General features: G+C 38.5%; 3 protein-coding genes and 1 long non-coding RNA gene across 4 annotated transcripts; 2 read left to right on the top strand and 2 right to left on the bottom strand.

Annotated features, from left to right (window-relative positions):
- The first annotated feature begins 4,917 nt into the window (after positions 1 to 4,917).
- LOC109168997 lies at positions 4,918 to 6,349 on the top strand. Its single transcript, XR_002052147.1, has 3 exons — positions 4,918 to 5,004; positions 5,115 to 5,186; positions 6,323 to 6,349. It is a non-coding gene; the product is annotated as an uncharacterized LOC109168997 (long non-coding RNA).
- Positions 6,350 to 10,135: 3,786 nt separating this feature from the next.
- Positions 10,136 to 11,079, bottom strand: LOC109168950 (auxin-binding protein ABP19a-like). The gene has a single exon (XM_019317815.1). The coding sequence runs from the start codon at positions 11,022 to 11,024 to the stop codon at positions 10,395 to 10,397; it is 630 nt and encodes a 209-aa protein (XP_019173360.1). The 5' UTR covers positions 11,025 to 11,079; the 3' UTR covers positions 10,136 to 10,394.
- A 14,380-nt stretch (positions 11,080 to 25,459) lies between these two features.
- LOC109168949 (auxin-binding protein ABP20-like) lies at positions 25,460 to 26,332 on the top strand. Its single transcript, XM_019317814.1, has one exon. The coding sequence runs from the start codon at positions 25,502 to 25,504 to the stop codon at positions 26,126 to 26,128; it is 627 nt and encodes a 208-aa protein (XP_019173359.1). The 5' UTR covers positions 25,460 to 25,501; the 3' UTR covers positions 26,129 to 26,332.
- Positions 26,333 to 28,961: 2,629 nt separating this feature from the next.
- Positions 28,962 to 30,759, bottom strand: LOC109168996 (protein LOW PSII ACCUMULATION 1, chloroplastic-like; the record flags this gene model as incomplete). The annotated part of the gene is made up of 5 exons (XM_019317874.1): positions 28,962 to 29,013; positions 29,112 to 29,194; positions 29,280 to 29,321; positions 29,450 to 29,745; positions 30,206 to 30,759. A coding segment is annotated over one exon (549 nt), but the record flags the coding sequence as incomplete, so codon positions are not given.
- Between the last annotated feature and the right edge of the window lie 34,149 nt (positions 30,760 to 64,908).

The following is a 64,908-nucleotide window of genomic DNA, read 5'->3' as shown; positions in this document are numbered from 1 at the left end:
TCACTCATTGTTGGAATGTGTTTAGACATGGTTTTGGGTTCCACGAACGAACACCGGACCAAATAATCACCCTCGTATCAGTGGGGGGGGGGTAGGGGGGGGGAACGAGCCCCCACCACCTACCCGCGGGTGGGCTGCCCAACTCCAGCGGGCAGCCGGTGGGTAGTGGACTGCCTGCCGGCTACCCGCTAGAATGTGACCGCCCCACCGGCGGGTGGCGTGGCGAGTTGTTCTCCACCGTCTGTCATTTCCCCGTGTCCTGTTGTGCCCCGTTGTACCCCGTTTGATGTTTATGAGTCTCGTATGATATTTTGAGTACCGTTCTAGGAATTCATGTGTAGCGCGTATCGTCTGTTATTAGACATTGATTGTTGTTGTTGATTATATGTTGATTGATTGATTGATGATGGGTGTTGTGATCATTGCACAATGATGGTTGAGATTGTGATTGGTGGAAATGAATTGTTGGCGGATAGCACAACGAGGGGTCGGTTATCGTGGTAAAGGCACGGACCACCCCTTAGACTTGCTGGCTAAAGGCCTGGGTCAAGGTATAAGCGCCGCGGTGCCATGTCAAAGCTATATGTGCTGACCCCTTGGTAGTGGTGCTAGATGCATAGACCATGCGAATGGCACTTCGGTGCTACCATGTTGGTGGACTTGTTGGTGGTTTCGGTATGGGGCATGTAGTTGCCCCGGAGGAATAAGGGAGGCGATATAAGGGTGGCCTGGAGGTACAGGTTGGAACTGATATAAGGATGGAGAGGAGTAAATGTTGGAACTTGGTATAAGGTTGGAAGATAGATTGTGTGCTTTGATGATTACTTGCTGATTGATTGTTATTGGATCCCATTGTTGCCTTTAATTGCTAATTATGAGCTTACTTGTCTATTATGCCTTGTCTTGTGTTCTTAGGATGCATGCTAGTCTTTATGATTGTTCTATAGTGTCAAGTCTGTTGTTGTGTCTTTAGTCCTGATCTTGGTTTAAAGCTAGAGTTGTTTAGGATTATATATGTATTCAAGTTTCAAAATAATTTTCCTATATCTACCTATATTGTACTTAACGCGTGGGAGTGGGTTACCAGCATTATTCGTTGACGGTTGTTACACCGTATGTTTTTCAGGTGATGTCTTGTAGCTTCGGAGCGTGTTAGATGGACTCGTGGATTTAGCTTAGCATTAGTTAGATGGCCTGTGAGCCTTGAATTGTATTGTGGATATTAATTATAGTTTATGCCTTGTCTAGTTAGTCTCGCCTGTGCATCTAGGTTCTCAAACCTGGATGTGGCATAACACCCCAATACTTATGTTGTTAGTTCCGCTTTGTTTGGATGGTTAATGATAGTTTTGTCTTTATTTCATAGGCTTTAAAATGTTTTAAAAATTAGGGGTGTTACGTTGGGTCTTCATACCCCGGGGGCTGGCGCATAAACACAGTTTCAGCCAGGTGTCCATTGAGAGAGGCGTTGTGGACATCTAGTTGGCGAAGAGTCCAACCTCGGGAAACTGCAAGAGAAAACAAGATGTTGACCGTAGTCGGTTTGACCACCGGACTAAAGGTCTCAAAGAAGTCTTCTCCAGCGACTTGATTGAATCCCTTGGCTACCAGCCGCGCTGTGTAGCGCTCTATTAAGCTGTCGGCTTTACGCTTAGTGCGAAAAACCCATTTGCATCCGATTATATTCATGTTCGGTGTAGGTGACACAAGCCGCCAGGTATCATTGTGCAACAAGGGATTGAATTCCTGGTCTATGGTATCACGCCATTGTGGGTGACCAACGGCTTGAGAGAAGCATGTGGGATACGCAGTATTGTTTGTCACGGTTAGGGCATGAAATTGTTCCCCAGTGCCCTGAGTCATGTGACGAAGCCTCATGACATGAGCCCGTTGTTGTGGTTCACCTCTCGGACCACGTCTCCTGGTTGCAGGAACTGGTGAGCAACATGTAGCGTAAGATGTCCGCCCCTGGTATTATGGGGCTTGAACCCTATGGTGGAATTGGTTCTGCAGTCGGTGGCATTTTTTGCAAAGAAGAAGCTATTGCAAAGGGAAAAATAGTTTCGTCAAAACGCACATGGCGACAGATATATATTTTCCCCGTGTTTAAGTTCATGCATCGATAACCTCTAAAAGACGGAGAATAGCCTAGGAACATGCACGGGGCTGAGCGATACTCCATCTTGTGCCAATTATAGGGCCGTAGATAGGGAAAACACAAACACCCAAATACGCGTAGGAATGTATATGTGGGAGTGGATTTGTATAGCCGGTTGTAACACCCCTAATTTTAAAACATTTAAAGCTTATGAAATAAAGGCGAGACTATCATTAATTATCCAAACAGAGCAGAATTAAGCATAAGAGTTGGGGTGCTAATGTGGTATGCCACATCCAAGCTTGAGAACTTAGATGCACAGGCTAACCAACTAAACAAAACATAATTCGAATTCAATATCCAAAATACAAGTCGAGGCACGCAGGCCAACTACCAAGACTACAACTATCTAAACTAAGCCATTGCATCCATCTAGCGCACTCTGAAGCTACGGATCTGTACCTGAAAAACATATGCTGTAACAACCATCAGCGAATAATGTTGAGTAACTACTCCCACCCGTTGAGTACAATAAGTATAAGTATAGAAATCATTTTGAGACTGAGGAATACATATATAGTCCTGAACAACTCTAGCTTTAAACCAAGATCAAGACTCCAGACACATTAACAGACTTTAAACCAGAAGACAACATAAAGATACTAGCATGCAACCTAATCTCGCACGATAAGATAATAACAAAGCTCAATAACAACAAACAACGGCAACAAGGAGCTCAACAACAATAAATCACAACAAGTATTCAACAGAGAGCACAACCATCACCAAACCTTATACCAAGTTCCAACCTTTACTCTTCTCTGGTCGTAACCCCCGAAACACATAGAGGTTTTGCTCATCCAACGTCATGGGGCGGCCGGCGAGTTCAAGGTCCTCCACCAGCAGCTGGGCTCGGCCGAGATACTCCAATGGTGTCATGTCTCCTTGACGTAGGGCTTAGAACTGCCCAAGCAGATTAAGACAGCGCACGCGTGTGGAAGAGCCGTGGGCAGTCTCGACGGCAAGCCAGATATGACGGGTGGTAGTCTTTCTAACAGCCAGGTACATGACCTCCTCGGACAAGGAGGAGATGAGGAGAGACATAATTGATTGGTCCTGTTGGACCCAGGCACCATACGCCGGATTGATGGAGGTAGATGCTGCTTCGTCGGAGGCGTCATCGACGGTTGCTTGAAGAACCGGCGGCAGACATGGCAAATTACCATCAACATAGCCGATTAAGCCTTGGCCATAGAGGAAGGGAATGATTTGTGTTCTCCAGAAAAGGTAGTTATGGGAGGTGAGTTTAATTGATACGAAATGGTGGGCGGCATTGAGGGAGTTTGGGGTAGCCGGTGGCGTCGGGATGGTGGTCGTCGTGAGTGTTCTCTCGGAAGCGCTAGTCGACGGGAAGTTTAGAGAGAGAGAGAGAAAAGATGAGTTTTGGCTAACTAATACCAGATGAGTGAAGGGAATTCTGTTACAATTCAATATCTCAACTTGATAGAGTTTACAAGGTATAGTAACGCTAAGTATTTCCTATACAATAGGATAAGGATGTGGTTAACTATTCTATACCACATATATTATTAACTACACTAATATAAACTCCTAAGTCTGGTATCATCAAAAATCTAGTTACAAAGTGTTCCTAACAGAATGACATATATAAATTTATGACGAAAAAAAAAATTAAAACTTAGAAGAAGTGAGTCAAAAGTAGGAAAGCCCCTCGCCCAGGCTATTAGATTTTCCTTGAAGAATAGAAGTGAGTCAGAATTAGGAAAGCCCCTCACCCGCCTCTTGCCTCTTGGTCTTGGTCTTCTTTACCTAGGGAAGCAGGTAAGCAGAATGACTATCTCTTAGTATCTTTCACTCTAACTGAAGAATACCTTTGATTTAACTACTGTCCATTTACATCTCTAGCTCGCATTATGTTGTGTTCAAATATATTTTGAACGAATAAGCTAAGTGTGTTTAATTTGTTCTTGATCACTTATGGTTTCTTTAATTTGTTGTAACTTGTAACTTCTAAATGTTCCTTAGTCCCCTTATCATGTTAACAGGATAGAGTGGATGACACAACTGAGATTATTGTTAAGAACATCACTAATATAAATTCTCATAGAGAAGCTTTCATGCTAAGTGTGTTTAATTTGTTCTTGATCACTTATGGTTTCTTTAATTTGTTGTAACTTGTAACTTCTAAATGTTCCTTGGTCCCCTTATCATGTTAACAGGATAGAGTGGATGACACAACTGAGATTATTGTTAAGAACATCACTAATATAAATTCTCATAGAGAAGCTTTCATGAATAAGCATATCTACTTTCAGCTTGATCTTGATCTTAATCTTGATCTATGTTTGTTTTAAGTTTCTATAATTGTATTGGTTCCACCTAAATCTATAGCTTATGAAAAAAAATTTGCATCTTCACATATATAGTCCTATGATGTATGATGTATATATGTATCTTTACTGATCAAATGACATAATATACACTAGGTTATCAATCCAGCTAATTCATGGTAGATTTTTTTTATTCATATATTGAATGATTTGATGACGGTTAAATATTTTCCTGTTTGTAACAGAAGGGAGTAACAGCTCGAGATCAGAGCATCTCAGAAAGCTGTAAACAAAACGGCTTCCGGAAACTGCAAAACAAAGTGCACTGTCCCGCAGCCATTTGCTCATGAAGCATCCTGATGATGAGAACTCATGTGCTGCTCTTTCTCTTATTACCTTAATTTATATGGTCATTTCTTTCTCTACTTAATTCTATTCTATTGTTTTCTTAACAATTTCAAGCACTACATCACGGGGAATTGAGAAAGCCCAGGAAAGCTATTGCATTAGCTCCAACATTTAGAATCACTGACACGAGCAGAGAGAAGAAAGGAGGTATAGTAATCTATTCAACATAGTACATACTGATCATGACAAGCAAAACATGTCTATATATCTAGTTGAGAATATAAAATTCTTAGGCTGTTAATTTTCTTGTAATTCAGTTTCACACGAGATTGGAAGAGAAACATCAAGCTTTAGAAGCTGAGAGAATTTAATGGGAAGCAAGGACAAAGGTATTTCTTTCATATCAAAGATATATGTAATCTGTTAGAGATGGGCCACACTGCACTTTTAATCCAAAATATGAAATGGTGTCATTTTTGCTTTCGTTACATCTGTAAGCATTGAAAAATTTAAATAATATTATTGGATCATGGTGGATAATTGGTTGCTAAATTAATTACTTTAATTAAGCTAATTGGATTAATATTTATTTAATCGGTTAATTAAATGGCCCATTAAATATTTAGTTGGTTTAATTACTTAATTAAATGTAATTGGATGTTGGATTGTTTGGCCCGAGATGATGAAATATTTAATCGAGTTGGACCAGGCTGCTTGGATGAATTGGGTTGCCTAATTAGCGGGCTTGACTTGGTCTTGGCCCACTAGAATTATATGTGATTATATAATTTTGAGGAATTTGAATATTTGATATTATTTGGAAATTTAATGAAATCATGAACCTGGACACAATGGTGTCCCGATACGTTCCTTAATTTAATTAAAGAAATTAAATTAAATAAGGAATTAAGAGTTGGTTGGAGATTTTCTCTCACCCTCACCACTATAAATAATGGTTTCATTTTCAAGAATTGGGAGCTCTGGAAATCTACATATTGAAGCTCTGCCGAAATCTCTCCAGGATATCGTCTGGAACACGCCCGCAGTTGCACTGCGTATACCGCGCTGAGGAACACGCCACTTGAACACCGGAAGCCCTTCTTTGAAGATCAAGCTGCATATTAGCCCTTCATTGAAGAGCAAGCTACATAACTCCGGAGGCCCTTCAGCAAAGAACTACTTCCAGTTCGGCATACTCCCGAACTCGGTATACTTCCAGTTCAGCATACTTCTGAACTCAACACACTTTCGACAAGGAATTCGGCATACTTCCAGTTCGGCCATACTCCCGAACTCGGCATACTTCAAGTTCAGCATACTCTGAACCTGGCACACTTCCAATTTGGCATATTCCAAATTTGGCATACTTCCAATAGGCATACTTGTAGTAGAGAATCAGAGGACTTCTCCTATTCAGAGATTGTACCCCTTCTTGATTGATACATACTTCCTTGTAACCGACACTTTGAATTTTGAATATATACAATTCAAGTTTTTCGCGTTTACAACATCTTTAACGTTTTAGGAAGAATGTGAAGCAGCAGTAAAGCAGGAAATCCTTTTTTTCTAGTGTAAATTTCTTCAAGTTATGGCCATACTTTGGCTTCGTTTTCTTGTAAATTTTATCTGTTGTAAAGAGCATCTATCATTCTCTACAATATAGTGTTTATAATTGATATAAACATCAACATTTGGGATTGCAAATAAAGATAATACTCCTTGGGATGAAAAGTTACCTAAAACTTACTTGTAGTTGATAGGGAAAGGTTCTGTGGTTAGTGAGTCGACCAATAGGGTGCTTTTATAATCTATATCAAGTGAGGATAGATGTGCTTTAGTGGTTCAGAAACCTTAGGTTATGTGTACAATTATGGTAAGACTCATTATGAGAAGTTTGTAAATCAAAAGAGAAAGATGTCATTAGAGCATAAAGCATGTTATGCTGAAGCGCTTGTGTACATATTCTGCAAAAAAAAATGACCTTTTGGTTAGGGACCAAATATATATATGGAGGGCAAAAATCACTAGCCGAAAAGGGTTTCTGGCTTTTAATTTGCCATAAGTCTGAAATCTTGAATTTGCAGTTTATTCTGTGTTTAATATTGCTGTTCATTCTTTGTCAGCTAATAAACTACTATTTTGTTATTAGAATATGCACTGAAAGGTACTGGGGAGTTGAAGTTAGAGAGGCCTTTTTGACCGGCAAAGGATTGACAGTTAGTAGTTTGAAAATTGATCTCTTCTTTTGATTTTTGAATTTGGTGTTTATATGTGTATATAAAAGTTAATACCATAGTGTTGGCCGGGTGTCGGCTAGGTTGACTGAGTTCAACGTTGTGACTTACCATGGAGGCCTGTGGGTGCTTTCTGCTTAGATAAGTGTTTTCTTATATATGGCTTCAATGTTATTGTGTTACCATTTAAAAGAGAATTGTAGCTATTAAGAATATTTAAATTTCTAAGGAGGAACAGGAAGATATGTGGAAAGGGAAGCGTGAGCAAGAGAAGCAGTGGGATTATATTGGTTGAATTTTACCGGAATAATTTGTTATCATGTTTAAAGCCATTTCAACAGGTTTAATTTGTTGATTTTAGACCAAAAATAGTGATGCACAATAATAGTAGAATCAATGGGGGATGTTTTGAAAAAACAATACTAAGTTCATGTTTGATAAAATAGTTAGCTTATCAGTCAATTTTTGTTTATTTAATTACTATATATTAATTGTTTGACTTTGTTAAAAAAAAACAATATAAGTATTTGGTTAATTAGCTTTTTGTAACTCCAAAATGCTAAAATTCAATGGCCCTGTTTGGTAAAAAAAATTGGCCTATAAGCCAATTTGGCTTATTTGACCACTATTAATTGTTTGATTTAGTTAAAATACCAATATAAATGTTTGTTTAATTAGCTTTTTGCAACTCCAAAAGGCTAAAATTCAAAAAGCTACTCCAAACAACTTTTTCAATTAGTTTTTTGAGAAAAGAAATTATACCAAACAACTATATCAGCTAACAGCTAATTTACAAAACACTTTTCTACAATCAGCTAATGTTATCACCTATTTATACCTTCTAATTAACACAATTAGCTAACAGCTAACAGTTATTAGCTAACAGTCATTTTACCAAACAACGCCAAAAAGCTGCTCAAAACAACTTTTTCAATTAGCTTTTGGAGAAAATTAAAGAAATTCTACTAAACAGCTATCAGCTAACAGCTAATTTTCCAAACAACTTTCTACAATCAGCTAATGTTATCGACTAATTATGACCCTGTTTGGTAAAAAATTGGCCTATAGGCCAATTTTGGCTTATTTCACCACTATTAATTGTTTGATTTAGTTAAAATATCAATACAAGTGTTTGGTTAATTAGCTTTTTGCAACTCCAAAATGCTAAAACTCAAAAAACTACTCCAAGCAACTTTTTCAATTAGTTTTTTGAGAAAAGAAATTATACCAAACAACTATCAGCTAACAGCTAATTTACCAAACACTTTTCTGCAATTAGCTAATGTTATCAACTAATTATACCTTCTAATTAACACAATCAACTAATAGCTAACAGCTATCAGCTAGCAATTATTTACCAAACAGGGTCTATACCTCCTAATTAATACAATCAGCTAATAGCTAACAGCTATCAGCTAACAACTATTTACCAAACAGGGCCTAAAAGTAGAATGTCACCTATAAATGTAGGACCAAAAATGAAATTAACTATTTAAAAAAAAAAAAAAAAAAAAAAAAAAAAAAAAAAAAAAGAGCTAAAATGTTCTTAAAAAATTGTATCAAATGATTGATAAATAAATCCTAATTAAAACTATTACTCAAGGTAAACCTCGTCTAATCTTTGATTTATAGAAACATTTGCCACCATTACATGAAGGTGCGCTTTGGTAAAGCCTACCTCGGCTGATGGTGTACATTAAATTGGGTAAACTTCCGTTCCTGTGTAATAGCTCGCAAACCACATACAAGATAAACAATATTAGGAAAATTCAAATGGGTTTAACCAAAAAAGTGTTGATAGGAATCCAAATGCTGAGTTTCATATACGAAAATTATACTCTACATACCCATTTGACCACTCTTTTTAGGCTAAGTTGCACTCGTTGAATACAAAAAGACTTGTACTTTAATAGAATATAAGTACCTGCAAATTATAAAACAATGACATGCATACTAACTTAAGGCAATACCAGACAACATTATACACTACCAAAAAGGTTTCTAATGTACCAATGCATGCTAGAGACTATCTAAAAGTTTTGTTGCAAAAGACCATTAGCGACGAAATTTTTTATGCTTTGATTAGCTAAAGCAACCTTGCTAAATTTGAACACCGACCACCTACATTGCTAATTTCCGACGAAATGCCATGCCAGATGACGAAACTGAATTTTGTCATCGTCTAATTTGCATGTACCATAGTAAATTGTATTTTTGTACTAAAACTGTTGAAAATAATATAAAGGGACGAGTTTTAAATTTTATTAAGAAAAGTATCGAGTAAAATATAATGTTATGTATATCACTGTAAAAATTATATCTGCCCTGTTGATAACTTTTGGCAGGTTTACAATCTCCTCAACTTGGGGCAACCAAACAACACCAAACTAAAGAAATATCTGAACGTTGTAGAATGGAGACAATATTATGGGCCATAGTGATTAAATATGTTTTAGAAGAAGAAAGCAAACATAGGCAAATTATTAGTGGACCCGCGTCTAAAATATACAATTTACATATTGAATGTTCACAATTTTATAAAAGATAAATTATGAACATTTAGTATGTAAATTGTAAACATTCAGTATGTAAATTATGTACTTCTGGGTCCACCTTGCAAGGTAAACCATGGTCCATGGTACAACAGATCTCTATTATTTGAATTTTTTTCTTCAAATTAAATTTAATTTTGTTAGTATCAAACGCTTACAACTACGCCAAAAATGATAACAGCCAACAAAGACGCATTTTTTTTTCTTATATTTGTGTAACAATCTGAATAAATGCAACGTTTCGATAACAAGATGCTAGATTCAACTCTCAAACATGCACCCAACAAATTTTGTGTAAATACTTCCATTGGTTATTATGTAGTGTATTCGCGGTGGAAATATTCTTTTGGCTGCTTTAATTTACATAATTACATAAGTATTATTAGTATTACATTTTCATCAATCTTGACATTACCCGTATCACAGGTAATAATTTGTGTAACACCATCTCACATAAGTTTTTACCCAGTGTAAAAGGTATGGATACTAATCTAAGATTGGAACTATTGCACTCGTCTCCCAAAAGCTTGAAAATAAGGCAATAGAACTTGGTAGAAAAGAACAAAACATCCCATTGCATATATGCCAATTCAAACAAATTGGGCTCTCAACAAAATACACAAATTAACGAAGGAAACACTACACTGCTAGAATTAGCACTGGAAAATCAATGAAAGACATAACCGTGAGCACGGCCAGAACAGAATAATTTGTTCGATCTGATTAAGAAACATAGCACTACCTAGCTAGGAACATAACATAACATATATATATATATATATATATATATATGAAATCGAGTGAGCTGAGATTAATTGGTGCCGCCGAGGACACTCTTGAGCTTCTTGATTTGAGCCTCGTCTAGGAAAGTGACGGTTTTCACGATATCTGTCGGCAAATCATTCTTAAACAACGCGAAGGTCGTGATTTGGAGGCCTGGGTTTTGGCTACTGAAGGTGACAAAAGCCGTGGCTTTGGTTTTCCCGACGTTTATTTGGAAGTGCAACAACCCTTGTGGGAAAACCATGACGTCCCCTTCCTTAAGTGTCTTGGAATAGTACACCTTATTATCGAACGAGGACACGAATCCGGCCGACAGGGTCCCTTCGGCGACGACGAGGATCTCCGAGCCGCCGGGGTGCGTGTGGAGCGGGACCACGCCGCCGACGTCGATGTCGAGCCGGGCCATGGACAGCCCGAGCCCGTTCACTCCCGGGAACTGGGCGTCGAAGGCCGGGGTCACGGCGGCCTTGATGATGTTGGTGGTGTTCCCGGCGGCCGCTAGGCCCGAATAAACGAAGTCGTTTTCGGTCACCGAGGTGGATTTCTTGCATGGGTAGCCCGCCGGCCCGGGCGGAAGGGACAGGTTGCCCACGCAGAAATCTAAGGCGTGGGAGGAGGCGGAAAGGAGGGAGAGGATGAAGAGGGTTTGGAGAAACATTATGAGTGTGATTTTTTTGCTTTCCTTAGTGTAATTTTTTATTTGGTTCAAAATGGGTTTATGGATGGCTTTATATATATAGACCGAGGAGATATTTGCATGAATGCATGCAATGCAAAGAATAGGATAGATTCTTTCTTTTGGGCCGGGCCGGGCCTAACCGGGCCAGTTGGTTCCGATTGATAGAGGTACGACAAATATGTCCATATATATGCAGTGCTTCACGTGCATGCCAGCACGGAAAAAGGGAAATTATCTTATATATGTGACCATGTGAGCAAGGAAATTATCCTATATGGGCAGTAATGCTTACCAAATGTTGATATTTTCTCCAAGGAATTTGTAAATTTTTAAAAATAAAACACAAAAACAAATCTTATTTTTAAATAATGTTTTGATACTGTGGGATAATTCCAGGCCTTGTTTGAACCTATGAAGCAACCGTGTTTCTGTTGCAAGGCAAATTAATTACTATGTGGACAATGGTCCACACGACTGTGTGGACCATGTTTCAAAATATCGTTATGAATATTATGAGTAAAAATAATGTACATTATGTATTAGAGTAATGTACATTATGTGTTAGAATAATGAACATTACGTGTTAAAATAATGTACATTATTACGTGTTACAATAATGAAACATCTAGGATAATATAATGTACATTATATTTTAAAATAATGTATATTATGATTTAGAATGATATACATTTGCAATTGGACGCGCGAAAAAATAAAATTAAATAAAATGATTTGTTTTTGAATCGTGATCCACACAGCTGTGTGGGCTACTGTCCACGCAATAACTGTTGCCGTTGCAAAGGCTGGACTTGTTTCGAGTTTATTAGCACGAACATCTGTTTAAGAGTCGCAACCCCTGTTGGGGGCATTATGAATAAGCTTTGAAGTAATGGATCGGAGAATAAATTGGCTAAACTCTATCTCTTGGTTTTAACAATATGGGAAAAAAAAATGTGAACTAGATACAATGGCGGGATAAAGTAATAAAAGTCCTAAATGTTTATCATGCAGGTGGTATCATCATATCATCTTATTCAAGAAGTCAATCACCAAGGGGCTAGTTTCTCATTACTGGTAATAAGCTTTAAAAATATCAAATCAGAATGGATATTGATCTAGTGCATTCCGAATGGAGATTGTGTATCAAATCATATAAAGTAGGAACGTATTTGAATTGATAAGAACTTTATGAACAGTATTTAGACTTACAAGGCGTTTGGTTGGAGGGATTTTAAATTCCCTTCCCACTTAATTCCCACCTAATTCCAAAGGCCATTAAATTCCGTAGTTTGGTTGGAGGGAATTGCAATTCCCCCATTTTCATGGAATTAAAATCCCATGTCCCCCATGGTATTTTTATTCCTGGGAAAAAAAGATAGTGATGAATCAAAATTACCCCTTCCTTTTTTAACCTAAAATTAATGTCTAACAACAATAATGGACATTTTTGACTTTATACTACTTATTCCCTTTCAATTCCCATGTATACAAAACATTGGAATTGAAATTCTCAGTAATTCTATTCTTGTCAACCAAACACTGGAATTTAAATTCCCATTTTATTCCCAGTAATTCAACTCCTATTGAATTACAATTCTTTTCCTACATAATTCCCCCCCTCCAACCAAACGCCCTGTTAGTGATTGTATTTTGGAGTAGATGATGAATTATTGTCTATTTTGAAATACTTTACTTATTTGTATTTTGAAGTAAATGATAATTGTATTAATGAATTGTTACTTTTTAACAACACTGGTTTCAACAACACTTGAATAGAACCAGTGTCTTTGATAGATAAAACAATGGTTAAAAACCGTTGTCTTTGAGCGTGACTTTTAACAACGCTAATTTTAACAATAGATTTTTTACCTAATAGACAATGGTTACAAATCGTTGTCTATGTGTATTTTTCGTAGAGTGATTTTTGTACTGACCTCAGTTGTTTAGTGATACAGAAATAGTGTTCTCATAATCTCATTATTGAAGTGAAAAGATATGATAGAGAGAATGCGTGCAATCACTTGTGACACGCCATCACTTAATAGCTTCATATATAAGTATATAACAAATGTAAAAAAATAAAATAAAAATACAATGATAGATAACTACAACCATGCGTCTGTGCATATATACCAACTAGACATTCAAATTACACGTCACCTTTTTTTTTTCAGTGACCAAATATGCAAATACATATTTGTATCTGATATTCAGTTAGAACCAACTTTATCTCTTATTCTCATTATAGTGTATTGTTTAAAGATATTAATTTATGTGATATTCTCAATATTTTTTCATAGGTTAATTAGGAGGTATTATTCAAAGTTGATCCGCATAACATCTTGTGGGTAAAAAGTATCTTGCACGAGGAGTTCCAGCCTATTCCAATTTCCAAACACATAAAATATACTATATCTTAAAGGCTAGGTTACGCTGGGGACGGTAATGGGAAATATATATCTTGGGGATGGTCCATGCATGAGCACATGTATACATAATATTTTCAATTTTTCATGGATTAGGAAATGTAGCATCCTAAGGTAGATTACATGCAATAATATTGTGTGGATCGTGGTTCACACAGCTGCGTAAATCACAATCCAGTTGCGTTAACCACAATCCAAAAATACATAAAGTATGTTATTTTAACTTATAAAATACATGATTCTAACTTATAAATTACGAATTCAAAAAAAAAAAAACTTATAAAATACATTATCTTAGTCCAGAAATTTCATTATTCTAACACATAAAGTACAGTATACATTATTCTAACTTATAAAATACATTATTCTAACACATAAAGTACATTATTTTAGCTAATAAATATATTTTCTTATTCAAAAATTTTATTATTCTAACACGTAAAGTACATTATTCTAACTCAAAATGTTTATTTTTCTAATACGTATGCAGAGCAAGAAATTATTTTTTTAACATTAAAACAACGTTGTTTTAGACGGGGTCCACACAATAATTTGCCGCTTGCATGGGCTGGGCAGTTGGGCACAATAAGACAATTTGGCAACCAGAAAAGGGGCACCCTGCAATTGTTTTGTTTTGACAATTAATTAAAGGGTATCTCTTCGGAAGCAAACGTATGGATCTTAGTACTTCCCTATCTTTTAGCTTCATATTAGATGATGTTTTAAGTTCGACCTTATTTCAGTTGATTATTATTATTATTATTATTATTATTATTATTATTATTATTATTATTATTATTATTATTATTTATTGTTATTGTTATTATTATTATTATTGTTATTATTGTTATTTTGTTATGAGTTATTTAATCTTATTTATCTTATTATTGTGATATTTGCTGACTAGAGTCACAATGCGCTTCAAATAGTGATTACACACAATTAATCAACCATGTGTGCACATCAACTATGTTTGCAAGAATATAATTATATCCAAAGTTTGGATAACTTTTAAAATTTTCATATCTTGATATAATTTACTTGAAAAATTATAATCAATCATGATTTTTTTTTTTTTTTTTTTTTTTTTTTGCATGGAATCAACTACAATTTACCTTATACATTCATCTCTAGGACAGGATGGATAAGAGGCCATAAAATTTGAAGTTTAAATTTATACAGTATTTTATATATTATATGCTCAGGCACTGCAAATAGTTTCATAGCTTCCGCTTCATGCCTTCTCGATCTTTTATTTATTAATTTTTTCCTATATTGATGTGAATGTGTAAATTTCATTGAGTTGTACGCATACAAGAAAAATAATATTGTCCAATAATCAGGACCGGCATTGGGCGCCTATGCTTAGAGCTCCCACCCCCATATATTTTATATAAAAGGTTACAAGAGAAAATCTCTATACCATACAATTCAATAAGTTTTAAAAAAACTCTTGTATAAATAGTGATACAAACTCACTTTCCAAACCAATGTGGGACAAAAGCTTCTTCAAAGCTTTTCCCTTCATTTTTCCAACTCAAATGGGTCTATTTTGAGAATCAATTTCTCATTCACCTATTATCCGTTTTGAGCGTACAATATAATATCAATCTCTTCATCTCGCCACGAAGAACCCGAATCTACTTTGACTCGACCCAAATCGGAAGTGGACCCCACTAATAATTATACCACAAAATAGCCACTTAAAATGTCATTTTAATGCTATTTTCCAACACTACCAAACACGCAAAATACTTTCACTAAAACCTATTACCATTACCAAGTATTTGATACATACCCATTCCGATTCTGATTCTCATGGGCGAACCAAACACACCTGATAGTGTTAATTCCCACGTAAGCGGTAAATAAAATAACACAAGACCAATTAAAGCAAGTAAATCTTTTATTGATCGGGTGAAGGACCTAAATACAATCTACACTGGCTATTCCGAAGGCCGACTGACTACGGTCGGGATGCTCTGACAATAGCCTATCGATTGTCCAAAAGTCCCCCACACTGTTGCAACTGCGGGTATATATAGCCGTTGGGCCGGAGACACAAGTCCGGCCGTTCGGCATGTCACCCACGTAGCAACCACGTGTCCTGCTCCCGGGAGCCCTGCCTGTCAGCGCGTAGTGCTGCCACGTGTCTCTTCTCGGCTCTCTCACCTAAGGGCTATCGATCGGGACTCGAGGACATCGATCGGGTGATGCCCGGTCGGCAATCGAACGGGTTCTTCTAAGAAAGTCCGACCTGTACCTGCATAAACAAGAATAAAAGACGAAGACATGTCGGTCGGGGTATTCCCTACCAACACCCTTATTAGCTTATCCTTAAATTTAGACATTATTAACATTATCAAAACTAAAACTTAAACTCTACACCAAGTTTTAGATTTTGATTGAAGTCAATAGATTATTGATTTGAATGTTTTTAGTTATGTTATATCGTAATACAAGTTTGATCCAAATATTAGATATTGAAATTTCACATATATTAGACTTCAAAATAAAAATTATATTTGTACATGTAAAATATAATTCAAATGAATGTATCTAAAAATATTTTAAATATTAATATTATTTAAACTAAATTTTATGTGAACTTAACAAGTTATTGGTTTGGATATCATATCAATTGTAAAAATCTTACATTTATTAGACTTAAAAGTAAAAAATATTATTTTTTCATTTAAACCAAACATGTCCAAAACTATTTTAAATATAAGGTCTAAATATCACGTGAAATTAAACTTGTATTAATTTTATAACGTTAGTCTAAAACATTAATTTAAAAAAATGAGTTTTAGTAAACAAGTTTTCTAAATAGAAAATGGAAAACAGAGAATAAAAATTGAAAAATTAGAAAACAGAAAATAAAAAAAAGTTTTCTAAGTAAACGAGCCCTTAGCTTTGCACCCATTTATAAGTTTTGTTTTATAAATTTTTCTTAATAATTAATTTATTATTTATTATGATAACAATGTTATTGTTTGTAAGTTTATATTATTTGATTTTAAACCATTTATTTATTTTATAAATTATAATTATTTATTTATTTATGAAGGAAGTGATGCAAATATTTATTAGTTTGCATTTAGGAAAGCACCTAAAAATATTTTTCATAATTATCATTGTGTATGTAAAATTGTAAAAAACTTATGAATTTTATTTTTAAGTTATTTCATATTAATATTGTTTAATTATGTAATTTAAATTTTATGTATAAAAATAGGCAAATTATGTTGTGCACCATGCATTGTGCACACGGATGCAAAAACAACGTCGTTTTACTTAAATTAAAAAAAATCATTTTCGATTGTCATTAGTTACGTAAACATATGTTCATAATTTTATAATTTCACATTCTGGATTTATAGTTATGAAAATTATGGATGTTTAGTTATGCAATTCTGGATTTATAGTTATGAAGTTATGGATGTGTAATTATGCATGCAATTCTAAATGTATAGTTATGAAGTTATAATTTCACATTCTGAATGTATAGTTATGAAGTTATGGATGTGTAGTTATGCAATTCTGAATGTATAGTTATGAAGTTATGGATGTGTAGTTATGCAATTATGGATTTATAGTTATGAAGTTATGGATGTGTAGTTATGCAATTCTAATTTTTTTTTTTTTTTTTAAGTCAGACGTCAAAACAACGTCATTTTTGCAACCGTGTGCACCATGCACGGTCCACACGGTTGCACAACATAACACTCCATGAAAATATATGTTAACTACAAAGGTAAGGCTTTTTTTTTTTTTTTATCATGCTCCAGACCTATAAAATTATTGGACCGAGCCTGGTAATGATGTGATACTTAACATATTTTATTGGTTAAAAAAAAAAAGTAATTTTCTGGGGGCAAGAAGAATTGAATTGGATGGAGTGGCAGATAAAATATTATCTAGAAAATATAGCAGAATATAATAGCCATTCCTGACGGAGTCTTGATCGACATGCAGTCTGCAAATTTTATCCATTATTTTGGAAATACTTGTTCAAATTTTGAACATGGAGGATTTGCCCAGTGTGATATAACAGATCAACGGTCGCTTGCAGGCTCACTTTTGTATGCATCTAATTTAATTTCTGATAAGTATATTTTCATGGGGCATCTCAAATAATGTACCTTTAATTTTTATTTTTCATTTTTCATTCCAACATATATATTTTTTTTCATATAATGTACCTTATCTAACATTCTAACTAGGGCGTTCATCCAGTTAATTTTGAATCAAATTAACCAATTTTTTAATTTGATAAAACAAATTTCTCAATTAAGATAATACCTATCATTAATTAAATTAACTGAAGCAAAATAAATAAATAAATAAAAAGATCAATTAATCAACTGATATAATTAATTGGAATTTAACTAATGAGTAATGAAATCAAATATATCATTCTAAATAATGGATGTTTGCAAAATGAAATGGACTATCTAACGAGAGGTTGAGGCATAAATATTGTTGACTAAGGATGAAAAATCAAAATACATAAAAACGTAATTAAAAAAATAAAAAAAATATATAAAATATAATTAATTAAATAAATTAGTTCAAATTAAAAACACATTATCCAATGAAAAAAAACCACAATATTACAAATAAAAAATCCAATTAAAATTAAAATTAATCTCATAAATCACAATTATAATCTCAATATTAATATTTAAAAATACCAAAAATAAAATTTTAAAAATTTATGCTCTAGGATTTCAACTCCTAACATTTAAGATGACAATCACATGTCCTACCATCTAAGTTAGCTCATATATCATCCTTTATTGAAATTTATGTATATTTAACGTTTACGTACAATGTATATACATATGAGACATATATATATATATATATATATATATATATATATATATATATATATATATATATATACACACACACACACACACACGCACGCACACGCGCGCACACACACACACGCGCGCACTCGCGCACACGCTCACGCACACACACATACGCGCGCGCACACACACACACACATATATATCTACTATCTACTATACTAATAAGAGTCCAAGAGAGCTAGGCCTATAATGGGTAGAAAAAATGGCGGTCAAATTTTTTAATCAAATGAATGGCTCAGATTGATTAGATTTTAATTTTTTCTTAGGATTTCCTAATTTATCCTTAATGAATATGATTTTCCGTTAACTTTTTCGTTAAATATTATCTTTTCCGTTAATTTCGGTTAGTTCACCGTTAACTTACTCATTGATTTTTTTTTTGAAAGTTATTGGCTCTATTACATTGTAGTATCTGTTCATATACTTACTCATTAATTTAAATAAGAAATGTCTTAAGTTCGAACCCCATCCCAATCAAAGTTGTCATAATTAGTACTCTATTTTACTCTTATTAAATTAAATAATAATTTAGTAGCAACAACAAAAAAATAATACATATGCATTTCTTTTTCTCTCAAAAGGGAGGATAAAAATAATACATATGCATTTCTTTAATTTAGAATGTGTGTCTACAATGTCTTTATTCAAAAAAAATTATTAATTATCAATAAATTAAATAAGAGAAATAATTTCATTAGTTATATTGTATTTATTTTTCTTCAATATAAAAATTCTGTACATTCAAATTCATCAATTGATTATATTCGCTACATTGTCCCTACAATGTCTTTATTAAAAAAAATTATTCATTATCAATAAATTAATTAAGAGAAATAATTTTATTAGTTATATTGTCTTTATATTTCTCCAATGTAAAAATTCTTTACATTCAAATTCATCAATTGATTATTTTCACTACATTGTCTATTATCTTTTTTGTGCACTATTTTTTAATTAAATATCAAAGTTATAATACAAAATAATGTTATATATTTATTTACCAAGTATTTTATTAATACCATGAAAAAATTTAAAAAATATAATTAATAAAGCCAATCATATTAACTACTTGGGGGATTTGTTGACAAAGAGAGTGATTCAAATCACACAACAAATTGAAGTGAGAACTACCTCGCAATGTCCTTGTTTAACAATCAACAGTTAGCGGTTATCGAATTATATTAATGAATTTGACCAGCAAATTATATCAATGGTTGGTAAAAATATATTTGAAAAAATCAACTGTTTAGATTAACATGTAAAATGATCTAAGGGTATACATAATAATAATAATAATAATAATAATAATAATAATAATAATAATAATAATAATAATAATAATAATAATAATAGTTTATATATATATATATATATATATATATATATATATATATATATATATATATATATATATATATATATATATATATATATATATATATATAAATTAAGCCAATCATATTAACTATTTGGAGGATTTATTGACAAAAAGAGTATTCAAATCACACAACAAATTGAAGTGAAAAAACTATATCGCAATATCCTTGTTTGGCAATCACCAGTTAACTCTTTAGTATTAGTATATATTTAATATGTTATGCCCTAATTTTTATTTGTTCTCCCTTATGTCCCGTATTTGGTTTCAACCATACCTATACAATTATAATTAATCTTGACTATATTATCTTGCATTTGTAAACTTAGAATTGCCTATTTAAATATGCAAATTTAACATTCAATTATCTATGAATGAACAATTCCAATATAATCTTGCCTTGATATACTTTAAAGTACTTATTTTAAAAAAAAACATTGGACATTATCTCAATCGCGCAATGCGCGTAAAAAACTAGTATATATATATACAGGGGATAGCCAAATATCTTGTGGTTGAGCGTCATAACTATATATGGTTCTCCCAAATGGGAGGGAGGTCATAGGTTTGAACCCTTGTGGGGGCGTTAATAATTCTTTGCTAACAATTATTTGCTGAAAATAAGGGACCGTTTGGTTTGGGAAATGTTAGATTCATATTTAGTTTAGGGTTATCTTATACACACACTAATATCCTTAATATATTTTAATAAATTTAAAATTTAAAATAAATAAATAAGATAACAATATCATATATAATTACATGATTTTAAAATATTAACTAAAATTTTGAACTTGAGAAACAAAATTATTTTATATGCTAACATAACGTAATAAAATATATATATATATATATATATATATATATATATATATATATATATATATATATACATATATATATATATATATATATATATATATAATTACAAAAACAATTATGTATATATATTATATAATAAGTTAATATAAAATATATATTTTTAATAATTAGAATTAAAATAGCAAAATTTATAAATATCCAATTTTATCTTACATCACCTAAGAAAGGTAAGGGAATCACATTCCTTTCAAAATTCTATGTGGATGGAAGGTTCCATTACTTGGGAATGTTATATTCCGTAAGATAATATGAACCAAACATAGGAATGTAAGATTTGAAATGTCACATTCTATTGGTTATGTTATATAACCTGAACCAAAAGCCCCCTAAAGGTCATTTTTCATGTAATCAACTATCAACTAATTTACCAAACATCTTTTTACAACTAACTAATGCTATCAGCTAGTCAAACCTGCTAACTCAATCCGCTAACAACTATTTGCCAAAAAAAAATTATACCACTAAAAGTTATTTTTCATGTAATCAAATATCAACTAACAACTAATTTACCAAACATCTTTTTACAATTAGTTAATGCTACCAGCTAGTTAAACATGCTAATCCAATCCGCTAATAGTTATTTGCCAAACACCTCCTATATATTTTGCTGAATAGCTGATAAATGAAATTTATTAAAATTTAAACTCAGTCCTTGAATCAAAACTAACCTAAGTAACTGATTAACTGAATAATTTTTTAGCTCTATTGATTAACCAAACCCAAAACCAACAAAATAAAATATAAAATCCCTACATCTAATAATTTTTAAAAAGTCAGTTTTACTGTGCGAATATGGTACAGATTTAAAGATAACATCCTATCTTTTTTTATTTTTTATTAGTAGACCAACAAATAAATTCACAAATAAGCCCTTTGCTGACCATACAATTAATCTTTTTTCCTCTAAATTTTATCTCCAACGTTTATCTCCTAACATTTGTTTAATTATAATAACTTAAATTTTGCATAATATTCATTAATTATTTATAAATTAATTGACTTTAATTATCATGATTAAAAAAAAATTATTGTGTCTTCAAAAAAAAAAAAATTTATTGTTAGAATCAAAGACATACCACTAGTTTAAAAGTTATAAATAGTAATGAAAATGTTATATATATATATATATATATATATATATATATATATATATATATATATATATTGTAATTATATAACAGTTAACATCACATTTCGATGACAAGATTTAAGTTAACACTCAACCATTCAACAAGGCACTTACAATTATGGGGCAACCGACCTCAACCAGATTGGTCGGAGAGTTTGCTTGATAACCATAAGTTTCAATGTTCAACTATCCGTGGAAGTTGTATATTGACCTTTTTCGTTTGAACGCAACTGGCCAACTATATGCAACCTAAATTTCCAACTACCATGTAGTGTGATAGCATCCCAATTACCATTCAAAATAGGTGATCATAGGTACGAACTATGATGGCTTAGATTCCTACCGACAGTGAACTTTTCTGTAAATCAAGAGTCACACTTGTGTAAGACTGTCTCACGGGTCATGCCAATATGTAAATGTAGTACTTATACAGTTATACTAGCAAATGTAACACTAATTAGGAGCTTATAAGGAAAAACGTAATACTTTAATTTTGATGACAAATGTAATACTTTTACATTTTGATTAAACATTTTACTTTTTTTCATCTAAAGTATTATATTTTCGAATTACTTATACGAGAAAATATAATACTTTTGATGAAAAAAAAAAGTAATACTTTCACATCAAAATGTAAAAGTATTACATTTTTTCATACAAGTAATAAACATGTTAATTATTCATGATTTGGTATTGCACTTGTTAGTATAAGTATTACATTTCATCTTGACATGACCCATCTATAAAGATTCGTGAGATGGTCAACACAAACTTTTACTATAAATAAACTAAGGTTCAAATTGGCCACTGATTGTAACCTGAAAATGCAATTAGGCCACTGAACGGAAAAAAAAGTGCAATTAAGCCACTGAACGAAAAAAAAAAAAAAAAAGTGCAATTAGGCCACTGAACACTCCAAAAACGTGCAATTAGGCCACTTAACTCTCCAAATGTATGCGATTTCACCGGATAGCATGTTACCATCAATTTTAGTAAGTTACCTACTTACGTGACAACTGAGTTGGCATTTTTAATAATTGTAAAATAATTTTTAATAAATATTAATAATTAATTTTAATAATAAATTTTTTAAAAAATGAATAAATAAATAAATGACGGGGTGGCGGGCCACTCCGTTTTTTTTTTTTTTTTTTTTAATTTATAATTAAAATTTATTAAAAATTATTAAAAATATCAATTTACCTGTCCCGTAAACAGGTAACCTATTAAAATTGATAGTAATCTGCTATCAAGTGAAATTGCACGTTTTTGGAGTGTTCAGTGGCCTTATTGCATTTTTTTTTTTGTTTAAGTGACCTAATTGCATTTTCATATTACGTTCAATGGCCAATTTGAATCTTATTCCATAAAAAATTCTTGCAATTATTATTAGAAACTTGCCATGTCCAAGCTGAGCCAAAACCAAAATGCCCTAAAAGATAGGGAACTATTAAGATCCACAGATTTGTTACCTTTTAGTTGTCAGAAAGTTTGCAGGCTAGGGTACGGTGCCCTTTATCTGGTTGTCAAAATGTCTTATTGTGAATTTGAAATCTACATTGCTGGATCCCCTAATCTGTATATGCATATGTTGATGGACCACTGCCAAGATATTTCTCTATTCACTTTCCCCAACGGACGAACCTTCCAAAAGTGCTGCACTTTCTTGTTTGTAATAGAGTGCAAGATATTTTCTACCCATAACAAAAAAGTGTTCTGTGGATTTATATATTATATTCATCCTTAAATCATATTCCCCACACCCTATCGAGACTATATGGCCTAATAGTACCTGAGTTGGGCTTTCATTTGAAAAGTTCTAAGTTCGAGCCTCAGTAGAGGCGTTATTAATTTTTTGTGTTTCAAAAGGTTGAGAAAATATATGAACAGATACTACATTGTAATAGAGCCAGTATCATTCAAAAAAAAAAAAAATACTCCCTACACCCTAATTAACCTATTGAAGTTGTGATTTTGATTATATTCCACAAGTTTAATAGTATTTTTATTGTTATATAGTTCGATGACGATCAGTTATTATAAGTGTATGTTCAATATTTTGTTTTTTTCACTTTCAATCCATTTATCAAATTAAAGTTTATGTACAAAAATCTCACTTTTTTACATCAACATATCACATTATCATGTGAATACATGGATGTTTTTGCATATAAGCTTTGATCCCTCGCAAGTCATGTAACAAAATTCACTTAAATTTTACTAAATTTCTCACCAAAAGTGAGAAAAACAAAAGACTGCACATATAATGGTAATTTCATAGTCATGCATTATTTGTGGTAAATTAAAAATATCAAACTCGTCTAGCACTAGGACCAAAAGTAACAATAGCGCTGATAATGCTCCCTATTATCCCTCAACTTTATTTCTTAATAATAGATATGAAGGTCGATAGTAAGACAAAAGTATGAAAATTATAATAAAATTTTAAAAAATTAGTGTACATGTTCATATCTAATATGCATATCGTCAACCGCAAGATATATGTGTATTATTGTACTTTGTATATAGCTGTATGTATGGAAAATTTTAATATTTTATGTTAGAGCTAAGATATAGTTACATTTGTGATGATATACTAAACTTATATTATCGAAAACATAATAGAATAAAGACGAAGTCGGTTATAGTATAACTTAAATTTATCAAAATTAGTTTAGTATTACTTAATTTAGTAAGGAATTGAAAACATCAGGAAGCTAACAACATATATGCTTTAATTTCCTTTTCGAAAATGCAAAAAGAAAAGTTTTGTTTTCTTTGGAGAAAATATCAACATTTCACATGCACTTATCTGTCGTCTCCATGCATGCATGTGAACGTACTGCATGTCCGTGTCTAAAACAAACATAACCCAGCCCGGCCCAAAAAGAAATGGGTCCATGATTGCCCGGCCCGAAAGAAATGTGTCCACGATTTCATGCAAATATCTCTTCTTGCTGCTAATTTTGAAATAGTATTAAAACTATTTACATATAAGATTATAGGAAATGAAACTCTAATAGGATGTTATAATAATCTAATTCCTACTAAATTTAATTGAATTACAAATTCATGGTTTGGTTAGAGGGAATTGCTATTCATCTAGCTAGGGTCCCTTCTAAGAATTGCAATTCAATAGTGAATTTTGGAGTATTATTTTACCCTTCTTATTGTTATACAAATGCATTGTAGTCTTTATTTTTTATTTTATAAGGGAATGAGATATCCACATATACAACCTATTACATCAAATGATATCATAATCGCCTCCACCAAGGCTCAAACCATCCACCTCCACATAGGAGAGCAACCGGGTACCAGTGAACCACAAGGTCCTTGGTATTGTAGTCTTTATTTACTTCTTCTCTTTTAATTCCCAATCATTTTATTACTGTCTATCAAATAATGTAATTTTAATTTTTACTTTGTTGTTTTCCAACGATATTAATTACAATTCATTTCCTCCCTATTCCCTAATTCTCTCCTCCCAATCAAACGCCCAGTATACTTTTTAAATCTATTATTATATTTCATGTGGCTACTCTCGGTGACCAACAATTTGCAAAGGTAATATCATACTTATATAAGTTCGCAATGACACTCTAAAAACTCTGTTTTAATAATTTACTCAATTAAAGCAATGATAGAAATATATAGGAAAGAAATGGGACCATGATTTCATGCAAATATCTTCTCTATATAAACCTATCCATAAACCCAATTTTGAACACAACTTCCAAAAAAAGTGACTATAATACACAATGTTTCTCCACACCCTCTTCATCCTCTCCCTCTTTTTGGGCTCCTCCCACGCCTTAGATTTCTGCGTCGCCGACCTCTCGCTGCCGCCGGGGCCGGCGGGTTACCCATGCAAGAAGTCCGCATCAGTGACCGTCAGCGACTTCGTGTTTTCGGGCCTAGCAGCGGCGGGGAACACAACAAACATCATCAAGGCCGCCGTGACCCCGGGCTTTGACGCCCAATTCCCAGGCGTGAACGGGCTCGGGCTGTCCATGGCCCGCCTCGACTTGGCGGTGGACGGCGTCATTCCGCTCCACACGCATCCCGGAGGCTCGGAGATCCTCGTCGTCACCCAAGGGACAATCTGTGCCGGATTCATATCCTCCTTCGAGAATACCGTATACTTCAAGCAACTTAACAAAGGGGACGTCATGGTTTTCCCGCAGGGCCTTCTGCACTTCCAGATAAACTCCGGCGACGGCGAAGCCACCGCTTTTGTCACCTTCAGTAGCCCGAACCCTGGGCTCCAAATCACGACCTTCGCGTTGTTTAAGAATGATTTGCCGACAGACATCGTGAATACCGTCACTTTCCTCGACGTTGCCCAAATCAAGAAGCTCAAGGGTGTCCTCGGCGGCACCAATTAGTTCCATCCCAGAATTCTAATATATCCTTAATTGTTGTATCCTTATTAGCTTGTTGTGCGTCTTTGTGTATTTTAGTTTCTTAGACTGTTGAGCCCTCAATTTGTTGGCTTTGATGGATGTTTTATTTTGTTTATTTATCCAGCTTTCAGGAATGTTCAAATGTCTGTGTATTGAAATTCTTTGTAACAATTAAAGTTGATTTTTGATGGTTTTGTTGGGACGGGATCCATTATGAACTGGGTGGGGAAGTATAAAATGGCGGTAGGAAAATAGTAGGTCCAATGTCTGAGATAGAGGCCTAAATATATAATAAATATTACAATTCAAATAGTGGACTAAAATAATAATGTTGTTGCTAGGAATGATGCATGCTCCTATAAGAAATGAGGACCACAAGCTACTAAACTCAATTGTTATACACTGGATCATTGTTCAAAAATGTTGTTGTTTTTTTTTTTTTTTTTTTTTTAAGTAAAAAGAAACGGAAATGGCGGTCATTACTAATCCCGGATCTATAATGTGCTCAGAATAAAATAAAATTACAGTGTATTTAAAATTAAACTGAATAGTATGCACAGTGGCGGAGGCATATGTAGGTATTCCATGGGGCCTTGGCCCCCCTCTCCCAATTTTTTTTTTAAATATTATATGTGTTAAATTCTAAAAAAAAAAAATATTATATAGAATTTTTAAATTTTGTTGTTCCTTCAAAATATTTGGCCCCACTCTCACTTAAATTAATCTTACATGTTAAATTATAAACTTCTGTATCTTCTCAACTTTTCCAGTTCTCTCTAATTTCAAATTATGACTTCACTATATTGTTGACTCACATTCAAATTAAACTTCATTAACCTAAACCATACATATATGCAGCATATACGGTATAACAAGATAATTTGTCATTAATAAAATCTATGCATATTTTTCAAGTTAATTTTTTTTTGGGGTTTTTGTTTTTGTTTTTGTTTTTTGTTTTTTGTTTTTTGTTTTGTTTTGTTTTTTTTTTCTAACTACTTGTTAGGTTAGTTTTTGTTTCATATTCTATTGTTTATCTTGAATAGTTATTTTGTTTGATTCTAAATAATGGACATCAAGGTGAATTTGTTTGGTTAATTATGCAGATTTGTGGTTATGTGATAAATTTTGTATTTAATTTAAAATGCATAATAATGTAACAATTGTGTAGTATATGTATTTGAGAAAACAATTTCTATTATGTTATGTTGTGAAGATGGATTTTTCAAGAAATAATCAATAGTCTTTTAAAACATGCATCTATGTTTTCATTATTTCAACCGTACAAAGCAATGTGCATTGAAAAGCATATTGCAAAATAATTTAATATAGATTCAATTCTAAATGATTTATTTTAAACTTTATTAAATTTGTAATGTAATAATTATTTTGAAATATGTTAACTGAATATCAATATATTTGATTTAGTACCTAGACCGTAGTTGGCTCCCCGCACTATTAAGTTCTGACTCTGCCCCTGAGTATGCATGTATTATATATATATATATATATATATATATATATATATATATATATATATATATATATATATATATACATATATATATATATATATATATATATATATATATATTGTCAAATGAAGCTATAGTTAAATTAAAATGATACTTTAGTTGTGCTGTAATCACTAGTACAGAAACAGTCATTCGCGTCCAAAGTAAAGCGTCATTCGCGTCCAAAGTAGCTGGGACGCAGATGGCGGGGACGCGAATTGTATATACAATTCGCGTCCAAAGCTACTTTGGACGCGAAAAATGATAAATCGCGTCCAAAGTTGAAGAACTTTGGACGCGAAAAATGATAATTCGCGTCCAAAGTTCGTGAACTTTGGACGCGTATAGTGTTTATTTATTTAAAAAAAATACTATACGCGTCCAAAGTTTCTGAACTTTGGACGCGTATAGTAAACAATTTAAAAAAAAAAAAATTATAAAACTACCAATATTTTCCTGTACATCCCAGCATAACTACCAAATAATATATTTCAACATTAATCAATTTAAGATATATACTACACACCAATTCTATCAACATTTGTTTAACCTGCAAAAATGATAGATAATACAAAGGATTTAGATATACATAATTAACTAAAGATTTCCTCATTTTTGGCTTCCATAGCCATTTACAGTGACAAACTTTTCTTATATGAAGAAGAAAACAGACCAAGAATGAATTAAGTCAGAAACAAGGCCAGAAAATTGTCATAGTGGGGTCATCCAACAACATATACTCCATCTATAAGGAATGCAAATAGCAAGAAACAATCCATCAATTATCTGACCAGGTGTTTTGGAGCATACCATGTCCAAATGGGTGAAGTGCTCAATTCGTGTGTTTGCAAACAACCTATACAACAAAAATGGTTATGGTCACTTGGCCAGTTGCAGCAAAGAAACCAAAGACAATGGATAAGGGAAACCCTTGATTTAAGGTGGGGTTTTATAAAATTTAGTCCTTACTTCTCATATGCAGTTTGGACTCTAGCATTCTGTATCTCTGTAAGTTCATTTACTCTTTCTGTTGCACAACCTTCATTTATATCCACAAACCCATGGAGAAACATGTTCCTTTCCAACATTCTTTTGACTAAAGCACAGACAACTTTTATATTGTTGGCTTTTGCATCTGCAACAAGGTTTCGCAACCTTTTCAATTCTCCTGTAAAGGAGTTAATTAGTATGCACCATCACATCAATGACCATATAACATATCAGCAACAGGAATCACTTTTAAAAGAGAAATTGATAGTTTAAAAGAGAAATTGCAACCAATGAAAGTGCCAAAACACGGACCTTGATATTAAGTTCATCTCTTTCAGCTAGCATCTGCAACAAATGCTGATTCTGCATGGATGGTAAAAGGTTAAATCAGGAAAAAATATGTTTAAGCTTAAGGCTTCACACAGTAGAAAATAAAATGAAATAGAGATGGTTGGTCTTACTTTGAGAGTACTTCCTGTGTAATGAACAACTGCAATGACCATTCAATAGAATATTCAAGTGAAATGCCATCCCATCCATCTAACTTAGATGTATCCAAGCAATATTAATTTTTAAATTTTACAAGTAATTGGTAAAATCATCAACAAAGCTTTTAGTACTGGACATACTTGGGACCTGCTGCCATTGTAGCATAGTTCCCTATTTGCTCCCTGCACAAGAAAATTTATATTATACACCCTTGAAGATAAAACTTGAGGATAATTATACATTTGAGAAAATATATACTGAAAATGTTTTCCTAATGAAGGATAGTTAAAGAGAATGAAAGAATAATTACTTGTAACATGGAGGATACTGAAAATTTATATTTTGCTCTCTCTTTTCCATCAAACTTGCCCTATGGATCCAAGCCAAGCTAAAGACACTCCCAACTCCGAGTGTGTGCTATACTTGGAGCCTATAAAGACTCCACCATTCATGGCACAAAACCCGAATGGGCCCCTAAGGCTAGAAGCTACCCCAAGAATCTCTTCTAGAGAGCTTTTTGCCCCAAGAGGCAAGACATGCACATATTAGAGCCGGGAGCTCTCTAAACTAGCTCAAGCAAATCTTCATCTTCAAGCTTCCTCCTACCTGCAAAACAAATAAATGGCTTCATCTCTACACAAGTGCAGATCCACCAAACAATATCTGCACAGTGCATTACTGCCAGTTCCCTCAACAAAGCTGTTGCCCTCAGAAGCTGCCCAGCTAGCAGCCCATCATCGGGCCAAAGGGAGCATGAATCTCAGCTAACTAGCCTCATAGACTCATACTCCCTAACATCCCATACTCGTGGAAAACTGGCCTCAGCAACATATCCTGCATCATAGGCCAGTTTCCCAGGCCAAATCACCCCTCAGGATTACCTGGCCAAGTAAATCCATCATTGGGCATGGGAGTCTCAAATGGCAAGCCTCCACCATTTTGCATAACATTTTTTCCTCCATCATAGATTTTTCAGCACTATATTAAAAATCATCACAAGCATGCTTGAAAAGGATGTTATATTACGAAAGCAGACTATCTTACTTATTTTCTAATAGTAACTTACTTGATCTAGTCAGTTACATAAACCGGAGAAAGCTGCCATAGCCTTTTTCTCCGGGCATTCTTTTCCCTCATCTCTTCATTTTCCTCAAACTCAAAACTAGGTGAATTCCCATCAGTGGCAAATGGAACAACAAGCACTCCTCTTTCTACAAGGGCATTAGTAAATGGTTCACTGAGTTTAAAACACTCAGAAATGAAAGATGAAGGACCAGCAAGAATGTCCAAACAAGCAATTCCTCTAAAATCACTAACATGAATAATTCTCTTCTCAACCACACGAAGCTTTAGATTTGAGAGGTTCTCTTCTCTTGAGAGCTTAGCTATTTGAGCATTTTTAGCTCTATTCTCCCTGTAATAAAGAAAGGAAAATATGGAGACTGCTCCAATGTCTATAGCAAGACCTTGTGCGATCTCTGGAACTTCAACAGCTCTTGATGAATTTGCCAGTGCTCCAATCAGCTGTGATGTGGCTATAAATCCCCCAAGAGAACCGCTTCCAATAAAAGCAATATAGAAGAACATACGGAGGGATTGAAAAGGAATATACACAACAAATTTTAAAATAAATAAACAACCATAACAAATAACAAAAAATAATTAAATTAATTACTATTTTTGAAAAAAAATAACAAACAAAAAAACAATTAAAAACGACGTACCTACCTGTGATGCGGTCGGCGTCCGAAGCTTGGAGACCGGAGGCGCGGTCGGCGTGCGTAGCTTGGAGCGGCAGCGGCGGCGAGCTTAGGCCGCAGCGGAGGGGAAGCGGTCTGAAGCAGCGACAGTGCGTGCGATCGGAGCTATGGACGATGAAGAAGCTTGGGCGGCAGTGTTCGGCGATGGACTGGACTGGCCGGACGACGGCAATGGACGGCGTGCGGTGGAGGATGGAGAGCTACGATCTGATCTGCTGTGGAAGGTGGTGCGTCGATCTGATCTGATGCTAGGGTTGTGGGGGATAAAATTAATAAAGCGCGTCCAAAGTTAGCCACTTTGGACTCGGTTGAGTAAAGGGATTCTATTATTCGAGTCCAAAGTGCCCAGCTTTGGACACGAATAATAGAAGGCTTTTAATATCCGCGTCCAAAGTACATAGCTTTGGACGCCAAAACTGTTTTAAAATTAAAAAAAAAAAATTTATTTATATAGTGGCATTTTAATTACAAAAATACCACCGCGTTACACTTTTGGCGTCCAAAGTTCTAATTTTGGACGCGAATTAATCAATTTTATTGATGTTTTTTGTACTAGTGAATGAAACTATAGTATATCTAAAATGAAACTAAGTAACATGTCTCTTATATGGAGTGTATCGTATATTGTCAAATGACACTGTAGTTGAATTGAAATGATACTTTAGTTGTGCTGTAATGGAACTACATTATCTTCAGTTACTCTCCAACAGCAAAGCAAGAATAAAAAACAACCAATGAGGAAAGAAATATGACTTAGTTCTTGATACGTCTTGTGCCATAACTCTGATGAGTTGATTGGCATAATTGCAGGCTCATATGCTCTCATGTAAGATTGCTTAGAATAACATCTGCGAACATATTCTTAAGGTTTTCCTCCCTTTGCTCTAACGCTGGAGATAGCATTATGGTTGCAAGTTATGCCGGTTAGATCCCATCTCCTAAAAGAGGAATCGTGCTTGCTTAAATCTACCTTGAATAATCTTCCATATATAGCAATCGTCCACCAGGTCCAGAACATAAATGAAATCATGATGTGTTGAATATTAGGATCGATACAGGTTTATAACACCAAATTACAATATCAACTTGTACTTTAAATATTGAGAATATTTCTAGTGTAAGATTTAAAATAAATTATACACAGAATAAGACAATTTGAAGAAAAATTTTCTCTATTGGCAAAATGATATTACAATAGGAATTACAAATATAATTCTCTATATCTCTAAGGATTTTTGCTATGCTAATGGGATGGATGTGATGGGATGGGATAATTTTCAATGAAGGAGAGTTGCCTATTTATAGCAAACCCAATGCCTAAGATTTGCAGAACATTTAGTGCAACATTAAATGAAATTCTTCTCCTGCAAGCAATTTACTTTACTCAAAACCTTAGCCCAAGCTTTTACCCTTACTCAAACCTTAGTCCAAGCTTTTCCCCTTACACAAACCTCTGCCCAAGCATTTCCTCTTTACTCAAACCTATGCCCAAGCAATTCCCTTGCTCAAATCTCTGCCCAAGGTAAAACCTTAGCCCAAACTTTAGCTCCTACATATGACTTTATTGTTTACAAACCTCTCACTTAAAGTCATAATGTGGATCTTCATCCTTTTTGCCAATTCCCCGCTGCTTGCATTTTTGTTAGGCCAATTGAGGATCTACACCATACAAATTTATCGTTGGTAATAGACTTTGTTAACCTATCTGCCATGTTATCTTTAGTATGGATTTTCTGTCTATCCACACTTCCCTCTTCCACCTTTTTCACGAACAAAGTGATATTGAACTCTCGTATGTGTTTCGTCTTGGAATGAAATATAATGCTGGATTCTTTGTCAAGTACAAAGCGCTCTGATTGTCACAGAATAGAGTCATTTTCTCAAACTTGTGCCCGAGCTCCTCCAATAGCATTTGCAACCATATTGCCTCTTTGCCAGCTTGAGCAGCAGCTATATATTCTGCTTCCTTCGTTGAAGTTGTCAAAACCGACTACAACTTTAAGACCCAGCTTACTGCTCCGCCAGCAAGGGTAAACACATAACTTGTGGTGGATTTACTACAATCAAGATTACCTGCATAATCTGAATCAACATAGCCTTTAATGATGAAGTCCAATCCTCCATAACACAATGCAATATCTGAGGTACCCTTGATATATCTAAGAATCCTCTTCACAGCACTTTGATGCTCTCTACCAGGATTTTCCATGCATCGACTGACCGCTCCCACTGCTTGTGCAATGTTTGGTCTACTATAGATCATAGCAAACATTAAATTGATGCATACGGTAATCGAGACGTACATTTCCATCCTCTCTGCTTCGTTGCTAGGACTCATACTTGAGGATAACTTGAAATTAATAGAAAGAGGGGTAGAAATTGGCTTACAATCTTGCATGTTGAAGCCCGCAAGATTTTCTTCAGATAATTCTACTGAGAGAGCCAAATCTTCCTATTATTTCTGTCTCGGTGGATTTGTATCCCTAGAATCTTGTTTCCTGGTCCCAAGTCCTTCATTTCAAATTCCCTAGCCAGTTGAGCATTCATCTTTATGATGCGATCATTGTTGGGGCCTACTACCAACATGTCGTCAACATATAACAGCAAAACGATAAACTGATTATCATCAAATCTCTTGCAATATGCACAAGGATATGAGTTGAATCTATTGTATCCAAGGCTCAGAATGAATGAATCAAATCTCTTATACCAACATCTCGGCGCCTGTTTGAGACCGTATAGAGATTTGTTCAACCTACAAACCAAGTTCTTTTTTCTTTCTTCTTCAAAACCTTCTGGTTGGAGCATGTAAATCTTTTCTTCAAGTTCTCTATGTAGAAATGCAGTTTTCACATCCAACTACTCAAGATACATGTCAAACACAGCACACATAGCTAAGACTGCTCAAATTGTTGTAAGTTGTACAATAGGAGAAAATATCTCATTGAAATCAACTCCTTCTTTCTGAGCAGATCCTTTCACAACTAATCGAGCATGATATCGTTCCACTTGATTATTGCTATCTTGTTTATTTCTAATAGTCTTCCTTCCTTGTGGTAACGGGACAAGTTCCTATGTTTTATTCTTATGGACAGCTTCAATTTCTTCTTGCATTGCTGTCATCCACAAAGATGCATCTGGACCTTTCATAGCCTCATGGTAAGTTAATGGTTCAGCATCTTCTGTTAGTAGATAGTATGCAACATTTCCCTCCATAGAATAATCTGAGTGCCAAGCTGGTTGTCTCCTCTCCCGAGTTGATCGTCTAACTTCCAAAGTTAAAGACTCAGCTTGATCTTGTTCATCATGCTCTATTGTTGCTTCAGATGAAACTGGAATTTCTTCTTCCTTCCTTCCCTCAACTTATACTGTAGTTGTCACTGGTTTTTCCTTCCCAATGCTTTCACTTTCTTGTACCTTGTCTTCTAAAAATACAACATCCCTACTGATGATAACCTTGTGGGCAATGGGATCCCACAATGCAAGTGATACCCCTTCACTCCATCAGCATACCCCAAAGAAAACACATTTTCTTGATTTTAGATCAAGTTTTGATGTTTCTTGAGTGTTGCTGATAAGTGTCAAAGACACACACTTTTAAGGTCCATTTAGGGTTAATTCTAAGCCAAAAAAATCCTTTGTGTATCCATTTTATGCCAATTTAGCTATGTTTTGCATTTTGTTGTAAATTAGCACCACACTTTGTGTTTTATATGTTTTTAGGTAAGTTTCGGGCTAAAATGAGGCAAAGTGGCACAACCCGGAGAAAAGCGGGATAAGAAGATGAGCCGAGACCAAGCCACGAAGGTCACAACGCGCGTTGCAGCGTGCGTTGTGGAAAGGCAGAATCAGAGCTGATTTCTAGTAAGTTCAACGCGCATCACAACGTGCGTTGTAACGCGTGTTGGACGGAATAAGTTCCCAGACAACGCACGTTGTCCGGGGCGTTGAAGGCCGCGTGGAAGAGTTGCGAAAGGGATTGAAAGCGGAGGCTATTTAAGAGGTTTAATTTAGATCAGAATTTTAGGGGGGGTGGGGGGGAGACACTAAAGATTTTTGACACTTTTTGGGAGAGAAACACTTGGTAGATTATATTACTGATATAAAACATTCTAGATTGTAGATCTATGTTTGGATTGCTTGGGAGATTCATTGAAGGAAGAGATTGACAACCTCCAATTCACGAGATCTTGTAAGACTTCTTCTTATTTTCTAATGTACTTGTTTGGTATAATTTCTACTCTTCCATTTCTATTTCTTTGATTAGATTTTGATCCATGAATGCTTTTATGTTTCTTATGGCTATTGTAGGCTAGATTAGCTAGGGTTTGAATTGTGAAAGTGTGAGATTATGATGCCAATATGACTTAGTTCTTGAATTAGGGATTGATTGATTGCTATGCTTCTATTTCTTGTTGTTAGGGATTGATTTGTATGCATCTAAGGAGCTTGATCAACTCCTAGGATTGTGTTGAGAGAATGACCTTTGCTAGGTCAATTCAAACTCCCATCCTTAACATTTCCTAGCTCAAGGAATCCTACGGGACTTGGTTGGGAAGGTAATGTAGGCAAGGTACTCGAGGAAAGGTTTAGGAAATCCCTAAACAAGTCCTAGTAGTCTATGTTATGAAAGGACGCAAGCCATTCTCTAGACTTGGCATTTTCATCATTCTTTCCCTATGTTAAATGATTTGAGTACATCATAATCCACACTAAGCAATTCAACCCTATATACCTTTACATTTGTTACACCTTTTGTTAATTGATTCAGCCATTTGGCTACAACAAACATTTAATTTGTGTGCGCGTGACACGCTTTCAAACAATGTCGATGTCTTTGATTTCCAAAGTTAGCAACCGGGGGCAACTCCAATTTGCCATCCCTTGAGAACGATACAATCTAGGATTCATCCCAACACACAAACTTTTGACATGCATTCCACGAAAGAGGAATAAAGAAAATCCTTGTCAGTTGCATATCACATATGCCGGACTCCCAAATGTATGTAAGTGAGAATAACTAGATGGCTTCCCAGTTCACATTTCCATTGGCGTTTTCAGATCAATTGCGGTTGATGGGGACCGATTGATCACATAACAAGCGATTTTGACTGCTTCTGCCCAAAATGACTTTGCCAAATTTACAGTCCTCAACATTGCCCTTATTCTTTCCAATAAGATTTTGTCCATCCGCTCTGCCACTCCATTTTGTTGTGGAGTATATGCCACCGTGAACTATCGTTTGATACCTTCTTGTTGAAAGAATTTATCAAATTCATCACTAGTATATTCTCCTCCATTATCCGACCTCAAACACTTGATCCGTTTCTCGGATTTAAGTTCCACACACGCGCTTTGAAGATTTTGAAAATTTCAAATGCATCCGCCTTCTGCTTGATTGGATACACCCAACATCTCCTGGAGTAGTCGTCGATGAAGGATACAAAATACTTTGCACCTCCTTGGGATATAACTGGTGCTTGCCAAACATCGGAGTGGATTAGCTCCAAGATAGCCTTGCTTCTTGCTTTAGAGCTCTCAAACTTTAATTTTTGTTGCTTACTTGTAACACAATGCTCACTAAAAGGTAATGAAACCTCTTTTAGCCCTGGAAGATGATGTTGATCAATAAGAATCTTTAGATCTCGTTCCGACATGTGGCCAAGTTTTTTATGCCACATCATTGTTAATTGCTCTATAAGATTGTCCGATGTATAGATTGGCTGCTATCTTTTCGTCTTTCATCACAACAAGCGCGCCCTTGGTTACTTTGATGATCCCATCTTGAATGTGAATTTTACATTCACGGCTATCTAATTGTCCTAGAGATAATAGATTTTTCTTCAGGCCTTTCACGTGTTGTACCTCTTGGATAGTGCGAATCGTACCATCAAACATTTTTAGTTTAATAGTATCAATACCAGCAATCTCTAAGGCGTGATCATCTCTCATGAACACTGTTCCTCCAGAGACAGGTTCATATTCATGAAACCATTCTTTTCGTGAGGTCATATGCCATGTTGCTCCTGAGTCCATGAGCCAGACATCAACTAAACTTTTTCTGCCTTCAACAATTGTTGCTGCTTCACCAAATAAAACTACGCCTCCATCCGATATACTCACAACACAACCCTAAAGTGCCCCTTTTTGCCACAGTGAAAACACTTGACATTCTTCTTACCCCTCAATTTTGATCTACCTCGGTTGTAACACCCCGAAATTTTTAAAACTTTTTAATCTTATAAAATGAAAGCAATTCTATTAATCAATCCCAAACAGAGCATTCTAAACAGAAGGGTCTGGGGTGTTATGCCACATTTGAGCTGGAGAACTCAGATGCATAGGCTACATTAACTAATTATCCTCAAATTACATCATCAAGGCACGCAGGCCGAAAGGAAAGACTAACTATCTAAGCTGAGCTCCTCTAGCGCACTCCGATAGCTAATCATCTATGCCTGAAAGCCAAATATATCTGTTCAGCGAATAATGCTAGTAAGCCACTCTAATGCGTTAAAATACAATATATATATATATATATATATATATATATATATATATATATATATATATATATATATATATATATATATATATATATATAGGAAAACCATTTTGAAGCAGGAAGATACATACCTAGGAGACTCTAGCTTTGAAACCAGGATTAGACTCGTCAAATAGGGATATGCAAATTCAACATTTAGAAACAAATTATATAGAGACATCATCATATATAAATCTAAGGTCACAGTTTACTTTTATGTCAATCATCTTTCAATCAATATCTTCATTACACAAGCATACTTTGGTGGCGCCACGGGACCAATCAAATGCCCATACATGAGGGTTAGCGCATATAGCGCTAACACGGCCCCGCAGCACCCTACCTATAACACCCTAGATTTTCGAATCTTTTTAAAACTTATATAATAAAGGTAATTTCTCATTAAATCCCAAAACAGTGCATTACTAAACATAAGTGTTCGGGGTGTTATGCCACTTCTGAGCTGGAGAACTCAGATGCACAGGCTACACTAACTAAATATCCTCAAAGCAATGTCAATACATCATCATGTCACGCAGGCCGAAAGGAAAACTAACTATCTACGCTTCGGATCTCTAGCGCGCTCCGGCGTCTACTCATCTGGGCCTGAAAGCCAAATATATCTGTTCAGCAAATAATGCTGGTAACCCACTCTAACGCGTTAAAATACAATATAGGTAAATATATATATATATATATATATATATATATATATATATATATATATATATATATATATATATATATATATATATATATATATATATATACATATATATAGGAAAAATCATTTTGAAGCAAGAAGATATATTCTTAGGAGACTCTAGCTTTAAAACCAGGAATAGACTCGACAGATAGGGATAAGCACATTCAACAATGATAATCAACTATGTTGGGACAACATCATATACATATATGCATCTAAGGTCACAGTTTACTTTTATGTCATTCACATCATCATTCAATCCATATCTCTGTCACACAAGCATACTTTGGTGGCGCCACGAGACCAATCGCATGCCCCAAACATGAGGGTTAGCCCATATAGCGCTAATACGGCCCCGCAGCACCCTACCTCATACCGCAGCATGAAGGAATTGACCGCATCCAATTTGTATAGACCGTCGATGGATTCAACGGCGGACCCAGTCCTATATACCGCTGGCGAGCTCAGTCGGTGGGTCGCAGCAGATCATAGCCCTACACACCGCTGTCAAGCTCAGTCGGTGGATCGCAGCTGACCATAGCCTTACACACCGCTGACGAGCTCAGTCGATGGACTATGGCCTTCCTCGTGGCCTGTAGCCCTACACACCGCTGACGCGTTCAGTCGGTGGACTACAGCACACGAGGCCCACTTGGTGAACTGCAGCCCAACACACTGCTGACGAGCTCAGTCGGTGGACTGCAGTCTTTGAGAACCGACTTGACCGCAGCCAAGAGTCATGCACACATATCACATATCAAGCACATGCAATTCACATTAACACATTGGGAAAGGGGAGAAAACGTATAAAGAAACCTATGTGTGGTCATCCGTGTACTAGGAAATATCTTAAGGGTTCATGCATCTTTCGCCTAGGTCAACGGGGTACCAATTCAACTAGCATGCAATACCCAAGACTCTTTTATCCTATGAACGGCACCCGAAACATCAAACTAGACTTAGGCACAATAAACGGAGTCCGTCGAGACACCACGAGGGTCAGGGAACATCAAACGGGGAAGCCAAAATCCCAAGGTGGGAAAAATCCAGCGGGTGGCCTCCACCCGCCAGTTGCCCGCCGGCAGCGGGTGCCCGGCGGGCAGTCGTCTACCCGCTGCCGGTGACGTCAATTCGGGCAGTGGGTAGGTGGCGGGTCCCCTACCCCCCACCTACCCCCACTGATTCTTTTTCAATATATTGGTCCCGGGATCTTCCGTGGAACCCGAAACCATATTTAGACACTTTTAAACATAAACGACAACACCACGCAGTCAAAGAACGGATCAAAACCAAGAATCACAATGAACACATCCTAACATGACTTCTAAACATAATTAACACCCGGACATGCGAATTCCCACCCAAATATACCAAGAATATCACAATACGAAATTCACGATTCAACCTAGGGCTCTAATCATATTTAAATCACAAAATCATACTTTATCTTTAAAATCAAGAACATCAAGATTTATCAAGAATCAACACACAACTATCAAGATCCTCTTATAGTCATCAAGATTATCAAGATCAACACATAAGATCATCTCATCAACATCAAGATCATATCATAATCATCATAAACGATTTATCAAGACACAAGCATAGAGAAGGAGCCAAAGAAGAAGATTATAGCAAGGAAAATAGGTTTTGTTGAGACATGGGTTACCTCTTAGCCTTAATTAGAATCCTTGGCTATAAAGGGACTTTCTTTAAGATCGCTTCTTCTTGATTTCTCCTTTGGGAATTCTTGGGAGTGCTTGTGTGGTGAAAGTTATTGTGGTGTGACTTCTAGGTGCCTCCTATGCCCCTATTTATATATCTAAGAGTCCTAATTAGGGTCTGAATGGTAGGGGTTTGCTAATTCTATTTCTTATAGGACTAGGGGGTTGGTTTAGGGACAAGGGTCCATGGTTTATGGTGGACTTTTCCTAATTAATTAGTGGAATTTAATTCTCTTTTTAGGGTAAGTAATTCAATAATTAATTGGTTTGGAGGCCGTAACACGGGGTGTTACACCCCCCCCCCCCTTAATGGGAAGCTTCGTCCCCGAAGCTTGGTTTGCTGATTCGACTTTTCTTTCTTTATCCTATGATTTCGCCTTGGTTACCTCGTGTGAAGAGTTCGGGGTAGCGTTCTCTCATGGCGTCCTTAAGTTCCCATGTTGCTTCTTCGGTTCCGTGTTTGGTCCAGAGGATCTTTACCATTTCTATGGTTCGTTGGCGAGTGGCCCTTGTCTTGGTGTCCAAGATCCTTACGGGTTTCTCTTTGTAGGTTAGTGTGTCGTCCAGTTCCACGGCCTCGGGTTGTAGCACGTGACTTGGATCATGTATGTACTTCTTTAGTTGAGAGATGTGGAATACGTTGTGCACCCGCTCTAGTTGGCGGGTAGGGCGAGGCGGTAGGCCATGTTCCCGACTTTTTCTATGATTTCGTAGGGACCAATGAATTGGGGGTTGAGTTTTCCTTTTCTTCCAAACCTCATCACCCCTCGTGTGGGTGAGATTTTTAACCAGACCTTCTCTCCCGTGGAGAACTCGGCTTGCTTCCTCCCTAGGTCGGCGTAGGATTTCTGACGGTCTTGGGCGGCCTTCATCCTTTCTTGTATGTGTTTGACTTTAGATATGGTGTCTTGTAGGTACTGGGGCCCCAGTGTCACTGGGCTGACCATGTCTTCCCAGCACAAGGGCGTCCTACATTTTTGACCGTATAGTGCTTCGTAGGGAGCCATGCGGATGCTCGCGTGGTAGCTGTTGTTGTAGGAGAATTCGATGAGGTCTAGGTGTTCTTCCCATGTCCCCTGGAAGTCTAACATGCAGGCTCTTAGCATGTCTTCGAGAGTTTGAATGGTCCTCTCAGTTTGGCCGTCGGTAGTGGGGTGGAAGGTAGTGCTCAGTTCAGCCTTGTCCCCATGGCCATTTGTAGAGACTTCCAGAATTGTGAGAGGAACCTGGGATCTCTATCGGACACAATGTTTCGGGGGACTCCGTGGTATTTTACTACTCAGTTTAGGTAGGCCCTGGCTAGTTGTGTCATTGTCCATGTTTCTTTCATGGCAATGAACCGTGCTGTCTTGGTTAGCCGGTCTACTATCACCCAGATCTTGTCCTTACCTATTGGTGTTGTGGGTAATCCTCCTACGAAATCCATGGATATGGAGTCCCACTTCTCTTGGGGTATTTCGAGGGGCTGTACGAGTCCCTTGGGCTTGCATCGTTCGGCTTTTACTCTTTGGCAGTTCAGACATTTGTCCACGAAGCTTGCGATTTCCTTTTTCATGTTGGGCCACCAAAACATCTTTTTCACGTCATGGTATAGTTTGTCGCCTCCGGGGTGCACCGAGTATGGTGAGCTGTGCCCTTCTTCCCAGATTTGTTGTTTTAGGTGGGGGTGTGTCGTGGGTATGCACCATCTCCCTTGATAGTGGAGGCTGCCATCTTCAAATAATTTGAATGGTCCGTCCTTTCCCTGAGCCAGGTCGAGTCCTATTTTATCTAGTTCCGGGTCCTGTTGCTGCCCGATTTTGATTTCTTCAAGTAGTGTGGGTATGATTCTGACATTGAATAGGTGGATTTCCGAATTCGTTTGTCCTTGCTCTACTATCTCCAAATCCAATCTTTGGAAATCCTTGCACAGCTCGTCTGACAGGACCCAGGTGGTGTTGAGGGAGTGGTTAGTTTTTCCGCTTAGTGCGTCTGCCACGACGTTAGCTTTTCCCTCGTGGTACTGAATATCCAGGTCATAATCCTTTATAAGTTCCAACCATCTTCGTTGTTGCATGTTCAGATCTTTTTGGGTGAAGATGTATTTCAGGCTTTTATGGTCTGTGTAGACCTTGCATTGTACTCCGTATAGGTAACGCCGCCAAATTTTAGGGCGAACACGATGGCGGCTAGCTCTAGGTCGTGCGTGGGGTAGTTTTCTTCGTGGGTCTTGAGTTGCCCAGATGCGTATGCTATTACCTTGCCCCTTTGCATTAGTACGCATCCTAGCCCCTTTTTAGAGGCGTCGCTAAAAACTTCGAATCCTTCCATTCTGGAGGGAAGGGCCAGAACGGGTGCCGTGGTCAGTCTTTCTTTCAATTCCTGAAAGGCTGTAGTGCAATTGCCATCCCACCGGAAGGGGGTTTCCTTCTTCATGAGTTTGGTGAGGGGTTGGGCTATCTTGGTAAAATTGGGTACGAATCTCCGATAATAGCCCGCCAGCCCCAGGAAGCTTCTGACCTCCGAAAGTGATTTTGGCGTGGGCCATTCCTTGACGACGTGGATTTTGGTTGGGTCTACCTTGATCCCCTCTTGAGTTATCACGTGTCCTAGGAATGCCACGTCGTCTTTTTAAAATTCGCACTTAGAGAATTTGGCGTATAACTGGTTCTCCCTCAAGGTTTGCAAGGTTGTGCGGAGGTGCTTTTCATGCTCTTCCTTGTCTTGTGAGTAGACCAGGATGTCATCGATGAACACAATGACGAAGTCATCTAAGTAGGGCCGAAATACTAGGTTCATGAGGTCCATGAATATAGCAGGTGCATTGGTGAGTCCGAAGGGCATTACCGTGAATTCGTAGTGGCCGGAGCGGGTTCGAAATGCTGTTTTCTGAATATCTGGTTCGGCCACTTTTATCTGGTGGTACCCGGATCTTAAATCAATTTTTGAGAACACTCCTGCCCCCCTTAAGTTGGTCGAACAAGTCATCAATTCGGGGAAGGGGATATTTGTTCTTTATTGTAACTTGGTTTAGTTCCCTGTAGTCGATGCATAGGCGCATGCTTCCATCCTTCTTTTTGACGAATAGTACCGATGCTCCCCATGATGAGGTACTGGGGCGTATGTATCCTTTGTCCTGTAAATCCTGGAGTTGTGCTTTTAGTTCCTTCATTTCTTTTGGTGCCAACCTATAGGGTGGCTTTGAGATTGGGGCAGCGCCAGGCACCAAGTCTATGGTGAATTCTACTTCCCTGGTTGGGGGTGCCCCGGGGATTTCGTCTGGAAAGACATCGGTGAACTCGTTTACCACCGGTATGGTCAGAGGCTCGGCTGTCTTGGTGTTGAGATCTTCAACTGAGCACAGGAAGGCTCCGTGTCCCTTGGTCAGGTATTTCTTCATTTTCATCATGTTTACTAGTTTGACCTCCGGATTCTTGTGGGTCCCGTGGTAGGATACCCGTTTGCCGTTTGGTCCCAGCAAGACCACTTTTTGTTCGCCGCATAGGATTTGTGCTTGTAATTTCCCTAGCCAGTCCATGCCCAAGATCACTTGTATCCCATCCAGCCTGAACTGTATTAGGTTGCTAGGGAACTCTACTCCTTTGATGGTGATCATTATATCTTTGTACATGCAGCACATTTTATGATTTCGCCGGATGCTACCTTGACTTGCAGTTGTATTCTTGTGTTGGTGTTCAAGCCAAGTTGCGTGGCGAATTCGGCTGCTATGAATGAGTTGGTGGCTCATGAGTCAAATAGTACGGTGGCAGGGGTGGTGTGTACTAGGAAGGTTCCGGAGACTATGTTGCTATCTCCGATTCTGGCTTTGCTTATGGTAAGGATCCTTCCTTGAGTGTTCCCTATTTCCTTCGTGGGAGTTGGTGTTATGGCCTTATGGGGCGAGGTGGCCCTGGCAGTCTTTGGTTTTCGAAGGGGGGTTGTGTGATTTTCTTCGACCTTTCTTTTGTGCCCCAGGTACGTTTCCTGTGGGCTGTTCGACATTTGTTGTAGTTGGGATGCCTTGGCATAGGCTTCCTCGAGAGTCTTTGGTTTGCGTAGGGTTAGGGCCTTCTGGTTTTCGAGGTTGAGGCGTGTCATAAATTTCTCGATCTTGGTTGACTCTGTCGGTACTAGCTCAGGTGTGAGGTGAGCTAGTTTGAGGAACTGTTGGTAATATTCTGTGATTGGGATTGCTCCTTATTTTAGGTGTAAGAACTCTTCGTATATGGCTGCCCTTATGTGACTGGGGTAGAATCGTTCCCATAATCGTGCTTCTAAGGCCTCCTAGTTGAACCCTGGTCTTTGCATATAACTAGGTCCCTCGTGGACCCACCAGAGGTCATCTTCGTGTTTGAAATAGAAGGAGGCTGTTTCTACTTGGTGATCCTCCGGGCACTCTACTGTTTCAAATATTTTGTCGAAAGTTCGGATCCATTTTTCGAGAATTATGGGATCTTCATCTCCTAAGAAGGTAGGCGGCCGATGTTCGGAGATTTTGTGGTTGACTTCTGAGTTTCTACTTGGTGGTGGTGGTTGGAGGATCGTGTTGCCCAGTGTTTGAGCAACTTGGTCCAGGTGCTGCAGATTTTGAATCAAGGATTCATGTGTGGAGAGTTCCGGTGCCTTTTCTTGTTTCCTTGTTGGTGCCATCCTGGTGGTTTACAGCCCGATATTATTTTTAAGTTGCATCCTTACCTTGATGCTATAAGTGAAGGGGAGTTCTTTTAAATTAAGTGTAGAATAGAGTGAGGGGAAAGTTATGTAATGATAGGTGGGCTCACAATCTCACCGCGTGCCCTAAGATTCCTGAATCCTATGTTCCTAAATACCTAGAGTTCAAGCTTAATGTCCTATAGTCTTGTCTTAAGAGTCTTTTACTAAGGTCAAACTTAGGCTCTGATACTATCTATAACACCCCAGATTTTCGAGACTTTATAAAACTTATATAATAAAGGTAATTTCTCATTAAATCCCAAAACAGAGCATTACTAAACATAAGTGTTCGGTGTGTTATGCCACATCTGAGCTGGAGAACTCAGATGCACAGGCTACACTGACTAAATATCCTCAAAGCAATGTCAATACATCATCATGGCACGCAGGCCGAAAGGAAAACTAACTATCTACGCTTCGGATCTCTAGCGCACTCCGGAGTCTAATCATCTGGGCCTGAAAGCCAAATATATCTGTTCAGCGAATAATGCTGGTAACCCACTCTAACGCGTTAAAATACAATATAGGTAAATATATATATATATATATATATATATATATATATATATATATATATATATATATATATATATATATATATATATATACATAGATATAGGAAAAATCATTTTGAAGCAAGAAGATATATTCTTAGGAGACTCAAGCTTTAAAACCAGGAATAGACTCGACAGATAGGGATAAGCACATTCAACAATGATAATCAACTATGTTAGGACAACATCATATACATATATGCATCTAAGGTCACAGTTTACTTTTATGTCATTCACATCATCATTCAATCCATATCTCTGTCACACAAGCATAATTTGGTGGCGCCACGGGACCAATCGCATGCCCCAAACATGAGGGTTAGCGCATATAGCGCTAACACGGCCCCGCAGCACCCTACCTCATACCGCAACATGAAAGAATTAACCGCAGCCAATTTTGTATAGACCGTCGATGGATTCAACGGTGGACCCCAGTCCTACACATCGCTGACGCGTTCAGTAGGTGGACTGTGATCCTCTTTTGGGGACTACGATCCTACACACTACTGGTGTAACACCCCGTGTTACGGCCTTCAATCCCGGATTAATTATTAAATTAATCCCGTTAATAATAATTAAATATGATTTAATTCGGTTAGGTTTCCTTTAATTAATTAATAAAGGTCCACCATGAACCGTGGACCCTTGCCTAAATTAAAGTCCTAAGCCTATTAGGAATAAAGAAAGTAAACCCTTTACTATTCAGATTCTAATTAGGAATCCTAGACCTAGTTATCTATTAGGAATAAAGGAAGTAGGCCTTTTACTATTCAGATTGTGATTAGGATCCGCTTTAATTAATATGGACCCTTATCCCTAAAGCAAGTCCCTGAGTCCTATAAGGAATAGAATTAGTAAACCCATACCATTCAGGCCCTAATTAGGAATCTTAAATATATAAATAGGGAACTTAGGAGACACCCAGAACCCCCCCACACGCCTAGACGCCCCATCACCCCAGGAGAGCTCCAAGAATTCCCTTAGAAGAAATCAAGAAAGCAAGAAAGCTTAAAGAAAGATCCTTCATAGCCAAGGAATTAATTAAGGCTAAGAGGTAACCCATGTCTCAACAAAACCTATTTTCATAGCTATGATTTCCCCTTAGGGTTTCCCCCATATTGTTGTAAATGGCGATTGATGATGATTATTATTGATGTCGATATAATGATTCCATGAGGAATCTTGATAATCTTGATATTGGGAGTTTCTTGATAATTATGATGTTCTTGATGATTAATTGGGGTTTTGATGATTATGTGTTGTTCTTGATGATTATGATGTTCTTGATGATTAATTGGTATCCTTGATGATTACGTGTTGTTCCTACAGAATCTTGCAATTAGAAGACGAATTGTATTCTTGTTGATATAAAAGTGATTAGAACCCTAGGTTGTACCGTATGATATTATTCTTGGATTATCGGGTGGGGAAATCGCATGTTTGGGTGTTGATTATGTTTAGAAAAGCATGATAGGTTAGGTGCCGTTCGTTCATCGTATTTGATCCGTTAATTGTCTACGTGTTGTCGTTAATTGCGTTGTAAAGTGTCTAAGCATGGTTTCGGGTTCCACAACGGTTCCCGGGGCGAAAAGTGATGAAAAGAGTCAGTGGGGGGTAGGTGGGGGTAGGGGACCCGCCACCTACCCGTGGCAACTCCGGGCAGTTCCGGCAGCGGGCAGCCGGCGGGCGGGCAGCTGCCCGCCGGGCACCCGCTGCCCGGAACAGTGATGGCCGGCGGGCAGCCGGCGGGTGGACCCCCACCCACCGGCTACTCGCTGGAATTTTCCCCCCTCGGGACCCCGGCTTCCCCGTTTGATGTTTCCCCGATCCCTGTGGTGTCCCAACGGACCCCGTTTGTCGTGCCTATGTCTAGTTTGATATTTCGGGTACCGTTCGTAGGTTTATGAGTCTATTATATTGCATGCTAGTTGAATTGGTATCCCGTTGACCCAGGTGGAAGAAGTATGAACCCCTTAGGACTATTCTTAGTACGTGATGGATCACGCATAAGGTTGTTATACGCTTTATCCCCCTTCCCAATGTGTAATGTGGGTTGCATGTGCTTGCTATGTGTTATGTGTGCGTGTTGCCCCAATTCGGTTGCGATCGGATTGGTTATCCTGAGCTGCGGTTCAGAAGCCGGCTACAGTCAGATGGGAATTCCTGCCTGCAGTCGGATGACGGTATCCTGGGCTGCGGTCCAGAAGCTGGTTGTAGTCAGATGGGAATTCCTGGCTGCAATCAGATGACATTTTCCTGAGCTGCGGTTCAGAGGCTGGCTGTAGTCAGATGGGAATTCCTGGCTACAGTCAGATGACACACTCTCTTGGGCTGCGGTCCACTGTTTGGTTGCGATCAAACATTATGATGAGCTGCGGTTCATCGGTCGGTTGCGATCGACCTCCCCGTGTTGCGATACGGGGCATGGTGCTGTGGGGCCGTGTCAGAGCTATATGCGCTGACCCGCATGTATGGGCATGCGAGTGGTCCTGTGGCGCCAACAACGTGCGTTATGTGTTGTGATACGGACGAGTTGTGATTATGAGTGTCTTGGGGGATGTGACTACGGGATTTATATTGGGGATTGTTCATGTTGGGTTATGATCATTGTTTATGCTTTGCCTTATCTGCCTTATATGTTGTGAACTGCATATGCTCGTTATAACTGTGCTTGTGTCTGGCCTTATCTGTCGAGTCATTCCCGGTTTTAAAACTAGAGTTCGTAGGATATATCTTCATGCTCAAAATGGTTTTCGTATATCTATATATATCTCTATATGTATTGTATTTCAACGCGTTGGAGTGGGTTACCAGCATCTCTCGCTGAACAGATATATTTGGCTTTCAGGCACAGAAGATTAAGTCACTGGAGTGCGCTAGAACTTAGAAGTAGATAGTTTCCCTTTTGGCCTGCGTGCCACGTTTACATATTTACGCTTTGAGGATATTAGTTAGTTAGCCTGTGCACTTGGGTTCTCTAGCCCAGGTGTGGCATAGCACCCCGAACGCTTGTATTTATATCTTGGGATTTAATAAGATTCTACCTTTATTATAAGTTTTAAATGTCTTGAAAATCTGGGGTGTTACAGTTGGTATCAGAGCCTAAGTTTAACCCTAGGATAAGACTCTTAAGACCGGACTTTAGGACACTAGGCTTGAACTCTAGGTACTTAGGAACATAGGATCCAGGAATCTTAGGACGCGCAGTGAGATTGTGAAACCTACACATAACCTCCCCTCACTTCATCCCTCTCTAACTTAAAGGAACCTCCCCCTACGCTTACCACACCAGGTAAGGGTGCGAATAGATAAGTTTACTTCCACAACTGGGTAAGGTACACTTACCCGATAAATCGCCTCGTCCTAACTCCCGTCAAAAGACTTGACAAGGACCCTGAGCAAAGAAAAGGAAGATTTGGATGACTACTAAGAAGAGGCGTTACAGTCAGGACTGCTAAAAGGGACGGACTGCAATACGCACCAACCCAGGGTAACCACGATAACCCCCGAGTCAGACAAATGACATGCACCTTCCGACAAGTTGCCTTATCTCGGCGAACCCGGGTTGCGGCTACAACAAACAGGAAGGAGAACTAGGACACCTATTAAAGTAGCAAAGGAACGACACCATTAGTCGAATCCTTGGGTGCAAGGTAAGTACATCGCGACACCTTGCAACCCCACCACCCCAATTGAAAATATCATCCGCCCTGAAACCCCAGCATCTTGATACCCCTATTTGTTGAAAACACCCACCCCGAATCCTTAATTACCTTAAGAGAAAATTCGCAACCGTCATGACCTTGCTCACCCTTTGTTACGCTTAACCCAAACCCTCGGAAACCCTAAATTGTTATTGCCCTTACTCTAAGTTCTTATCCCCACTCCGTTTGGAAACCCTGTTAAAAACGTAGAGCAGCATAAGGCCCTTACCCTGCCCAGGGGCGTGAAGAACCGACATTCATTGATTCAATATTAAAATAAGTTGTTAGATAGGAATCGACGAAGTAGGTGGAGGTTACGAATACGTATCACCCCACCCTTGCACGAAAACCGTGAAGGCTTCACGAGAAACCATAGCCTGTACGTACGCCACCGAAGAACGCCATGCGTTGACAAGAGCGGGCAAACAAATACGTTCAATGTGTCAGGGGCCCTCGCTACAGAAAACATCGTCAAATAGGTGCAACAGGCCAAACCTCGAGGAGGACATAAATCCTTGCTAAGAATTTCATCCACCAAGGAAGGGATGAAACCCAATAGAACAAGAAAGACTAACCCGAAACCCCCCTTACCCTTAAGAACCCTCGGCGAGGATTAGGAGTCAAGACCTAGGGGTGTGACCCACTAAACCGACTGGGTCCAGACTTCTGGACATCCGAGGGGAACGTGCACGGAAACCATCACGAGAATTCCCCTGGAAGCCATAGAAACGAAGGGGACTTCGACACGGGAAGAGAAGATCAAACGAAAATCTTAGAATCAAACAAAGCCAAGGAAAAGGGATCACCAGTTCGACTGCACGCCAAAACCAAGCCCCAAACAGGCATAATCACTCAAAGCCAAGAGTCCTTAGTCCCTTTCCCTCCCCTTTCCAATCAAGTACCATTTCGTTAAAGAATTCGTCCTATCACTCCAAACCTCGCTCTTGATCCCTCATTACAGACGAACCCGTACAAGGTGGCAACCTTCCTTCCTGTATTACGACCTTGAGACATCGACCCTATCCGCCCTTCGACTTTGAAACCTAGCCCTTGCACTCCTTACACCCCTTTAAACCCAGACCAAGAAAACATAGATATATATATATATATATGTATGTATATCTACCTCTAGAACTCGTGCTTAAGGATCAATGAACATTGTACGATGGGTCATCCTATGTATCCAAGTCCCTTTTATTGTGCACAAGGGCATGGGACTTGTCAGGACATGAATCTGTGCATTTTTGGGGTCTTTCCCGAAGGAATTGACTATTCCTAGTCACTTTCCCGCGGGTCCCCAACGGGTCCTTGACGGGACCTTGGCGGGTCCTTGGCAGGAGCTTGGCAGGCGGACGACCGCCCACCTCGCGCCCACTGGTACAATGTGCTGATTTCTTAACCCCTCATTTTATTGATTTGTGGCGCACTTGTGTGCCTCGATTGAGGAATGTGAGTCTTGGGTAAGAAACCATGGACCACCTAAACATAGTGTCCTACGTAAAAGACCTTGACGCACGAGACACCATCGGGAAATCACAACCAATTACATTGCACGAGTAATTGAAATCGGATCCTACGATACAACCGACTAGGGATGTTTGGCGTAAAGGATTGCGCAAACCAAGGAGGCGAGTTGGGAACTCGTACTAAGAACCCACGAAAACCTTAAAAGTCAAATGCTAAGGAGGGATCGGGACTCCTCCAAACCATGGACATCGTTCGAGCAAATCAGAGGACTCCTTACAAGTTGTATGGAATCAAGAACTACGTATCCCATGGTGCTAAGCAAAAGGGTGAAGAACACATTTCGCACCAAGACTTCAAGGGTCATTAAGGACCTACAAGGAGATGGGGTGACTCGTAAATTCGCCGAGTCATCCCACAACGAGATTTGGTAACCGACTGCGCTTTAAAAGAAAAAGGGCACGCAAGGACACCTTCATCATTAAAAATAACACAAACAGGGCACAACAATGCTGAACCTCGGGTAAGACATGAAGTCTTACTAAGAATTTCATCCACTAAAGAGGAGATGAAATTCAATAAGAAGAGAAATTCAACCCAAAATCCATCGACTCCCAAGAGACTTTGGGAAGAATTTGGGAAATGCACCCTAAGAGATTGGCTTGGTTGACCCAACTCGGTCAAGACCTTGGGCGCATTAAAGAAGTAAGTGTTGAATCACCACGGGAAATTCCCTCAAGAAAGAAGAGAAGGATGAAACCTTAGCCTGGGAAGCAAGGTCTAACAAGGATCTTAAAGTCAAGCAAGCACCAACACCAAGGAAGGAGGATCATCAGCTCGTCGGCGCATCGTGATCAAAGCATCTAACCAGATTATTCACTTGGGATCGAGAAACCTTAACCCATCCTAGCCGAATTCCTTTCCCTCCCTCGGAAAATCGGCCCCTTCCTTATTTCAAAACCCTTTCTACCCTTCAGACCGCATTCTCAATCCCATGTTTTAACGATTCCATACAAGTGGCAACCTCACAACCTAAGTTGCAATCTCGAAAACTTGATCCTAATTCCTGAATTCACCGTGTCCTCAAGTTTGAAACCCACTCTCTTAACCCTGTAAAACCTAATCGCTCCCAAAAACCCAACACACATAGGCGTGCAAGTATACAATTTCCCCGTGGAATACCTTCTCTATAGGACCACGGTTCTTCTCTTGACTCATTAACCCTGCAATGATTTCCAAGCTTCGGGGACGAAGCTTTTCGTAAGGGGGGGAGAGTGTAACACCCCGTGTTACGGCCTTCAATCCCGGATTAATTATTAAATTAATCCCGTTAATAATAATTAAATATGATTTAATTCGGTTAGGTTTCCTTTAATTAATTAATAAAGGTCCACCATGAACCGTGGACCCTTGCCTAAATTAAAGTCCTAAGCCTATTAGGAATAAAGAAAGTAAACCCTTTACTATTCAGATTCTAATTAGGAATCCTAGACCTAGTTATCTATTAGGAATAAAGGAAGTAGGCATTTTACTATTCAGATTGTGATTAGGATCCGCTTTAATTAATATGGACCCTTATCCCTAAAGCAAGTCCCTGAGTCCTATAAGGAATAGAATTAGTAAACCCATACCATTCAGGCCCTAATTAGGAGTCTTAAATATATAAATAGGGAACTTAGGAGACACCCAGAACCCCCCCACACGCCTAGATGCCCCATCACCCCAGGAGAGCTCCAAGAATTCCCTTAGAAGAAATCAAGAAAGCAAGAAAGCTTAAAGAAAGATCCTTCATAGCCAAGGAATTAATTAAGGCTAAGAGGTAACCTATGTCTCAACAAAACCTATTTTCATAGCTATGATTTCCCCTTAGGGTTTCCCCCATATTGTTGTAAATGGCGATTGATGATGATTATTATTGATGTCGATATAATGATTCCATGAGGAATCTTGATAATCTTGATATTGGGAGTTTCTTGATAATTATGATGTTCTTGATGATTAATTGGGGTTTTGATGATTATGTGTTGTTCTTGATGATTAATTGGTATCCTTGATGATTACGTGTTGTTCCTACCGAATCTTGCAATTAGAAGACGAATTGTATTCTTGTTGATATAAAAGTGATTAGAACCCTAGGTTGTACCGTATGATATTATTCTTGGATTATCGGGTGGGGAAATCGCATGTTTGGGTGTTGATTATGTTTAGAAAAGCATGATAGGTTAGGTGCCGTTCGTTCCTCGTATTTGATCCGTTAATTGTCTACGTGTTGTCGTTAATTGCGTTGTAAAGTGTCTAAGCATGGTTTCGGGTTCCACAACGGTTCCCGGGGCGAAAAGTGATGAAAAGAGTCAGTGGGGGGTAGGTGGGGGTAGGGGACCCGCCACCTACCCGTGGCAACTCCGGGCAGTTCCGGCAGCGGGCAGCCGGCGGGCGGGCAGCTGCCCGCTGGGCACCCGCTGCCCGGAACAGTGATGGCCGGCGGGTGGACCCCCACCCACCGGCTACTCGCTGGAATTTTCCCCCCTCGGGACCCCGGCTTCCCCGTTTGATGTTTCCCCGATCCCTGTGGTGTCCCAACGGACCCCGTTTGTCGTGCCTATGTCTAGTTTGATATTTCGGGTACCGTTCGTAGGTTTATGAGTCTATTATATTGCATGCTAGTTGAATTGGTATCCCGTTGACCCAGGTGGAAGAAGTATGAACCCCTTAGGACTATTCTTAGTACGTGATGGATCACGCATAAGGTTGTTATACGCTTTATCCCCCTTCCCAATGTGTAATGTGGGTTGCATGTGCTTGCTATGTGTTATGTGTGCGTGTTGCCCCAATTCGGTTGCGATCGGATTGGTTATCCTGAGCTGCGGTTCAGAAGCCGGCTACAGTCAGATGGGAATTCCTGCCTGCAGTCGGATGACGGTATCCTGGGCTGCGGTCCAGAAGCTGGTTGTAGTCAGATGGGAATTCCTGGCTGCAATCAGATGACATTTTCCTGAGCTGCGGTTCAGAGGCTGGCTGTAGTCAGATGGGAATTCCTGGCTACAGTCAGATGACACACTCTCTTGGGCTGCGGTCCACTGTTTGGTTGCGATCAAACATTATGATGAGCTGCGGTTCATCGGTCGATTGCGATCGACCTCCCCGTGTTGCGATACGGGGCATGGTGCTGTGGGGCCGTGTCAGAGCTATATGCGCTGACCCGCATGTATGGGCATGCGAGTGGTCCTGTGGCGCCAACAACGTGCGTTATGTGTTGTGATACGGACGAGTTGTGATTATGAGTGTCTTGGGGGATGTGACTACGGGATTTATATTGGGGATTGTTCATGTTGGGTTATGATCATTGTTTATGCTTTGCCTTATCTGCCTTATATGTTGTGAACTGCATATGCTCGTTATAACTGTGCTTGTGTCTGGCCTTATCTGTCGAGTCATTCCCGGTTTTAAAACTAGAGTTCGTAGGATATATCTTCATGCTCAAAATGGTTTTCGTATATCTATATATATCTCTATATGTATTGTATTTCAACGCGTTGGAGTGGGTTACCAGCATCTCTCGCTGAACAGATATATTTGGCTTTCAGGCACAGAAGATTAAGTCACTGGAGTGCGCTAGAACTTAGAAGTAGATAGTTTCCCTTTTGGCCTGCGTGCCACGTTTACATATTTACGCTTTGAGGATATTAGTTAGTTAGCCTGTGCACTTGGGTTCTCTAGCCCAAGTGTGGCATAGCACCCCGAACGCTTGTATTTATATCTTGGGATTTAATAAGATTCTACCTTTATTATAAGTTTTAAATGTCTTGAAAATCTGGGGTGTTACAGTTGGTATCAGAGCCTAAGTTTAACCCTAGGATAAGACTCTTAAGACCGGACTTTAGGACACTAGGCTTGAACTCTAGGTACTTAGGAACATAGGATCCAGGAATCTTAGGACGCGCAGTGAGATTGTGAAACCTACACATAACCTCCCCTCACTTCATCCCTCTCTAACTTAAAGGAACCTCCCCCTACGCTTACCACACCAGGTAAGGGTGCGAATAGATAAGTTTACTTCCACAACTGGGTAAGGTACACTTACCCGATAAATCGCCTCGTCCTAACTCCCGTCAAAAGACTTGACAAGGACCCTGAGCAAAGAAAAGGAAGATTTGGATGACTACTAAGAAGAGGCGTTACAGTCAGGACTGCTAAAAGGGACGGACTGCAATACGCACCAACCCAGGGTAACCACGATAACCCCCGAGTCAGACAAATGACATGCACCTTCCGACAAGTTGCCTTATCTCGGCGAACCCGGGTTGCGGCTACAACAAACAGGAAGGAGAACTAGGACACCTATTAAAGTAGCAAAGGAACGACACCATTAGTCGAATCCTTGGGTGCAAGGTAAGTACATCGCGACACCTTGCAACCCCACCACCCCAATTGAAAATATCATCCGCCCTGAAACCCCAGCATCTTGATACCCCTATTTGTTGAAAACACCCACCCCGAATCCTTAATTACCTTAAGAGAAAATTCGCAACCGTCATGACCTTGCTCACCCTTTGTTACGCTTAACCCAAACCCTCGGAAACCCTAAATTGTTATTGCCCTTACTCTAAGTTCTTATCCCCACTCCGTTTGGAAACCCTGTTAAAAACGTAGAGCAGCATAAGGCCCTTACCCTGCCCAGGGGCGTGAAGAACCGACATTCATTGATTCAATATTAAAATAAGTTGTTAGATAGGAATCGACGAAGTAGGTGGAGGTTACGAATACGTATCACCCCACCCTTGCACGAAAACCGTGAAGGCTTCACGAGAAACCATAGCCTGTACGTACGCCACCGAAGAACGCCATGCGTTGACAAGAGCGGGCAAACAAATACGTTCAATGTGTCAGGGGCCCTCGCTACAGAAAACATCGTCAAATAGGTGCAACAGGCCAAACCTCGAGGAGGACATAAATCCTTGCTAAGAATTTCATCCACCAAGGAAGGGATGAAACCCAATAGAACAAGAAAGACTAACCCGAAACCCCCCTTACCCTTAAGAACCCTCGGCGAGGATTAGGAGTCAAGACCTAGGGGTGTGACCCACTAAACCGACTGGGTCCAGACTTCTGGACATCCGAGGGGAACGTGCACGGAAACCATCACGAGAATTCCCCTGGAAGCCATAGAAACGAAGGGGACTTCGACACGGGAAGAGAAGATCAAACGAAAATCTTAGAATCAAACAAAGCCAAGGAAAAGGGATCACCAGTTCGACTGCACGCCAAAACCAAGCCCCAAACAGGCATAATCACTCAAAGCCAAGAGTCCTTAGTCCCTTTCCCTCCCCTTTCCAATCAAGTACCATTTCGTTAAAGAATTCGTCCTATCACTCCAAACCTCGCTCTTGATCCCTCATTACAGACGAACCCGTACAAGGTGGCAACCTTCCTTCCTGTATTACGACCTTGAGACATCGACCCTATCCGCCCTTCGACTTTGAAACCTAGCCCTTGCACTCCTTACACCCCTTTAAACCCAGACCAAGAAAACATAGATATATATATATATATATGTATGTATATCTACCTCTAGAACTCGTGCTTAAGGATCAATGAACATTGTACGATGGGTCATCCTATGTATCCAAGTCCCTTTTATTGTGCACAAGGGCATGGGACTTGTCAGGACATGAATCTGTGCATTTTTGGGGTCTTTCCCGAAGGAATTGACTATTCCTAGTCACTTTCCCGCGGGTCCCCAACGGGTCCTTGACGGGACCTTGGCGGGTCCTTGGCAGGAGCTTGGCAGGCGGACGACCGCCCACCTCGCGCCCACTGGTACAATGTGCTGATTTCTTAACCCCTCATTTTATTGATTTGTGGCGCACTTGTGTGCCTCGATTGAGGAATGTGAGTCTTGGGTAAGAAACCATGGACCACCTAAACATAGTGTCCTACGTAAAAGACCTTGACGCACGAGACACCATCGGGAAATCACAACCAATTACATTGCACGAGTAATTGAAATCGGATCCTACGATACAACCGACTAGGGATGTTTGGCGTAAAGGATTGCGCAAACCAAGGAGGCGAGTTGGGAACTCGTACTAAGAACCCACGAAAACCTTAAAAGTCAAATGCTAAGGAGGGATCGGGACTCCTCCAAACCATGGACATCGTTCGAGCAAATCAGAGGACTCCTTACAAGTTGTATGGAATCAAGAACTACGTATCCCATGGTGCTAAGCAAAAGGGTGAAGAACACATTTCGCACCAAGACTTCAAGGGTCATTAAGGACCTACAAGGAGATGGGGTGACTCATAAATTCGCCGAGTCATCCCACAACGAGATTTGGTAACCGACTGCGCTTTAAAAGAAAAAGGGCACGCAAGGACACCTTCATCATTAAAAATAACACAAACAGGGCACAACAATGCTGAACCTCGGGTAAGACATGAAGTCTTACTAAGAATTTCATCCACTAAAGAGGAGATGAAATTCAATAAGAAGAGAAATTCAACCCAAAATCCATCGACTCCCAAGAGACTTTGGGAAGAATTTGGGAAATGCACCCTAAGAGATTGGCTTGGTTGACCCAACTCGGTCAAGACCTTGGGCGCATTAAAGAAGTAAGTGTTGAATCACCACGGGAAATTCCCTCAAGAAAGAAGAGAAGGATGAAACCTTAGCCTGGGAAGCAAGGTCTAACAAGGATCTTAAAGTCAAGCAAGCACCAACACCAAGGAAGGAGGATCATCAGCTCGTCGGCGCATCGTGATCAAAGCATCTAACCAGATTATTCACTTGGGATCGAGAAACCTTAACCCATCCTAGCCGAATTCCTTTCCCTCCCTCGGAAAATCGGCCCCTTCCTTATTTCAAAACCCTTTCTACCCTTCAGACCGCATTCTCAATCCCATGTTTTAACGATTCCATACAAGTGGCAACCTCACAACCTAAGTTGCAATCTCGAAAACTTGATCCTAATTCCTGAATTCACCGTGTCCTCAAGTTTGAAACCCACTCTCTTAACCCTGTAAAACCTAATCGCTCCCAAAAACCCAACACACATAGGCGTGCAAGTATACAATTTCCCCGTGGAATACCTTCTCTATAGGACCACGGTTCTTCTCTTGACTCATTAACCCTGCAATGATTTCCAAGCTTCGGGGACGAAGCTTTTCGTAAGGGGGGGAGAGTGTAACACCCCGTGTTACGGCCTTCAATCCCGGATTAATTATTAAATTAATCCCGTTAATAATAATTAAATATGATTTAATTCGGTTAGGTTTCCTTTAATTAATTAATAAAGGTCCACCATGAACCGTGGACCCTTGCCTAAATTAAAGTCCTAAGCCTATTAGGAATAAAGAAAGTAAACCCTTTACTATTCAGATTCTAATTAGGAATCCTAGACCTAGTTATCTATTAGGAATAAAGGAAGTAGGCATTTTACTATTCAGATTGTGATTAGGATCCGCTTTAATTAATATGGACCCTTATCCCTAAAGCAAGTCCCTGAGTCCTATAAGGAATAGAATTAGTAAACCCATACCATTCAGGCCCTAATTAGGAGTCTTAAATATATAAATAGGGAACTTAGGAGACACCCAGAACCCCCCCACACGCCTAGATGCCCCATCACCCCAGGAGAGCTCCAAGAATTCCCTTAGAAGAAATCAAGAAAGCAAGAAAGCTTAAAGAAAGATCCTTCATAGCCAAGGAATTAATTAAGGCTAAGAGGTAACCCATGTCTCAACAAAACCTATTTTCATAGCTATGATTTCCCCTTAGGGTTTCCCCCATATTGTTGTAAATGGCGATTGATGATGATTATTATTGATGTCGATATAATGATTCCATGAGGAATCTTGATAATCTTGATATTGGGAGTTTCTTGATAATTATGATGTTCTTGATGATTAATTGGGGTTTTGATGATTATGTGTTGTTCTTGATGATTATGATGTTCTTGGTCGGTTCCGGGTCTTCGACGGCAGGTTTCCGGCAGTGAGGTTACCTGGGCGGCGGACGGTGGTCGCTGGCGGCAATTCGTTTGGTGGGGCGGGCGGTGGTGCTGTTTGGGTGGTGGGCGGCGGTATGGAGAGGGGAAGAGGGAGAGAGAGAGGGGGAGAGAGTTGTGAGGAGGAAGAAGAAGGGTTTTTTATTTTGGGATTTTGTGGGTTTTAAGGATTTGTAGGGGTTTAAGAAAGGAGTGCTCCCTTGAAGTTCTAAGAAATAGTTATGGTGTAGTGGTTAAGAGCTTAATTTTATAAGTGGGAAGTTTAGAGTTCAATCCTCATTGGTTGCATTAGCCCTCTTTGTGGTGCACCGTTTGGACTCTTTTGTCTTTTCTTTCCTTTGTCTTCTAGTGGTAGGGAGTTTGACCGGTCTTCCTTGCTGGACTTTAGTTTGACCGGTCTTCCTTGCTGGACTTTTGTCTTTAGCGGATGTTTGACTTTGGCGACTCGTGAGTTCTTGGGGTTGTCTAGTACTTTATACTGATTTATTTTGATTTTGTTTCTTCATTTATAATAATTCCGAAGTAGCTAAACAAGTAATTTTACTACGAGGGTGATTACAGGGTGTTCACTAATCAACCTAAACAGAATTCGTCCCCTTGGTCTTCTCCTAATTCGTTTGTGGGGTCTTCATCTCCTGGGGCCACGTTTTCTTCGCCGTAGTTGCCTTCATTTTCAAGTTCGGCCTGAGTGCGGCTCATGATGAACACTTTTCCGGGAGCACCGTAGTTCCCTTGATTGTTCGAGCCTCTGTGTTGGCCCATGACTGTGGGGCGTGGGTTTGGGAGTTGAGGACAGTGGAAGGACATGTAGCCTTCTCCTCTGCAGTTGAAACATCGCCAGGGGTTTCCCCTGTATTCCGTGCCTTTGTGAACTTTGTTACATTTCTGGCAAAGGGAGGGCCTCGTATCAGATTCGTTGTTCTTTAGAGGTGGCCTTTGGCCAGCCGGGTTGCCTGGCCTCGTGTTAGTGTCGTTTCTTGTTCTTTTTACAGGTGGTGCTCCACCTCCTGTGTTCCTCTTACGAATCTGTTCCTGGACCCCACGTTGTAGTAGTTGGATTCGATAGAGGTTGGCGGCACTGGAGTAAGCCTCATTGAGGGTTCGGGGCCCGCTTACGATTAGTGCCTTCCGGACTTCGAAGTTGAGGCCCGCTATGAATCTCTCTATCTTGGTAGTCTCGGTAGGGACCAATTCTGGTGTGAAGCGTGCTAGTTCGAGGAGCCGTTTATGGTATTCCATGACGGTGGTCATTCCTTGTTTTAGGTGAAGGAACTCTTCGTACATGGTTGCTCTTACGTGTGCTGGGTAGAATCGCTCTCGCAGTCGCGCTTTTAGGTTCTCCCAGTTGAACCCTGGTTCTTGTCTGTAAGTGGGCCCTTCGTGGATCCACCAAAGGTCGCCCTCGTGTCCGAAGTAGAATGAGGCTATCTCTACACGACGTTCTTCTGGGCATTCCACCAATCCCAGGATCTTGTCGAAGGTTCGAATCCATTCTTCGAGGGTTGAGGGGTCTTCTTCCCCTGAGAAGATGGGTGGTCAATGATTTGAAACTTGCTGGGTGATTTCTGAGTTCGGGTTTGGTGGTGGTGGTGGTCTGTTATTGTTATGGAATGCTACGTCGCTTAGTGTTTGGGTGACCTGTGTCAGTTGCTGTAGGGTCTGAGTCAGGGGATCGTGTGTGGTGGGTTCTGGAGTCCTTGATTGTCTTCTGTTTGGTGCCATGTCGTCGATCTACAGGGCCAATGTTTATTGTAACGATGAGTTAGAGTGTTGCACCCTTACCTTGATGCGATAAGCGATGGGGGGGGGGGGGGGTTCTTTAAATTAATGAAAGATAAAGTAATGATAGGTGGCCTCACAATCTCACCGCGCGTCCTAAGATTCCTGATCCTATGTTCCTAAATTCATAGAGTTTAAGACTAATGTTCTAAAGTCTGGTCTTAAGGGTTTTATCCTAGGGTCAAATTTAGGCTCTGATACCATCTGTAACACCCCGAAATTTTTAAAACTTTTTAATCTTATAAAATGAAAGCAATTCTATTAATCAATCCCAAACATAGCATTCTAAACATAAGGGTCTGGGGTGTTATGCCACATCTGAGCTGGAGAACTCAGATGCACATGCTACATTAACTAATTATCCTCAAATTACATCATCAAGGCACGCAGGCCGAAAGGAAAGACTAACTATCTAAGCCGAGGTCCTCTAGGGCGCTCCGGTAGCTAATCATCTGTGCCTGAAAGCCAAATATATCTGTTTAGCGAATAATGTTGGTAACCCACTCTAACGCTTTAAAATACAATATAGGTAGATATATATATATATATATATATATATATATATATATATATATATATATATATATATATATATATATATATATATATATATATATATATATATATATATATATATATAGGAAAACCATTTTGAAGTAGGAAGATACATACTTAGGAGACTTCAGCTTTGAAACCAGGATTAGACTCGACAGATAGGGATAAGCACATTCAACATTTATAAACAAATATATAGAGACATCATCATATATAAATCTAAGGTCACAGTTTACTTTTATGTCAATTATCTTTCAATCAATATCTTCATCACACAAGCATACTTTGGTGGCGCCACGGGACCAATCGCATACCCATACATGAGGGTTAGCGCATATAGCGCTAACACGGCCCTGTAGCACCCTACCTCATACCTCAGCATGAAGGGATTGACTGCAGCCAATCGATTAGACCGTTATCGAGATCAACGATGGACCACAGTCCTACACACAGCTGACGCGTTCAGTCGGTGGACTGTGATCCTCTTTTGGGGACTACGATCTTACACACCGGTTGACGAGCTCAGTCTGTGGATCGCAGCCGACCATAACCTTACACACTGCTGACGAGCTCAGTCGGTGGATCGCAGCCGACCATAACCTACACACCGCTGACGAGCTCAGTCGGTGGACTATAGCCTTCCTCGTGGACTGTAGCCCTACACTTCGCTGACGCGTTCAGTTGGTGGACTACAGCCCATGAGGCCCACTTGGTGGACTGCAGCCCTACACATCGCTTACGAGCTCAGTCGGTGGACTGCAGCCTATGTAAAGCAACTTGACCGCAGCCAATATTGGAGAGTCATGCACATATATCACGGAGCAAGCACATGCAATTCACATTATCACGTTGGGGGAGGGGAGAAAACGTATAAAGAGACTTATGCGTGGCCATCCACATACTAGGAAATATCCTAAGGGTCAATGCACCTTTCACCTAGGTCAACGGGGTACCAATTCAACTAGCATGCAATACACAAGACTCTTTTACGCTACGAACGGTACCCGAAACATTAAACTAGACTTAGGCACGATAAACGGAGTTCGTCAGGACACCACGGGGGTCGGGGAACATCAAACGGGGAAGCCAACATCCCAAGGTGGGAAAAATCCAGCGGGTGGAGGACCACCCGCCGGCTGCAAGCCTCCGGGCAGCGGGTGCCCGGCGAGCAGTGGGTATGTGGCGGGTCCCCCTACCCCCACCTACCCCCCACTGACTCTTTTTCAATATATTGGTCCCGGGATCTTTCGTGGAACCCGAAACCATGTTTAGACACTTTTAGACATAAACGACGACACCACGTAGTCAAATAATGGACCAAAACGAAGAATCATATTGAACAAATCCTAACATGACTTCTAAACATAAATAACACCCGAACATGTGAAATTCCACCCAAATATACCAAGGATATTACAATATGAAATTTCCAATTCAGCCTAGGGCTCTAATCATATTCAAATCATTGAAATCATTGTTTATTTTTAAAATCAAGAACATCAAGATTTATCAAGAACGTCACACAATCATCAAGATTCTCTTATAACCATCAAGATTATCAAGATCAACACATAAAATCATGTCATCAATCATCAAGATCATATCATCATCATCATAAACGATTTATCAAGACACAAGCATAGAGAAGGAGCCAAAGAAGAAGATTATAGCAAAGAAAATAGCTTTTGTTGAGACATGGGTTACCTCTTAGCCTTAATTAGATTCCTTGGCTATTAAGGTTCTTTCTCTAAGATCTCTTCTTCTTGATTTCTCCTACGTTGGTGATAGGAGAATTCTTGGGAATTCTTGTGTGGTGATATCTATTGTGGTGTCAATTCTAGGTGCCTCTTATGTCCCTATTTATAAGTCTAAGTGTCCTAATTAGGGTCTGAATGATATGGGCCTGCTAATTCTATTTCTTATAGGACTATGGGTTTGGTTTTAGGGATAAGGGTCCATAGTCTATGGTGGAACCTTCCTAGTTAGTTGATGGGAATTAATTCTCTTTCTAGGGTACATAATTAAATAATTAGTTCGGGTTAGAGGCTGTAACACGGGGTGTTACATCGGTTGTGACTCCCACTGGAGCCAGGCTCCGTTGATTTTCCTCTTGGCACCGTCAACATCTAAGTTTGTTGTGAGATTCCAACTTTATCTTCTTTGTTTTTGCGTTGACTTTCTTCTTCAAGAACCGCAACTACAATATCATCTAAGAAAAGTACCTCCTTGTTGTTGACTAGATTGATAATGAGTTGATCATATGAATCCGGTAGACTTTGGAGTAAGATTTCAGCACGTTCATTCACTTCTATTTTATAACTCAACGCCGAGAGTTGTGAAAATAGAGTGTTGAGAGTGTTGATGTGCTCGTTCATCCAATTGCTACTACACAATTATCTTTCCTGAGAACTTCTTTCATTCTCATTTTCCACAATGAGAAATTGTTCCCTTTGAACTTTTTAATCTCATACTTTGCCGCCATTGTAAGTGGTGTTCTTGATTCAAATCCTGGAGCTCTGATACCACTTGTTAGGATCAATACGAGTTCACAACACCAAATTACAATAGCAAATTGTACTTGAAATATTGAGAATATTTCTAGTGTAAGATTTAAAATAAATCATACACAGAATAAGACAAATTGAAGAAGAATTTTCTGTATCGTCAAAATGATAGTACAATAGGAATTACAAATATAATTCCCTATCTCTCTATAAGGATATTTGATATGCTAATCGGATGGATTGGTTGGGATAATTTACAATGAAGAAGAGTTGCATATTTATAGCAAACCCAATGCCTAGAGATTTGTAGAACATTTAATGCAACATTAAATGCAATTCTTCTCCTGCAAGCAATTTTCTTTACTCAAAACCTTAGCCCAAGCCTTTCCCCTTACACAAACCCCTGCCTAAGCATTCCCCCTTTACTCAAACCTATGTCCAAGCAATTCCCTTACTAAAATCTCAGCCCAAGGTAAAACCTTATCCCAAACTTTAGCTCCTACATTTGACTTTATTGTTTACATTGAATGTTGAAAAAATGATAGTCTATTGTTAGTTTTAAAAAATGCCTTTTACCTGGTAGTTATCTTCATTTTCTTTGTTCACAATACAATCATTTGATTTGCATTGGCCTCTTCAAGTATTCTCATTATTTTTGGACAAATTTCCAATGGATGGTCCCTCATCTTGTCCCTATTTTCTTGCATTATTGTCCTCAAATATACCCTCAATTAAGCTTTCACACACACTCAAAATGGATTTTTCTATAGTTGAGATTGTACCATTCCAAGATTCACACAAATTATTCAGCAGTAGAAAGCCTTGCAATAGTGCACACATTCCTTAGCAGTTAGCACTAAACCACTCAATAGCTCTGGGATTTATCTTCTTTAATTCCTCCATGTTCTTTTCACATTGGAGCTTTACTTGTGGATTTACAAATAGCCCAAAACAAGTCGTTAAGTATTTGTCCACCAAATCCAAACTTAGTAAAGTTGCTATGCATATGCCTTACACAATATCTATGTTCAAATCTGGGAGTAGCTCCTCCATTGTAGGCAAAAGTCTTTTTTTTTATTATCAGAAATAATGGTCCAACAATGTGGACTATGACTTTGTAGAGGAATCCATTGGAGGGAAATCTTAGGGAAGAACCTTAGTAGCCAAGGATATTGATTAGGGGCTAAGAGGTAACCCATGTCTCAACAAAACCTATTTTCCTTGTTATATCTTATTCATTGGCTCCTTTGATAATCGTATGTGTAATTCTGTGATTGAGCCTTGATAGAGCCTTGTTTAGGATTTATGTTGTATTTATGTGATAATCTTGATGTTCTTGATACTATGATTGATTATATGAATGATCTTGTATTTTGATTATGTTTAGAGCCCTAGGGTTTATAACGTGAATTTCGTACTATGATGTTCTTGGTATATTTGGGTGGGTTTATGCATGATCGGGTGTTGGGTCTAGCCTAGGACTTGTGTTTAGGACTTTGCATATAGATTTCTTGATATTCTTGTGGTTCCGGGATGCTCCTGAACCGTTATATGATTTATATTGAGTCTTGGCATGTTTAGGAATCGTGTTAGAACATATTTTGTACGATTCTTGGTTTGTTTCCGTTAATTGAATACGTGGTGTTGTCATTATGTGTTTGAATGTGTTTGGACATGGTTTCGGGTTCCACGAGAGATCCCGGTACCGAAAGTTGCCTGTGAGTCATTGGGGGGTAGGTGGGGGTAGGGGTTCCCGCCACCTACCCACTACCCGTTGCCC

This window comes from Ipomoea nil, unplaced genomic scaffold, assembly GCF_001879475.1.
Source record: "Ipomoea nil cultivar Tokyo-kokei standard unplaced genomic scaffold, Asagao_1.1 scaffold3238, whole genome shotgun sequence".
Taxonomy (NCBI): Eukaryota; Viridiplantae; Streptophyta; class Magnoliopsida; order Solanales; family Convolvulaceae; genus Ipomoea; species Ipomoea nil.
Note: the sequence above shows the minus strand (reverse complement) of the source record. Positions and strands in the feature narration are given on the sequence as shown.

What these genes read in the sequence shown, in the direction of transcription:
- LOC109168949 (XM_019317814.1), top strand. Translation starts at nt 25,502, where the DNA reads ATGTTTCTCCACACCCTCTTCATCCTCTCCCTCTTTTTGGGCTCCTCC.
- LOC109168950 (XM_019317815.1), bottom strand. Translation starts at nt 11,024, where the DNA reads ATGTTTCTCCAAACCCTCTTCATCCTCTCCCTCCTTTCCGCCTCCTCC.